Raw genomic sequence first — 72089 nt, forward strand, 5'->3', positions numbered from 1 at the left:
CGCAATTTTATTACCCAAGATTAAAGAGAAAGAGAGAATCTTAAAAGCAGCAAGAGGAAAGGAAACAGTTATTACCAAAGGAGTTCCCATAAGAACATCAGCTGATTTCTCAGAAAAGACCTTACAGGCAAGAAGGGGCTGGAAAGATGTATTCCAAGCCATGCAAGACAAGGGCCTACACCCAAGATTACTCTATCCAGCAAAGCTATCATTTAGAATGGAAGGGCAGATAAAGTGCTTCCCAGATAAGGTCAAATTAAAGGAGTTCATCATCACCAAGCCCTTATTATATGAAAATGTTAAAGGGACCTATTTAAGAAAAAGAAGATCAAAAATATGCACAGTAAAATGACAACAAACTCACAACTATCAACAACCAAACCTAAAAACAAAAACAAAAACAAACTAAGTGAATAACTAGAAGAGGAACAGAATCACAGAAATAGAGACCACATGGAGGGTTACCAGTAGGGAAGGGGATGGGAGAGAATGAGGGAAAAGGTACAGGGAATAAGAAGCATAAATGGTAGGTACAAAATAGACAGAGAATGGTTAAGAATAATATAGAAAATGGGGAAGCCGGAGAGCTTATATGTGTGACCCATGGACATGAAGTAAAGTGGGGGAGTGCTGGTGGGAGGGGGTATGCAGGGCACAGGGAATACATGGGAGGAAAAAATGGGACAATGGTAATAGCATAATCCATAAAATACATTTTAAAAAGCTAAAGAAGAGAAAATATTGGAGAATATGCAGTTCAGTGATGAAGGCATTATCACTGAACCTTTGCCACACATCTCAGTACGGGCCTAGCTGGGTATGGCACAGACAATAGGCATAGAAACTTTAAAAGGGGCAAGATTATGGCCCTGACCTGTGTGGCTCAACTGGTTGGCACCATCCTTGGGGCAAAAGGTCAATGGTTCAGTTCCTGGTCAGGGTACATGCCTGGGTTGCAGGTTCAGATAGCCAATCGATAATTTTTCTCCCTGTCCTTCTCCCTCCCATCCCCTCTCTAAAAACAAATTTTAAAAATTAAAAATAAATAAGTAAATAAATAAGGCAAGATTATGGGCAGTCACCAATTTGTTCATTAACAAATGTTTGTTGTTGTGCCTATTACCTGGTAGGCATTTTCTGGGTCTGGGAAAAGAGCAGTCCCTGCCCATGGAGCCTAGTTCTCGTGGAGAAAATAGAAAATATACAAATATGCAATTATATAATATGTCAAATGGGAATCAATGTTTGGGAGAGTAAAAAACAGAATGAGGGGTGGGGGGAGGGAGACAGGAGAAGTGAGAGTGTTCCCATTTACGAAAGGGTAGTCAGACAGGATCAGGCACGAGAAAGCCAAAGCAGGAGGATCGAGGGTAGGATGTAGGGATGGCTAGGGTGGTGGGGAATGGTGGAGGGAAAAGGGAGACAACTGTACTTGAACAACAATTTTTAAAAAGAGACACAAAGAAAAAAGAACGGGCAGTCAGGTGACGTGAGCAGAGAGCTGCTGGAGGGAGAAGGGAGCCATGCAATGGTTACTACAGGAAGGTCATTCCAGCAGATGGTACAGCACAAGCCAAAGCCCTGAGACAGGCATGTCTGGCCTATTCAAGGAACAGCAAGAAGGGCAGTGTGGTGGGAACTAGCAATGGCAGGCAAGGTAGAAGATGAAGCCAGAGATAGTGCAGACTCAGTCAAACCACCAGGGAAGACCTCTTCAAGAAAATGGAGCTCAGCTAGGAGGAAATTCAACTGGTTCCTCTCAAGATAAAGGGGACACCATGAACAAAGGCTTGGATGCAGGGAAGAGCACAGGAAAGGCACCGTGCCCCGACAGCCTAGGGTGTAGAGTCAGTCAGACTCCAGATGGGGGCAAACATGAGAGAAGTGTAAATGGTGAGGTTGGGCCTGTGGCAGGGTCTCAAAAAACAAAACAAAACAAAACAAAACAAAACAAAACAAAACACCAGCCATAAATAAACCTTGTTTCTCAGGGCTTTTCAGAAAGCACTTGGGCAGGGTAGCAAGCAACCCAAGCACTGTCCCTGCCGTGGAGACCCACTATGAGCCCCACCCCAGGCACCATTTTGAGGAAAGAGGGGAAAAGGCAGAAAAAAATAGAATGTCTTGATGAAATGATAGAATGCTTCTGTATGTGTCTGGGGGACATGCTGCCTGAAGGAGCTGTCAGGGCCACAAGAACTTGAAGTCTGTTCTGGAAACGTCCAGGAAGCATCACAAACCTTTTCCCTGCCCTCTGTAAGCCACCAAAGGAGACAGTAAGGAACCTTTCAGAGCCGATGCTGAGGGTAGCTGACTAGACACAATTGAAAGGGTGTCCATGGAACTGAAGGATGGGAGTCTTCTCTGACATCTGCTTCTGGAAAAGCAGTTCATGAGAGCGCCCTAGAAGCCTGAACAGAGAGGCATGAGGCAGATGCGTAGACACCAGAAAGACTCTTTCCTCAGCAGTGTTTCAATTCTTTGAAGAGAATCTGAATAAATGCATATCTCTTTGTTTGCAGCTTAAAATTCCAGGTATTGTCAAAAATCCATAAGAGAATATTCTGGTTCCACTGGGTAAGATGAGGTGGTTTTCAAACTTAGAATCTGAAACACTTCCAAGCCTTGTTACTAACTCTGCCCGAATAACATGTTGTACAATTGGTTTCTCCAACCACAGGTTTTCAGTTACCTGTTCCTCACCATTCGCCCTCTGCAGGCTTGGGAGTGGCGTGGAGAGCAGTGGAATCGGATCAAAAAGGGTACGGTCAGGCTCAGGAGACAAGGCTAAGCCAGAGGGGAAATATGTAAAGACCCATAAAAATGAAAAGGCAGAGAAAAGATCTGAAAGAAAAACACCAAACTGATCATGGTTGTTACCGCTGTGAAGAGAGAAAAGGCAGATGTCTTAGATTTTACCTGTACTTTTAAAATTTTTTCAAGAATCAAAAATATATGCATTATATATGTATAAATAAAAATTATTCTGAGGTCTACAATTACATCAATATGTTTGAACCATGAAAAAGAAAAGTATACCCTATAGTAACTTGAGTCTTACTTAAAATCCTTAACAAGCACAGTTTCAGGAATAGGTCAGTTAAATGTAACTATTCTCTAGCCACTGGATTTACAAGACATGAAGAACAAGAGTTTTCTCAGGTTCCTTGTGGGTTGGTTTTTTTTTTCCATCCTCTGATCAATGAAAGCTTGACTGAGCTGAGCAAGAATACATCAGGGATCTGGGAGTCCACCTTATCCCCCAGTTCATTAATAATTATGAATGCGAATGTGGAATGTCTTAAATTTCTGCAATTATTGGACTAGGTGTATTTAAAGAAGCTTCATTCCAGTGAAAAAATGCTTCATGGTTAATCACACCGAACCTCATAATAAGTATAATAACTGGGATTTGTACATTTCCCTCAGATGATGTGAAAACACACCACAATACAGAGTTTCCTCAAGCCTCATGGTACCTGTGTGACACCCAGGAGGTGATGACCACCTGACCCTGCTGCAGAGGCTCAGAGAGATTTCGTAAGTTGTCTGAGGTTGCACAGCAGGCAGAGTCAGAACAGGCACCGTGTGCTCCAGCAGGGACTCCTCTGACCACTAAGCTTCTCCCACAGGGGCCATGACAATGCAAAAGGACCTGCTGGTCTCGTGCCATCTGCACCCCGACTGTGAACACTGCAAGGAGCTTCTCAGAGGCAGTGACACAGACAGACCTCTACGCTAAGGGGCCATGGCCACATCACCAGCAGACTGTCACAAAGAAGTCATTCTTATCCCATTTGGCCACGGACTGGGGTCAGAAAATGTCCTGGTCATCGAGGCAGCGTGGGTAATACGGTGGGAAAGCACGAGCCCCCCCCCCCATGAAATTGATGCTCAGCTTCCCTGCTGAGCCCTCCGTCCCCTGAGGCAAGCAGAGTGGAACTCAGTAAATGTCACTCTCCCTTCCGAGAGCAAGAACTGGACACATCAGTTCTCATTGTGCTTCACTTTTATTTCCCTGGATAGAAAATAATAGATTTTTGATCAAGAGGATGAAAGAGAAAACCAAAATGAAGGCAAGTTCAGATATTCTGGAATAAATGGAGTGGGAATGGGGAGGTAAAAAAGTCAGAAGTAAGAAAGGGTAAGAATGAACGGGACACTTAGAAACAGAAAGTAAAATGTTGAAAGGAGGGAAAGCAAAAGAAAGGTGGAAAAGAGACAATCAAAAATTCGAAAGGAGAAAAGCAAGTGACCCCAGGAATTAGATAAGCCCAACTCAAGGGAGGTCAGCAGAGCAGATGCCTTAGCAATGGCAGCCCTGCAATCCCACAAAACCCAGAGCCTGCCAACAACTGATTTACGAGACTTTCATGCAAGTGCCATTCCTCTGAAAAGAAAGGTTTGCAAAGCAAGAATTATAATTATTTGTATTACTGTTATTAACCACCCCAACAATGGCAACCAATGGCCATGTATGTGTTCCTGCCCTTTAGACACACCAGGCGACCAGCTCCTCTGTGGTCACATGGGGTGGGTGGGGTGAGAGTGGGGGACTCAGTACTCCCTGCTCCTCCTTCAGTAGCCAGAGTACAGTTCGGGCCCACACCTGGGGCCCTCTGAATACGAACATGAAAGACCTGCCCACGCAAACTCAAAAATTATAAAACACTGAGTCAAATACCTGGAATACCTCCTTACAAAACCTTTTCCAGGTTATTTTTTTAATAAATAATATACTTTGAGCATTCCTAAAATAAATGCCCCAGGGCTATGGAGATGTTTAGGGGAGACTGACTAAAACTGACATTTCATGTTTTTGTTACAGACTTTGGGGGGAAAACTCAAGATGTCTGGATTACCTACAATCTTTTTTTTTCCCCAATTTTTTGATTTAATTCTTTTTCAAGTACAGTTTTCTGTCTATTACTTCCATCCCATCCCACCCCCGTGGATTACGTACAATCTTGGAAGTCATTAAAAGACTTAACAAACAAATCAAGTTAGAGATAAAAGATTTGGGATCCAGGCCTGTGACGTGTCACTACATCACTTTGGAAAAATAACACCTCTGTGGCCTCAGCGCTTCCTTCTGGGAAATGGAGATGAAGGTGTCTCACGGAGCAAGTCTCAAAAGCAATGCACTAGTGAAAAAAGAACTACCGTGCTCCCCAGAAAATAAATTCACCTGTGTTCACTTTAACTAACTTCATAGTTCTTTTCAGTTTGTCACATCCACAAGGCTATCTGAGGTTTCTCCAATACAGTTTACTTTATAACCATTAACAACATAACAGGACTAGCTATCTCTAAGAGAAGCTTACAAAATTTCTACAATAAAGATAAATGGAAATTACATTTATTAATAAATTACATTTATTACATTTATCATAAAAGATTCTGTGTGAATGCACCCAACTCTATGTAATTTCCTCAGGAGCTGGTCGGAGAAATTCTGTAAAAGTGGTGAAATATCAACAGACCACCAACCCTGCAGCCCACAGATTTTTCTCCTGGGCCCAGCATTTTGCTTCTATGATCATTAAAAAGAAAAGGGTTGTCTCTAATGTTTGGATAACAAATGGACACAGGGGGACAGGTCATGAGGAGCAGGGTCACCACATTTGTGTTCCTGATCATATGAGAACATCTAATGCAATTGGGCATGTCAGCCCCAACACAGCCAAATCAAATGCACATTTGCAAACTGAGCAACAGACCTTGTTCAGGACCGAAATGGCTCAGATTAAGAACCCACATGTTTTACATTCAACTTGAGGCCACTCTGGTTCACAGGGTTTTCTTTGCGAGCACTCAGCATGCTGCTAACACACTAGTGCTAGCAGTGGTAGTGCTGAGTTCTTTGGCAGTAGTGCGAAGGCCATAGGTGGGTGTGAGATGTAGCTGTCCCTCAAGGGCCAGGCCGAATACACAGAGAAAATGCAGAATAGGAATAGCCTTTGAGGAAATGCTGAGGTGAAAAGCCCACTGGAGAAGAAACAGGTGGAATGGGGTTTGGTTAGCAATGAATCATTCCATTATATACCAAGGCCATTGTCTGCAAAAAAACGTCTGGCTAAAGGATGCAATGAATGCCCCTATATAAGCACCAGGGTTCCCAAACCCAGTATTCCATGTGTTCTCAGCCTGAGTCTCCACCTCTCTTGGCAACTTAGGTAGGTCTTTCAAGGAAAAATTCTATTTCTGCTTTTATAAATGTTTCCCTTTGTTGGCACTCTGACACAGACAATTAGACTGTGCTGTTTTAATCTGGCCTTTCTGGAGAATTCTATGACATTCCCAACAATGATGTGTTCTATTAGAGTGAGAGGAGCAAAATCCTAGCGGACGTTGTTGAAAAGCTGATTTTCAGAACACTCTTCTGTCATCTTCAGGAAAGGCAGCATCGGAAGAACAGTTCCTCTGTCATTCTCCAGCCACTGATGCATGGCCACTAGCGAACACTGCTGAGATAACTCTGCATCTCCTCCTCCAGGCATTGAATTCCTTGAGGAGAGGAACTGTTTCTTATTCATCTCTTGTTCCTAGAACACACACACCACTGGCCCAAAAGAAACAGTTAACAAATGCTTATTGAGTCAGTTAATTCATTACTACTGTCATCGCAAAATCTTCTAGCTGCAAAGGACCTCAGAGGTCAGGTGGCCAGTGGTTCACAAGGTTGCATCAGAATCAGCCAAGTGCTTTTCAAAGGCAGAGTCCAGGGTTCCACCACAGATCTACTGAATCACTGCTTCCGGAGACGAGGCATCTTCACTTCTTTGAAGGTCCCTCTGGTATTTTAAAGTACAGCAAAGCTTGGGAACCATAGACCTAATCTAACAAATCACTCAAGCCAGGGATCATTCATTTGTTCATGTATCCATTTACCAAACACTTATTGAACTTCTACTACATTCTAGGCACTAGGATAGATATAAAGTATATATGATACAGTCCTGGCCCTTACAGAACAGTCTGTAAAGGAGTCAGATAAGAAGCAAGCAGTTAATATAAATGTGACATCTATCATAATAGGCATAAGTACAAAGAAAGATACTTGAATACAGATGATCCTCTGGACCTTTACTTCCTGCTCTTTACTTCCTGGGCCAGGAAGTGTTGTGAGGTCATCCCTCTGGAACCCTCCCATCAGCACTCTCCACAGGGGACACTGTACATGTGGAAGGAGAGGCCATATCTTTATTCCAGGTAACTTCTATGCAGTCCATTCATGGGTACAGAGCTGAGGGGGCTAGTTCAGTTTCTGCCCTCATCTTTTAAGAGACTATAGAAGGGCACTATCATTGGAAATTGTAAAAATAAACTAAAAATGCCAAATTTCACAAATTTCCAAAGCCAAATAAACATCTGGCATTACAAATAGGTCTTATCTAGGGCGGAGTGACCAACAACAAAAGATGAAAAACACCATGTGGAGACCTGAGCCCAGAGACCAGAAATAGTGGGAGATGCCAAGTTAGGAAGCAGAGCTCAGAACCTCTAAATGATGAGAAATAAAAAAGGAGAGACCTAGGTCCAGAAAACATGAATGATGAGAGAAACCAAGTCAGGGAAGGGTCAGAGATCAGCTCCAAGAAAACATGAAGGACCCCAAGTTAATGACCAAACTGCGGCACCAAGAGATGATGGGGGACATCGAGTGAGAGACCTGAGCCCCAAGCCCAGGAGTGACAGGCGATACGAAGTTAGGGAGCGGAGATCAGCTCCAACTGAAGGTGAGAGCAACCAAGTGAAAGACAAAATGTCAGCATCAACGGATGTTGGGAGAAGCCAAGTTAGAGAGCAGATGCAAGCTTTAAGACAATATGAGCAATTCCAAGATAGAGGCCAAGTACCCCTCCCAAGGAATAATGAGAGAAGTCAAATGAGAGGCCTTGGGCCAAAACCAAATAATAATCAGAAATATCACATTAGGAACCAAAGACCATCTCCAACAGAAGATCAGTCACATTCAGTATGAAACCAAACCCCAGGACCAAAGGATGTCTTGAGCCCTGTACCCAGGTGTTATGAAAGAAGTCAAGCTAGGGAGCAGAGACCAGCTCCAAGACAGTCTGAAAAATCCCACCCTAAAGAACAGATTCCTGCAGTAAGAAACAATGAGAGAAGCCAAGTAACAGACGTGGGCTGAGACATGATGGGGAACACAAAATTAGGGAGCAGAGACTAGAACCCAAGAATGAGGAGAGACAGCAAGTTAGGGAACAAAGATCAACTCCAACAGAAGATGAGAGACACCGAGTGAGAGATCAAACCCCACCACCCACAGATGACAGGCAACACCAAGAGAGAGACGTGAGAACAGAAATCAGGAATGATGGGAGAAACCAAATTAGAGAGCAGATCCTCACATCAAGGGAAGATAGAATAAGCCAAAAAAGAGATCTGAGCCCACAACCCAGAAATGATGGAAGATACCAAGAAACAGACCTGAGTGTGGAACCTAATAATGATGGGGGACACCAGGTGAGAGACATGAGACCAGAACCCAGAAATGATGAGAGAAGTAACATTAGGAAGCAGAGACCAGCTCTAGGACAATATAACAGGTTATAATGTAGAGACCAGATTCCTTCACCAAAGGACGATGAGAGAAGCCAAGTAAAAGACCTGAGCCCACAACCCAGGAATGATGGAAGACAACAGGGACAGTCTTGAGACCAGAACCCAGGAATGATGGGAGACAGGAGGTCAGAAAGCAAAGCTTATCTTCAATAAAGGATGAGGGTCATCTTAGCAACAACAATAAGAGAAACTCCAGAAGAGCCACATCTCTAAGGGAAGAGTACCTGGCAAAAGAACAAGATCAAAAACATTTTCCCAGGCAGGAAAAAATTTGAGTTTGGGGATTCAGATCCTCAGAGAAGAGCAACCACTAGAAAAATTGGGCCAGTTGCCTGTGAAGTATACTTTTTTTCCAAACAGAAAAGTAACTGGTTATGCCATTGCCTACCTCTCTTCTAAAACAAGAAATAAAAGAAACAGACCCACTCACACAGGTTTGGGGATGTTTAAGGATTGCAGGAGTGGAGGAAGCTATGGCAACTCCCCAATTTGGGATCCAGAAGAAGGTTTGCACCAGGACAAGGAAGAAAGATGGGGAGACTGCTGAGGACAAGCAGGACAAACCCTACCGCATCTGGAAATCTAGCAAATATGGGGTCCCAGATGAGCTCAGCTCCTCTGAGGATGAGTTTTGAAGTCCCTTGCAGATGCTCCAAGAAATTATACCTCCCCAGTAGTTGATTTAAGCATTCTTGGCTTTTTTTTCTCCATGAACCTTATACATCTAGCTCTAATCTATAATGGGTAAAATTCCCTCAACTTTTGGTTCCTGGGACTCTTAACATTTTTTAGGAATGGTTTATAGTAGAAAGAAGAATTAAATGTAGCATAATATTCTCCAATAACCCTATAATTTTAACATTAATGAATCATAACTCTCAAAACTTATCTAAAGCACCTACAAGGTTCAAATTATAAACCTTGTAAAAATTAACAATAAATAATTAGGAATTAGAAAGCATTAACTTCTTGGTTTTCTTCTACATTTTAAAAATTGATCACTTTCAGATTGAAAACTGAGATGAAGCATCACAGTCAGTCTCTAAAACAGGGTTTATTTTTCACTCAGAAAATATATTTTTCATCAGTTCATTCAACAGTGGTTAAAGGAGAGACAAAACAGATTGTGTAAATGAAAGCTAACAAAGGAAAGGCCATAATATTAAGGTCAGACCAATACAAGTCAACATAAAAAGAAACGTTTTGATCTAGCAGGTATATATGAATTCTACACACTTGTTTTTTAAGCATCCATGAAAGATTTATAAAAGCCATCAATTAAAATTGCAAAAATTTCAGGTCACATCTTTGATGATTTCTATAAAACTAGAAATTCATCACAAATAAACATCAAAAATACTTTGAATATTAGAAGCATTCCTTTAAATAACTCATATTAAGAAAAGCAAAACTGCAATTAAAATAACATTTAAATAATAATAAAGTCACCAAATATTAAAATTTGTTGTTGAAGCCACTTTATTTACTTAACAAAAATAAAAAAGACATTAAGTACTCAATTTAATAACTTAGGAAATTAAGACACAAAAGCAGACTTAAGAAAAGCAGGAAATAGGAGAATATAAAGATGTAAGTAGAAACTTATGACTACAAAACAGAATAGCCAGGTAATTGATAAATAAAGAGTCCAAGATATTCGGGAAATCATTAACTAGGAAAGAAAAAAAAACCAATATACATATGTTGAAACCAAAAACACTCAGCTACAAATACAGACGATGGTGATTGTAACAATTTTATTCTTAGACAGAAAAAGAAAGAAAGAGAAAAAGAAAGGAGAGAGGGGGGAAAGTAAAGAAAGTCGAAAACATAAATGATTTTCCTAGGAAAACTGATTTCAAAAAAGGTGTAACCATAGAAAAATCTGAGAAGGCTGCCGAATGCTGCCCTCTCAAAAGATTTAGGCCTCGCTGTCTCACAGGTGAGTATCTTCAAACATCCATGGAACAAATAATTCCCACACTATTTAAATCATAGCAGAGAATACAAATATAAAGAAAGCTTTAGAATTTTCAAAGATAGGGTCACCCAACATCAAATTCCCAACCCCCCGAAATAAAAACTACAAACCAACCCAATTTATAAACATAGATGAAAACCCCAGAATGAAACACTAGCCAAGAGCAGTTTTCCTTTTCATGCGGATGTCATGAGACAGTAACACACGCCGTCTCAGATGCCTCGCCTCAGGAAGGCCACAGTCCACTTAGGGAAATCCGTTTGTTCAGCTCATCCGAGAACGTGGCAGAAGAGAAAACCTGTGTGATCATTTCTACCAAGATGGAGATTTTGTTTAGTCCATGTTATTTTTCAAATTTAAAATAGTGAAAGAAAAATGGATCTAAAATCAACAGCTGACACCATGCTACATAGCATGCCATTCGACCTCAGAGAGCCCTTTCATTCCACAAGTATTTGCGAAACACCTGCTGTGTCACGGGCAGTGGCAACGCACAGGCTACAGAGGAATGGAGGAAGAAAGGGCTCTGCAGCCTGGAGCCTAGTGAGGATTACCATCACATTACAAAGGAGAAGATCTATGAAGGGAAAGAGCAGGTGCCATGAAATAGAAAAACAAGGACATCAAAATTCAATGGGAAAGAGGGCAAGAGAAAGCCTGTTTGAGGAAGTACCTAAGAGCAAGGGGTTTGCACCCATCAGGGAGAGCAGAAAAGAAAGAAATTAAGTACATGAATTAGACAGAAAGAGGCAAAATGATCAGTATTCGAGATAGCATAACTTATATACAAGATACTATAACATTATATATAATATATACCAGTAAATATATATACATAATGGATATGTAATATATATGATACCATAATATAAATACACAAAACATAACATGTATAGATATATAATATATAATGAATATAATATACATAGATTTATATATACAGTGTTCCCCCTTTTATTTGTTGGAGATACGTTCCGAGATCCCAGGTGGATGACAAACCATGAATAGTAAATACCAAACCCTACATATATACACTCTGTTCTTCCCTACACAACACCCCTATGATAAAGTTTCATTTATAAATTATGCGCAGTATGAGATTAGCTAAAAATAAAGCAGAATAATTATAACGATATACTGTAACAAAAGTTATGTGAATGTGGTTTCTCTCGAATGTTCTATTGTAACAGTTCCTTACTCACGGTGAGTGGCTGGGCGTCACGACTTGCGGGCTGTCCCTGCCGAAGGCTTCATGGGCTCAGTGCTTCCTGGTGCAACATGCTGCTGTCAGCTGGCACACGTTTTCTGTGCTGTCTTCCACCCACAAATCTAACGACTTTTCCTTCTAAACTCTGCACTTACCATGCACTGTAGCTGCACTTCTCTAAAAAGGTTTTATTTATTTGTTTTTAGAGACAGGGGAGGGGGGAAGAATGAGGGAAAGAAACAAAAACTTTGAGTGGTTGTGCACACCCCAACAGGGGTGCTGGCCAGCAGCCCAGGAATGTGACCTGACCAGGAATCCAACCATGTTTCAGTTTGCGGGAGGACACCAAACCCTCTGAGCCACACAAGTTAGGGCTGTTGTGACTGTAACTTCTGCAGTTTGAAGTGTGACAGCAAAACTAACTTATTTTTCCTTCTTCACAATTTCATGGATAGATTTGTTCTTACCGTAGATCTTAGCAACTTCAGCAGACGATATTTTTCTTTCCTCGTTATAAATAACAGTATCATACCTCTTCAAAAGCCCCACCTCCAAATATGGTCACATTTTGCATTACTGGGGCCTAGGACTTCAACATATGAATTAAGTCCATAACAACTCCAAATGACCCTGCTGTTTCCACTGAATACACTAGTTACACTAACTCCACTAGACTACAAACTCTTATTCTCCACCCACAACCCTACATCTAGGCAATTATTGGCACTCATTCAATGGATATGTTACCCTAATGAATGAATTCTAACTCCTCTCCATATTTATGATCACACCCTCCTCCAGATGCTCCGAGGAGTCTTTGTCTTCACCTCCCCCAGTACAGCTGGTCAGCTGCTCATTAAAGGGACCATCTAGAAAAATTCACATCCTGGAGGTGTAAGGATCTCAGAACTTCATAGCTGGGGCTTGTTCGCCACCTTGTGGTGACTGGCTGCAATGTCTCTAGTAGTTCTACCATGAGGAGAAAGGGAGGGGGAAAGGACTCCACTGCCCTGCCCTCCACTGAGGGTGACATGTTAAGTCCTGTTTCCCTTCTTAGAGTTCCAGATGGATGAAAGATTCTACCCTTCTCATGTTCATCTGTAACTAAGGTTGTGGGGCAGAAAGTGCTGCAGTGTTGAAACCCAGATCCTTGCAGGGGTGGCCCAACACAAAACTGTAAATTTACTTAAAACCTTTTTTGGCTCATCAATTTTTGTTGTTTGTGTATTTAATGTGTGGCCCAAGGCGACTCTACTTCCGGAGGCATCCAACCTTTTGACCTAGAAACACCAAAAGGTTGGACACCCCTGCTTAGGGCTAGTTGGTATTCCTACTGCATTTCCTTTGTTCTAAAGTCACCGAGTTTATAAGAGACACCATTGATTAAAAAATAGCATTTTGGGGTGAAAAGGGAGTATATTATATTAAACGTTCATTTCAATTTTAAGACAAATAAGAATCTCAGAAATGTGAATAAATAGATCTTAGAATTCGACTTTCATCTGCAAAATATCCTGGATGGGAAGGGCGGGGTCCGCCACACAGTGGGCCTGTTCATTCCCATACCTGTGACTCGAAGCCAACTCCAGAGCACAAGCACAGTGGTACCTCAGCACTCATAGTTAACCTGCTATGGAAGTCCTAACAAGTGCTGAACCGACCACTATCGAACTATTCATGAGCTACCCTGAGACGGTCAACTTGTTTCATCCGAGAGGGGAGCGCAGAGTGGTGAGCAAGCACTGGGTGCTGAAACATTTTTTTCTCATCAAAATGCCATGAGTACAGGATTTAATGAGTTCTAAAGCTGATGAGTACCCGAGATATAGCTGTATTTCAAAAATCACTGCCCATAAGAGCTGGCCTTCCAGCCACCCTGCTGAAAGCTCCTGTGTGGAAGGAAAGACCAGCGTAAAACTACAAATGGTTATTCATTTGCTAATGACCACAACCAAAGACTAAGGACTGGCTACCAGCTCCCTCCTAGAAGCCTTCTGAGCAGTAAATAACCCTGGAGCTAGAAATGAGTGCCCCTCTCCAACCACCATCTGCTATGGGCACAGGCTCAGGGATGTTCATTAAAAAAATAGAAGATTTATTATAATAACAAAATATCTCTTTGAGGTGGAAGTATAGAGAAAGATGTCATGACATGAGTTCACAGTTAAAGGCAAAACCCAAAAGGTGCACAGAAGCAATAAAAGACGACTGATGGCCCTGACAAGTGTGGCTCAGTTGACTGGGCATTGCTCCGCAAAGCAGAGGGTCCCTGGTTAGATTCCTGGTGGGGTATGTGCCTAGGCTGTGAGTTCAGTCCTGGTCAAGGTAACCAATCCATGTATCTCTTTCACATCCATGTTCCTCTCTCTCTTTCTCTTCTCTCCCTGTTGGGGAAAATTGATAACTATTTTAAGACACAACACAGTGACTAGAGAGTGATTTGGTTTTGCAGCCCAGTGGCTTGTTTTGGCCCATAGACGCCAAAAGCCTCTTTTGGCGCCTCTGGACTGTTTACCGTCGACATACCAGAGATAACACTCTGCTTTCTGCTTCCGTAACTGCCTCCTGCTTTCACGGTCCGAAGGACGGGCCCTCCCTTGCTGAGGGCCCAGAATTTGGAGACTGACTCCTCTGGGTCCACACGTAAAATAAACTTCCACTCTGTACACCCGAAAGTGGCTGAGTTGTTTTCTGTAATATTCCTTCTATAAAAATAAATAAATAAATAAGGGGTTTTTTGAAGATGCCATCTTTATGAATGGTGTTGTTGTTGTTGTTTGTGTAGGTTTCCTTGAACACAGTTGAGAATTCAGAATTTTTCATTTTCTTTATATAATGGCAAAGAGAAGAAAGTTGACACAAGAATGCATTTCACAATTATCAGATGAATCAGAAGGTAAATGCAAAAAGAGTCATTTTAGCAAGTCTACTAATGACCATGGTGAAACTGATCGTGTAAGTGAAATCTCAAACAAGAGTTTTTGTATGACAATACCCTGGATGAATTTATTCAAACTCAGAGATCCATGTGTGGCAGAGCGAGACCTTACAGCATCGATTTATCATCACCTCACTGATTACCAGGGTTGACTCTGCTGATCTCGCTGTGTACTGCCTGCCTTCTTCCTCACCCCTCCTGTGTGTGTCCCGAACGTGCGTGCTCAGTCCAGGAAGCTTGCATTCGCTGACTGAGAAGACCATTATTTCACAGGGGGGACACAAACAGCTGTGCTGCCCTCCAAATACGCTCGCAAGAATTAATGAGTGAACAATGTATTTCCAAAACAAAAGAAAAATGTGGTACTCTCAGACAGTTATTCAGCAGGAAGAACTGCATCACTGTGTTTTGCATGAACCTGAATCACCCCATTTTGATAAAAGACATGTAACATTATTCTCCCATCTCTTATAATGTTTATGCACAAAACTGTACTTGGTACAGTTTATAGGTGGAAAAATGCTGCAGACAGACATGTGTAAAAAGATAATCAGAAAGAAACAGATGATGTAGAAATAAAAACATTCATTGGATTGATCATTTGGTATTTATAAATCTAAAAGTGGAAATGTTTTGCAATGATGAAACAAAGAACACACATACATAAATGTCATATGTGTGTATGTATATACACATGTATATACTTATGTATACACAAAAAATAAACAAATATGTGTGTGTCATCAAATCCAGGAAAATATGGAATAAAAATTTGAGTTTCCTATAACTAAATTCTTATAACTTTTAATAACATTTTTCAATTTCTTTATTTTTACTTTTTTAACTTTTATTTTTCAACTACAATTTACAATCAATATTATTTTGTATTAGTTTCAGATGTATAACATATTAGTTGGGCAATCATAGACTTTACAGAATATTCCTCCCAAAATTTCTAGTACCCACCTGGCATCATACATAGTTATTACAATATTATTGACTACATTCCCTATACTGTACTTTACACCCTCATGACTATTCTGTAAGTACCAATTCGTACCTCTTAATTCCTTCACCTTTTTCATGCAACCCCTCAACCTCCCTCCCCTCTGTCATCCATTAGTCTGCTCTTTATTTTGTTTGTTTATTCTGTTCTTTAGATTCCACATACAAGTGAGATCATATGGTATTTGTCTTCTGACTGATTTACTTCACTTAGCATAACTTTCTAGGTCCAACCATACTATTGTAAATGGTAAGATTTCTATTTTTTACTTTTATAAATTACAAAATGATTCAAAGATAGATGATAGGTAGATAAATAGATAGATAAAAAGGGTGCATTGGATCCAAATGGTAAATGCTAATGATTATAGTTCCTGGTATACTGAAGGTTTAAGGCCTCATATGATTCCTGTAATTCCACGAGTTCTTCATCAGTTGAAAAACCTGAGGTGTGTCTATAAAATGAACAAGGTGTGTCTGCCCCACCCTTCCACCACCAGCTCTGTACCTGCAGCAACTCCAGCCCCTGCTGCCCTCCCAGCAGTTGCAGTTGAGGTTTTGGGGCTTCCTTCCAGGATTTCGGGATTGCGGGCGACGAAGGTGGGGGAGGGAATGCGGTACCACATTAGCACTTTCTTCTGACAGCCTCTGGGACAAGGCTTCGAGGCACTTTTATAGCCCCCAAATATCCATGACAACAGGTGGTGCACTTTCTCTAATTTAGAGTTTTGGCTACTGAGGTGTCTTAGGTTGGAAACCAAGTGGAGCCCAGAGCCTAACATAGAGGGGCCCACCGTCACCCTACCGCCATCCCCACCACCCCACTCCACCCCCTCCCTACCACCTCACCCTACCCCTGCCCCACCCCACTTCCAGCCCCCACCACCCTACCCCCCACTCTTCACCTCCCACCACCTGTACCACCCCACAACTCCATCCCACCACCCCACCACACACCCCCTACTGGGTCCCGTGAGCCCAGAACAGCTCCATTCTGGGACTCACCCACAAGCTCTTCGAGATAAAGCCAGCAGCAACTCAGACATTGCTGGTCTCTGAGTCACTTCCTGGCTAGTGGCTCTGAGCTTCTACCCTCCTCCAGGCCCCGAATCCTACAGGAGCATACGTAATTTTTTCCACTGAGACGATCAAAACCACTACGGTTTCCTGTCTGCAGCTAGATCTATTGCTGACTAGCCTGACTTAGAGGGGAAGAACAGGGCCTTTCTCCGCAGGAATTAAAATCCAGAGATATATGTGCAGAGGGGTTCCTTTCTAGGAGGCCCAGGCAGGCAGCCTCTGTATTCACCCTGCACACCCCTCACACGCCCCCACACACACACACACACCCACCGTGTGCCTTGGGGCACAGAACTGACAGAGGGTAAGAACTCCATAAATATTTACTGATTAAATAATCCTCCCAGCCCATTATGAGCCTCTAAAATTTGCTTTGTGTTTTAAATTCTCCCTCTTAAAATTCAATCCGTCTTGCCTTCAGAGAGCAGGATGGATTGAATCGTCCTTTGCTTTCCTCTCTTCTTTTAAAGGAAAGCAACGTCCTTTAGGAAAGGAAAGTAGTAACATGCTCGATAGTAACTGGGAAACCAAAGCAGTTCTAGCAGCGGGAGGTTGACTGAGAAACAGGTAATTCCTGCTGGAGGGGCTGGCTGGGTTTGTTGGCAGGGGGTGACTAAGCAACAGAAGGAAATTTTACCCGGAGAGAATCTGAGTGCAGGGAGTGGGACTCCTGGGCTGGGCTGAAGGAAGCGGCCAGAACCAAAGCAACCTTTTGGAGGCTGCAGGCTTCAGAAACAACTGAAAATCTACGCTGAAGCACAAGGAGGTGCCACAGCATTTAACTCCTTTGTGTCCATTCAGTGTTTTGGGTCTCCGCAGACCTAAGAAGGTGATAGGGGACTCAAGAGTTGGAAAATCTTAGTTTAAGGTAAAAAGTTATAAGCCTAGCAAGTAATGTATTTGTTAAAGCTTTTGTTTCAGAAGGCCCATCCAGGCTCCTGAGAAAACAGCTGACCTCCTGGGGCACTGCTAAAGATTACTGCCTGGGGACAACTGGAGGCATCTGGGCCATTGTGTTCCAGGGAGAAACAGATGACCACCCAACCAGCTAACTGCCCAGGACAGGAATGTTGTGTCTTCTTTCACCTAATCTTCCCTGAATCTCAAAGCCCTCACCACACCTTGTTTATTCCCTGGTATAAGAACCTTGGCCTGCACAGAAAAGGGAAGATGGTCTGTTAGGGTATGAACCCATCATCTTCTCAAATCACCAGCCATCTGAATAAAGCACCCATAAAGAGTAAATCACTGTCATTGCTTATTGGGTTTGGTAGTGACAGATAGCCTGAATTTATGTCTTTTCCAGTTTCAAAGGGACTTATTTTCTGTCAAAAACTATTAACTCTTAGGAAACATAGTTGATAATACTGTAATAACTATATATGGTTTCAGGTAGATGCAAGACATAGGGGGATCACTTGGCAAGTTATAATTGTCCAACCATTATGCTGTACTACTGAAATTAATATAATATTGAATGCCAATTGTAATTGAAAATTTTTTTTAATTTTTAAATTTTTTTAAATACATTTTATTGATTATGCCATTACAGTTGTCCTATTGTATTCCCTTCATTCCCCACCACCCTGCACACCCCTCCCCCACCATTCCCCCCCTTTATGACCACACGTCTCAAGCTCTTTAGATTCTATATTTCCCCCACTATTCTCGCCCTCCCCCCTATCTATTTTCTACCTACCATCTATGCTATTTTCTGTACCTTCTCCCCCCTTCTCCTCCTCCCATTCCCCTGTTGCTAACCCTCCATGTGTTCTTCATTTCTATGGTTCCACTCCTGATCTAGCTGTCCTCTTGGTTTGCTTTTGTTTTAGGTGTGGTTGTTAATAACTGTGAGTTTGCTGTCCTTTCACTGTTCATATTTTTCATCTTCTTTTTCTTATATAAGTCCCTTTAGCATTTCATATAATAAGGGCTTGGTGATGATGAACTCCTTGAATTTGACCTTATCTGAGAAGCACTTTATCTGCCCTTCCATTCTAAATGAAAGCTTTGTGGAATAGAGCAATCTTGGATGTAGGTCTTTGGATTTCATGACTTGGAATACTTCCTTCCAGCTCCTTCTTGCCTGGAAGGTCTCTTTTGAGAAATCAGCTGACAATCTGATGGGAACTCTTTTGTAGGTGACTGTCTCCTTATCTCTTGCTTCTTCTAGGATTCTCTCCTTCATTTTAATCTCGGCTAATGTACTTATGATGTGCATTGGTGTGTTCCTTCTTGGGTCCACCTTCTTTGGGACTCTCTGAGCTGCCTGGATTTCCTGGAAGTCTATTTCCTTTGCCAGACTGGGGAAGTTCTCCTTTCTTATTTGTTCAAATAAGTTTTCTACTTGTTGCTCTTCCTCTTCCCCTTCTGGTACCCCTATAATTCAGATGTTGGAATGTTTAAAGGTGTCCTGGAGGTTCCTAAGCCTCTCCTCATTTTTTTGAATTCTTGTTTCTTCATTCTTTTCTGTTTGGTCATTTTTTTCTTCCTTCTGGTCCACTCCCTTGATTTGAGTCCCAGTTTCCTTTCCATCACTATTGGTTTCCTGTGCATCTCCCTTCATTTCAATTAGTTTAGCCTTCATTTGTTCCTCTAATTTGTGTCTAAAATCAACCAGTTCTGTGAGCATCCTGATCACCAGTATTTTGAACTGTGCATCTGAAAATTTGGCTATCTCTTGGTCACTTAGAATTATTGGCTCTGGGGCTTTGAGCTATTCTTGAGCCATAATGTTTTGGTCTGTTCGCACCCATTACGTATGAGGTGTGAAGCCTTAGGTGTTCACCAGGGCAGGGCAACCCAGGTTGCTGGGTTGTGACGCTGTATGTGGGGGTGGGATCAGAGAGGAGCAATGGAGTTTGTTCTGCTGTCTCTCAGATTTTTGTCCCCTCTGCTGCTTCCCACAAGCAAATTGGGCCCTTCTCGTGCTGGTTCCTGGGTGTGTGGGCTTGTATACCCTCCAGGACCCTGTGGGTCTCTCCAATGAACTCTCCCAGCACCTCGACCCTGAAAGTCTTTCCAATTGGTTCTTTCAGGCTCTAATTCCCATCGCTGGGGCCCTAGCCTGCACAGTCTGCCTCACTGTTCACTCCTTCGCCTGGTTTATCTGCACTCGAATGTGTAACCATGGTCAGTCAGCTGCCCTGCGCCCTCAGTGGGTCTGCCAATTGCCACCCCAAGCCTGGGAACTGCCACCCACCCCTTGCGCTCCTGGGTCATCCAGCCGATCTTTCCTGCCTTACCTGCTCCACCACTGACTCAGCCCCTCTTACCATTCTGGCTGAACAGTTAGTTGTTGTTGGACTTCCCGTACAGTTCAATTGTCTGTGTTTTGGCTGCGTTTTTGTTACTAAAACTTTGTTGTCTTTAAACTTGGTTGTGCGAGGAGGCACAGTGTTTCCACCTATACCTCCATCTTGGCCTGTAATTGAAAATTTTTTAATTAAAAAAAACTACTAACTCTTGAGGGATAATTTTGCAACATCTATAAAAATTATAAATGTTCATATTCTGGAAACCATTGATTCTACTTCCCAGAGTTTCTCCTCAGATAGTGCCTGTACATGTGCAGGATTTCTGGAACATTTCTTAGGAAAAAAAAATAAAACTATCTAGTTGTCTTTCCATAAAAGCCCACTATTAGTGCTCCCACCAAGGCATATCTGTAATACAGATACAATAAGTGACATGTAGAATACTACATAGTCATTAGAAAGAAGGTAGAAATAAATATAAGTACTGATATGAAAAGATGTCCAAAAAAGAGCATTACATGAAAACAAAGCAAGTGGTGAATGAGTGTGTACAGAGTGACTTCATATATGCAAATCAAACACAATGACCACTGAAAACACCATGAGAAACAGGACAGAGGGCAGTGAATCTAAGGGAAATGAGAAGCTTTTTCTGTTCACTTTAAATCCTTCAGTGTATTTGAAAGCTTTTATAATAAGTCTGTATTGCTTTTTTTTAATAATAATAATTTAAAGAGAAAAAATTAAGCCCTGGCCAGGCAACTCAGTTGGTTAAGGCATAATACTGGTACTCCAAGGCTGTGGGTTCAATCCCTGGTCAGAGCACATACAACAATCAACCAATGAATATATAAATAAGTGGAACAACAAATCAATGTCTCCCCGCCCCCAACCCTTCCTCTAATTTTTTTAAATATGGAGAAAAATTAAAATGCATGAATATGGACATATCTATAATGTCTAAGGCAACATTATAAAGTGTTGAAAGATTTGATCTGACAGATATGATCCTAGTCAAGAAAAACTGAAAGGTTGAAGTTTACTGTCATAGGAGTTTTACAGATTGAAAGCCAAAACTGCTGTGAGTTACAGATTTTAAAAAACTCAGATATGGCCTGTCTTCAGGCAGCCACAGCCTCTGCAGGAAAAGATGTACATGAAGATAAATAACTGCCTGACACAGCCGAGGACATCGGCGCAGGGTACTGTGGACACAGTGGTCAGCTCTGCTGCATGGGGCGAGGGCAGGAGAGGCCGACAGGAGAGCTCTTAGAAAGAAAGGGCTGCTCTGCTGAGTCTTGAGATGAGCAAGTATTTGCAATAAAGCCAAGAAACCTAGTTCTCAGCCTGCCTCTGCTCCTCACCATGTCCTGCATCACCCCTGGATTTCAGCTTCTTTATCGCAGGTGGAATCAGCTCCAAGATTCCAACCACACAAAAATCATTCATTCACCCAACAAATACTTATTGAGTGTTTTGGTGTTCCAAATAACAGAAACCTTGAAATAATAAAAACTCAGAGGGACCAAAGCCCCAGAGATGTCAGTTCTTACAATTCAAAAAACAACCAAAGTCACCTCCACATTTGACCAGTGGAGGAGAGAGAGGGGAGGCAAGAGATTTTCTCCTATGGAATCTGGAAGTCATTCTCTTCCTAGCAAAGGCTCAGCAGTTCCACACAAGCCCAACTGTCACCAGGTTGCAGGGCAAAGGATATGCGGAGAAATGAAAGCCAATTCCAGAATGGGCCACTTCAGCAGGTCCTTTGCAAAATGCAGTCAACAGACAGGAAACCTCCTACCTTTCTGCAACATTCAAATCTGCAACTACAAATTAGTTGGCAAAGATAGTGTTTGAAGTCTGAACTTTAAGAAATTAGAGACAGGCTCCAAACATACCACATGCCAGGAGGTTGTCAGGCTCAGAGGACTTCTGACCTGGGAGGACCCATTAAAAATATCTCTTTCCCTCCCAAAGCTGATTACACTATACAATTCACTACTTTACTAACAGCAGGAGTTATTGCTCCAGTAATATTTTGTTCTATGGTGGTCAGTGGAAGTTCCTGCAGAGCGCATTGTTGTGAATAAGTAAACAGTGTGATGAGAGCCCATTGCACAGGCCCTTCCCCTGCGGGTCAAAAGAGAAAATGTGGCCAATATTCACCACACATCACTGTGACCTTTTTTGGCTAAGGGACAGAACAAGGTGCATATATTTGGGCCTACAACTGTGGACCTAAAAATCAACTTCAGACTAAATAAGGAAAAAGAATGAAAAGTGATTCATTCGTGGCATTTTGGTAAATGTACACCATGCATGTGTTTGCAAATACCAGGTCTTTAAGCTGATTTTGTGTACACAAATAGGCATATTTGGTGAAACAAATGTGACTTTCCCACTCATTAAAAAAAAATCCAACTAGCTCTGTCTCACATGCAAGACTGCAATTACTCCAAGGGCCTAACAGGTGCAGACTTCTCTGCAAACACTGGAAGAGCACTGAATATCAGGAACTGACCAATCTGAGTCCTGTGACAGGGCAGCAGGTACGTGAAAGACAGGAATGTGAGCAAACCCAAGATGACAAAGTGGAGGATCAAGGCAGCAATAATTCCTTTGGCCACACCTACCGAAGGACTTCAGTCAGGTCCATTAGGAGATAAACTTTCTTACCATCAAAATCATACCATATACTATTACAATATTACTTGTATATTTATAATGGAGTTAATAATTCAAAAACTACACACAAATTATTCTAAACTGTGAATTCGGTCATTTGCTTCTTCATTGAAATTAAGTAAATAAATCTTTGGAGAATATTTACTTGCACTGAGTTGACCCTTTTGACAGCCAGTGGAGATCCCAGTCCCCAGAATAGGCGAAACAGGTAAGAAGCCCTTCTGAGAGAATGATGCTGTAACAAGGTTCACTCCTTCCAGGGTGGGCCACACCTTAAATTAAAAAGTAGGTATTAGTCATGATTATTTGGATCTCAAACATCCAAATCACAACCAGCCATCTTCCACTGCAACTGTTCAAGGGAGATGTGCAAAATCACTGATTATTACGGAGCTTGAACTCCAAAATTCCACCTAGAATTCCCCACCTTAGCGAATCAGTCTGTAATAATCAAATTCCTTTTAGGCTTCAGATCCACCCTTGAGGCCCTCGCCTTGGGCCTTGGCCTCAATATCTAACCAATCCGATAACCAAAAGAGTAAGACACAACAGAAAGCTCTGGGGGAACACACTTATCTCCATAGTGGGCCCCTGTTCTAGATATCTATTGCTGCATAACGGACCACCCCAAAACGTGGTGCTTATAAAACAGCTCCCTCTGCTTCACCTGGTGTCCGCTGGGCCAGTTTGAAGCTTCAGGGTCCACTTCTAAGAGATCTCACTCACGAACTGGCCATTTTGTGCTAGCCGTTGGTTCCTCTGTATGTGGGTCTGCCCACCAGGTATCATAGGTTTCCATACAGCATGGTGGCTGGGCTCCTTGAGGGAGAGTCCCAAAGGAGAATCAGGGTGACTCTGTATCACCTTTCAACATCAAGTCTCGGAATCATATAGCATCACTTCCAAAGTACTCACAAGCCCACCCAGATTCAAGGGGAGGAAACATAGATCCCACCCCTTGATGGGAGGAGTGTAAAGGTGATATTGTAAGAAAAGCATGTGGGAGGCCAGATATTGTTATTGCCATTGGGGGGGGGTGATTTTTTTAAAGATTTTATTCATTTATTTTTAGAGGGAAAGGGAAGGAGAGAGGGAGAGAAATATCAATGAATGGTTGCCTCTCCTGTGTCCCCTGCTGGGAACTGGCCTGCAACCCAGGCATGTGCTCTGACTGCGAATCGAACCGCAATCATGTGGTTCGCAGGCCTGTGCTCAATCCACTGAGCTACACCAGCCAGGGTGCCATTTTGGAAAATACAATCTACCCCAGGTCCCCAGTAACCATTCTACCTCAAACAATTTGTCTCAGCTAATGAGGGGAATCCTACCCTCTTGGCCAGTGGTTGGTTCAGGTCTGACCTAAACCATTTTGGGCAATGAAGTTTAAGAGAAACTTAATAGGGTTTCTGGGAAAGAGAAGCAAGCCTCTCCCACTGGATATGAACAAGGAGGTGTATGCCCTGGATGCAACACCTACAGTTACATGGAAAAAAAGACAGAAGAACCTTATCCCTGAGGACATCATTAAGCTGTTGAATCAATCAGCCCAGAGCCTCTCCTGACTCTGAGGACTTCTGTTATAATTATCAATAATAATTTCATGATTACTTAAACTGGCCTGAGTCAACTTCTTATTGCCTTCACCCAAAAGCACCCTAACTCTTACAATTTCTTCCTAAAGCCAGGGAACAGAGATGAGCTAACCTGCCTACTCCCAGGCCTCCTAAGAGCTGGGGGGTTGGAATATGGGAGCCAGGAAGAAGTCTTACTGCATCAAAAAAGACCACATCACAGACCATACAAATCTTTAAATTCTTCATTTGTTACATAGAAGTCCTCATGCCTACTACCAACCCATCATGTTCTTCTCCTAGACCTACAGTATAAGTAAGGAGAAAGAACTTAGAATGCTCTCTTGGAGGTGGGTGGTATCACCAACAAAAAAGATATTATACCAAATTCGGTCCTCAAGGAGCTAACAGGGAAAAATGGCACATACTTAAATAGCTGTAAGTCAAGACAGGCTGTAACACATGCCACAAGAACAGTGCAGAGAAAGGACTGTGGAAGATCAATGATGAGACAGATCCTTTTTAGTTGGAAGAAGTAAGTGGAAGTTTCATGGAAAAGATCCTTTTTGAGCTGGGCCTCCCTATAGATAGAATTTGCACATGAAAAGATAGAAAAGCATTCCAGATGAAAGGAAGGGATCAAAAGTAAAGAATAAAACCAGCCTTGGCTGGTGTAGCTCAGTGGATTGAGCGTAGGCTGAGAACCAAAGGGTCATCGGTTCATTTCCCAGTCAGGACACATGCCTGGGTTGCGGGCCAGATGCCCAGTGTAGGGCACACAAGAGGCAGCCACACATTGATGTTTCTCTCCCTCTCTCCCTCCCTTCCCCTCTCTCTAAAAATAAATAAATAAAACATTAAAAAAAGACTAAAAGAAAACCAATAGCTGAGAAACTATGAGGCTCCTAAAGGCTGGAAGACACTCAAAATTGACCTAACACTGACCAAACAGAGCAGTGGCCAGGCTGCAGAGCTGTAGCAAGTCTCAGAGACCCTCACCATGTCATGCATTAACTCTTATATTATCTGGTTATGAGACTTTCATGGCCCAAAATAGGCACAGGGGTAGCTGGTGCTTCAGGTGGATGGCACTCAGAATTCAGGCAAGAAGAGAAGCCATTTTGCAACTGGTAGAGAAAAATTTTAAGTTTCACAACTGGTGTGGCCTTTCCATTGAAAACTGGTGACTAGATCAACCCTGCCTACAGGCTAACAATAAAAAGTTCCATTTGACCAGAGTTCACAGTGAATGAAGAGAAATAATGAAAAAAGCAAAGGACCTTGAATTCCAAGATAAAGAATTTAGACAAAGATTAAGCAATACAGATCCACTCAGAATATTTTGTTAACAAAATTCAGATTCCAAGGGATTGGACATGCATCTCATATTGTGTGGCCTTTTTGGAGTAGAAATGTAATGGTGCATGTGACAATTTCCTGTGACTCATTGGGAAAGAGGAAGTTTCTCAACTCTGCCTAACAACAGTTGAAGACCTAAAAACAAGTATGTGAAGGACTCTACTGGTTTCCAACCAACAGAATGAAAGGTATCTAGAAGAATATTTTAAAAAACTAAATGTGGGCAGAGAATTGAGAAAAGCAAACAGTTACCCTCCACCTGCTTGCACAGGGACTCTGGTTCCTCTGAAGATGCCATCTCAAAAGCAAGGGAAATAATTGAGGGCCGGCAATTAGGGCAGTGAGAGAAGGAAAGGGCCTGGAGGGATAATATGAATGGCACTCAACATCTGCAAGGTACAATTTACGAAGTGCACTTTCCTTTAACTTACACAACAATACTGCAAGTAGTAATTAGCATTCGTATAACACCTCACCATTTAAAGAGCCCTTCTATATTGATTATCTCCTTAATTACTGTCCCCATTTTACAGATGAAAAAACCAAAGCTCAGACTTCTGGCCAAGATGGAGGCATAGGTGGAAATACTGCACCTCTCGCACAACCAAATTTAAGGACAACAAAGATTTAGAAACAAAAACACAACCAAAACAGAAAATTGAACTGTACCAAAGTCTGACAACAACAAACCATCCATCCGGACGTGTAAGAGGGGTGGAGTAGGTGGCCAGTGGAGAGGGGTCCCAGCAGGAAGAGGCAGTGGCTGGCAGAACCAGGGGCCGGAACGAATCAAGCAAACCCAGTAGGGCGCACAAGGCGGTTGGCTGACCACAGACACACATTCACATGCAGATAAACCAGGTGCAAATAAAATGTGCAGATAAACCTGTGTGCCATCAAAGGCCAATCTTGTGAGTACGTCTTTCTAAGTAAGGATAGCACTGTCAGGCTGTTTTTGCATAGACCCCTAGCCTAGTCTTGGGGGATTAGGAATGCTTAGGAAGATGGTTCCCAGGTTGTGTGAAGAATGATGCTGTGGACTTAACTATGCCCCTAACCCCCCAAAATCTGTATGCTAAAGCCCTAACCCTTAATGTGACTGCATCTGGAGACAGGGTGTTCAGGAGGTACTATGGCTAAATATTTAAAGGTTATAAGAGTGCGACCCTAATTCAACAGGACTGTGGTCTTATAGGAAGAGGAAGACAGAAATCTCTCCCTCTCTCCACCATGTGAGGACACAGCAAGAAAACAGCCATCAGCAAGCCAGGAAGAGAGCTCTCTCCGGGAACTGAATCAGCCAGTACCTTGATCTTGGACTTCCAGCTTCCAGAACTGTAAGAAAGTAAATTCCTATTGTTTAAGCCACCCAGGCTGTGGTATCTAGTTATGGCAGCCCAAGCTGACTGAGACAGGTAGGTAGAAGAATGAGAAAGACTACCATGGACAGATAAGACAGAGGTGCAAAGGACCTAAAGTAAGAAAGAGAGACATTTGAAGAGCTGTAAGTAAATGTGACTGTTTTCACTCCTATTCTCTCCTAAGGTGATCTCATCACTCTTCCAAACCCCTCACATCCAAGCAGAGGCCAAATTCAATTGTTTTTGCCTTCTCAGTACCTGGCAATTTCCTCCCCGCACCTCGACAAAGCCTTCTCACCTTGGTTATTGCAACACTATCCTAATAGATTTCTTGCCTCTAGTCTCTCTCCTCTCTAGAGCATTTGCTACAAATTCCTGAAAGGTGAAGTGGATCATGTCACTCTCCTGCTTCAAAACCTGCAGTGGTTCTTGATGGATAACCCTCACGGCACAGTCTGGCTCTGATTCTTCTCTTCCCAGCTCCTGTCCCATAATTCTGCCTCACATTTGCCGTCATCACACACCCAAAGGCCAGGACTTACCAAGCCACCTGCACGTACTGAAAAGACACATGTGCTTCATCCCTGCTTACTTTCGCACAAGCCATTATATAGGGCATCCTCTGAAGACACTGCTCTAAATTCTAAGCATTTTATATGAACTATGTAAAATCCACACCACAACAACATGAAGTAAGCACTACTATTCTCTTCACTTTATAGATGAAGAAACTGAGGCACAAAGTGGATAAATGACTTGCTGGAGCACATACAAATAATACACTGAGGCACCGGAGTTGAGCCCCACACTCTAGTTCCAGACTCTGTCATCATAAACCCGGTGCTGCACTGCCTGACTTCACCTTGCTTCACCACTGTACCATCTGCTTGGTGAATTTTAATTCATCCTTCAGTACCCACCTCAAGTATCATATTCTCCATGCTGCTTTCCCTGCTCCCCACAGGTTAACCTGTTGGGAGCCGACCGGCAGCCATCCCCTGACACAGTCGGGATGGATGAGATGCATCTGCACAGCAGAGGCAACTGTGGCTGGACTTCCTGTCTGTCTCTCCTTGCATGTTTGTTTTTATGATTAATAGGTGGTGGGATTTTTAGACACTTGCATTTCAGAGTCAATGATCCACATAATTCCAATGAAGTTGTACCAAATAATTTCTTGGCCAGAGAACAAAAGTCCCCCCTGATGGGGTAGCCCCTGAATGTCTAAAAGTTGATGGAGTAACAGCCCCTCCTCTACCTTGGACAGGAATAGAACTAGACAGATAAGAAAAGCAGGACATCAAAAGCCCTATTCGTACAGCTAGCTCTAATGGTCTGATTAATGATTCTACTGGTCAAAATAACCTTTAACATAACTTCATGCCATGCACCTGCTCCTTTAATGTTGTGTATCAATCTCTATAAAAATAAAGCTAAAACCAAACTCTGAGCGTTCAGTCAGTCCCACAGAGGCTGGCTGTTCTCTGGCATCCAACTGGATGTCTGACTCTTCATTCGTTGTCACCTGCGCCATCCATCCTTCAGGGACTCTGAACCCTGCAGAGGCTGGACCCCAGGATTAACCAATCATTTCTTTCCCAGCCTTGCCATTGCACCTTGGTCACACCTATCTTGTTATGCTCATCACTCTATTGTGACCATGTAATAACCTACCCCACCTGCACAGAACTCGGGTTGCACCTGAAAATTATCCTGCCCTGTGGAAGTCCCCACATTTATTTCCTGAGTAGCTCTCTGCTTACCTGTGCCTCATTTCTGTCTCTTGCTATCAGTTAACCCGCCCTCTCATCCTCAGCTCCCTGCCTGCTTTAGCCTTTCAGTTTGATACACTGTCAACCTACTTGGCCAAATCTCCCTTTGCCTGTTGCCCTTTCCGAACTCTCCCTCCTCTGACTGAAAACCTAACTGCGTAATGACCCCATTTTAGCATGACCCTGGCGAGTTACCACAGGCAGGCCTAAGTGGAAGGGCGGACCCCCAGCCTTGTTCTGGACAATTCATACTTATTTGATTTCGTTTTTTTCTTTGGTTTCATTCAAGCTACCTCATGGGGCAGAGGAGTTACTAAAGGAATAAATGTCTTACAGAAAATTAGGAAAACTAAGTAACCGGGTTCTGGAAGAAGAAAGCTGGTAAAGTTGGACTGCATGCTCTTTACTCCCAGTGCTTCGCTTCGCCATTTATACAACTCAGTTAATATCCAAGTAGCTACTTCTTTTATTTCCCGTTAGCAGTTCATTTATTTCTCCCTCTATCCTGTGCATTCTTTCCAAACGTCATAGTTTCTCCATATTCATAGTGTTTGCTAATGTAGCTTGAATTTGCCATGACCTCATGATTCTCTCTAAACACATGTTCTGCTTTAGCTCTTCCAAATGCCTGATCATGTCATGAGACATCCACTACAGTCCGTTCTGTGGACTAGAATTCCCCAAGTCCACAGCTAATCTCAATTTAATCAGCTGTGACAGGGGCAGAAGGTTAAATCATGCAAAAAGTCACCATCTGGGCAGGCCCTTCAGCAAAGGCTGTAACAGAGGTGTCTTCCTTAAACAGGCTTATGGTATGGGAGGTCCCCTGATTCAGGTCTGGACTAAATTAGACAAATGATTCTTTAATACGTTTTATCATAGAATACAGCTACGGATGCTTCCCCAGGGAAAAAAAACTCTTTTGCAAGAAAGTTTACACATAATTTTATGGTATGTGTGGATCCCAGCAGCCATTCAGGGAATGGCCTCCAAACTAGCAGAGGTCTGTAGTCTACGCAAACCACCTCAAAGACAGGCATTACAGTTCTTCATGTTTGTATCTCTCATGCCAAGCACTGGGCTTGGCACTCAGCAGGTTTCCAAAAAAAATTGTTAATGAACAAATTAAAGAATTCATTTATTAATTAAGGTTAAAAAGTTTTTCAAAACCAGATAGAGGCTAAGAAGTTTAAATTTAGTATAAAAGGCATTAGGGCACTAGCCAGGTGACTCAGTTGGTTACAGCCTCGTTCCTTACACCAAAAGGTTGTGGGTGCGATTCCCAGTCAGAGTACATAGATTGTGGGTTCAATCCTGGATTCAATGTTTTTCTCTCACTCACATCAATGTTTCTCTCTCCAAAACCAATAATTAAAACAAAACATTTTCAGGGAGGATAAAACTCAATGGGGAATCGTTTTGTTTAGTTCTTCTGTTGTGTTTTGTTAAACACAACACAGTTTGTTAAACACAGTAGGTTGTTAAAAACAGTACTGTGTTTTGTTAAACACAGTAGGTTGTGTTGCCTACTTTAAAGTAGGCAATTGATCAGAACTACCATATTTTTTGGACCATAAGACACACCTAGGTTTTAGATGAGGAAAATAGGAAAAAAATTTTTGAAGCAAAAAATGTGGTGAAATATTTAATAACATAAATAACATTTCACAAATGTAAACATAAACAGAACTCAACAGCAGCATTAACCACCATTATTCCTCCCTAATTTGGCGAGGGGGGGGGGGCCTTATATGTCTTATAGTCCGAAAAATATGGGTAAGTGTATTTTTAACAGTTAGTATAACAAACTGGAGGGCAGCAGACTAGTTAGAAATTAGAGGAAAGAGGAAATGAAGATCTAAACTATGGTACAGAACCCTGGAGGTGAAAATAAAAAATAAGAGAGGCAGCGCCAAGACAGAATATAACACTAAAACTGATAGTACTTGGCATTATATAAGATTTGGGGTAAAAAAGGGATTTAGAATCCAAACCTGGCTCCAAGTCCTGAGGTTGAGAGACTGGAAGAAGGGCAGTACCGTTAGAGATAGGGAAGACGGGAAGAAGGGAGAGAAATGGGTTTAGAGAAAACAAGTTATTTATTAATTACTGAGTCAGGCTCAGGTGGGACTTTCAAGTGGGTTCAAGGACACCTGAAAATGTGGATGTGGAGTAATTGAGCGGAGCTGAAGACGTGCTCACAAGTGGCCGGCTGAGCCTGCAAGAGGAGAAGTAATTTCCAAGACGACGCTCTTCAGCCCACTCTCTTTCACGGAGTTGGGAGCCTTCTCGAAGCATCGTTTTATTTGATGGTCATAGCAATCTTACAAAATAGGGAAAGAAGCATCACCTTCTTCTATAAATAAGGAAATGAAGGTTCGAGGGAGTGAGGGGTTTTTCCAAAAAATATTGCAATGAAGTAACAGAGTTAGAACTCAGAGCTTCCGATTCTTAATACAACTCCAACTCCGTTGCCAGCTGCGCACAGATAATGCCTATTCCCACGGGTCAGTTTTTAACTGCAGTAGCTTGGGGTTTGGAGTTTTGTTGTTGTTAAAGGTTGTTAACAGTTGTCGGTTTAGAAAGAAGTTTCTTTAACTAGCTTCAGTGTGACGGAACACGTATCTCTGCCTTCTAGGGGACTTCTACTCTGCAGTTGTGGCCCACACCCCTCGTTGCACGTTTTTAAATGGCATCTTTCTGCGTGTCCAACCTGAAAGAGCTCGTACAAGGAAAAGACCCCCTCGCGATGCGGCCCCACTTCCCGAAGACGGCTAGGTGAAACTTTTAATTCAAAAAAAGCACAAAGTCTTCAAGGTTCACAGGTCGAAGAAAGAGACACTGTGTAAGGCTCAGGTGGTTTTCCTGTGAGTTTACGTGAAGCTGTGTGCTGGGCTGACAAGTCCTGATCTGCGCGGAGGGGAAGCGGAGGAGGGGGCGGGAGGAGTGAGTCAGGCGGGCGCCGCGCGGGCGGGGAGCGGGCGGAGACCAGCAGAAGCCCGGCCCGGCCCGCCCGCCCGCCGCCGCCGCCGCCCAGAGCTCCCTGCCCCGCTAGCCGCTCACAGCCTCCGCGCCTCGCTCTGCTCCAACATGGTAAGCCTGACTTTTTACGTCTTCCTCTGAAACAGAAAGAAAAGGCCACAGCACCCTTTCCACCAGGTCCTACCTTTGATTTCTATGTGGACGTGGCAGGAAAAATCAGTCGTGGGAGGGAATTTAGAAGAGAGGACGGAAGTAAGAAGCCCTAAGGTTCTACCTGGAATAACAGCCCAGGCGTGGCCACAGGAGGTTCTTTGTGTCGGGCGAAGACGGGCTCGGGCTGGGGACGCGGAAGTGCCCGGCCGGCCGCGCGGCGGGGCGGGGGTCCTGCTCCTGCTGGAGCCGCGCGCCGCTGGGCCTGCGCAGCCGGGAGGCGAGTCGCGGACCGGGGTGGGCTTCTGTGAGCAGCGCCAGTGGCCGCGGTTCCCGCGGGCCAGAAAGGGCACGTTTCAGAACTGTGGTCGGAGCCTGGGAGAATCCCGGTTTCCGTAAGCGTCCGGCGAAAGACCCAGACGCAAGGCGCTGGGGTCGGAGGAGCGGGACCTCGCGCAGCGGCCAAGAATGTGGGAGGAGCCCGGCCCCGCCCGGCCGGTCCTCCTTTCCTTTTTCTTACCTTCTCCTTTCCACCTACAGCCTTTTCAGGGACTCTCTGCACTACCTTTCCTTCTCTTAGCTCCTGCCCTCCCCACCTTGAAGTCTCTAACTTTTCGATTAAGCCAACTCCAAACTCGACCTCCTGTTTGGTGAAGGGAGTCAGCAAACTTCCGCCCGGGGACCAAATGGGCTTTCTGATCCCTACTGTAAGCTACCAATGGATTTTGCATTTTTAAATGATTGAAAGAAAATCAAAGGAAGTCTAATACCTTGTGACACGCAAAAATTATATGAAAATCAAATTTCAGCGTCCACACCAAGTTTTATTGGCTCACGGCCATACCCATTCATTTAGTTAGGAGGTGTCTGGTTGCTGGCCCATTACGAAAGCAGAGTGACAAGTCATTTTGTATCACACTGGCCTCAAATATCTACCATCTGGCCCTTTACAAAACACATTTGTCAACCCCTGCGCTGGTGTGTCAATCATTATCCCCACCACCTCTTTTCCTCTTCTTTCCATGCAAAACGGGAGAGTCATTATCACAGGGAAACTTGGAAAGGCAGAGCCAGCACCAGCAGGTGGTGAACCTGGCATGATTGCCCCGGAGAGGAGCGAGGTGGATGTTGCCGTGTGTCCTTTGAAGGGAGAGGGCATATTGGTTAATGAGAACTGCAATACCTGAGTCTTTTTCAAACAGTACTTCTTTTCTACATTTCTTTTTCTTTTCTCAAATGTTGAGTGTTTAGTGTACATTTTCAATTTTTTCACAGTATCCACTTATACTGTTTTCTCCTTCCTGTCATGGTTCCCACCAAAAACAATTGTGAGGATGAAGTGAGGGGAGCGCTGGCCTCCATGGGAGAGACAGGTTCTCCTCACCTTTGGCCACTGCCCCACCTTGGGCAAAGCTTTCCTGTCTCTGGGTCTCTCTCCCTGTGGGCCTCCCTCCTTGGGAACTGTCTCCAGAGACACCTCAGCTCTACAAAGTTTGCAATTCCATTTCAGTAATTTGATCATTGTGTTTCTTTCTTTTCCTCTGGAAAATTACCTCTGGGGAGAAATGCAGAGATGTTAAGGAGAAAAAAGTAAAGCAGAAGGCACTTTGAAATTAGAAAAGCAAAGTAATTTGAATTCCTCAAGGAAAAGAGGCAGAGGAAGCTTCTATGGGTCAAAAAAAAAAGTCACGAAGATTTGATCCCTAGTCTGGAACCTTCTAATCTACCTGCTACACCCTCATAGCCAATCTTGTTCCTGTCATCTGACACTTTAGTAAGACTGAGATTTTAGTCCTGATAAGAAAAGCTGTTGTGTAAACACATGGTTTCTAAGCTATGCTATTCTGTTTCTCCCTCAAACCCTGAACCTACCAGCTCTTTCCTCTTTAAGAAAATGTTCCAACCATGTGACTGTTGGGAAAGAATCCACCTCTGAAAGAATCCTTTAGAACCCACCTTCGGAAGGGCTTTATAGATTTCTCAAGATGCATTGGGTAGCAGGTACCTGACTAGGGTGGTAAAGCACCTAGAGTGACTGAGAGGTGAAAAACCTACAGAAAGAAGGGAAGGAAGGGGACCCTCCGGCACACAGCCTCAGGGCTTACATCAATCCTTAGCGCCTTAATTATGGGTCCTGAAAGGCTCCATCTCTGGGCTCCAGGAAGTACCGGTTACATCTCAAAAACAAAAGAGGAGCTAAACCCTAAATTGCAAACCTACCATCCGAACCTAGACCGTTGTTAATGGCCTGCCCGGAAAGCCTCAGAGGAAGGGTGTGGCAGGGCAAGTTTTCCAGGAAGTCTGCAGTTGCTGCTCGTATCCACCAGGGGGAGAACAGCAGTTCCTCACTTCTGGGGCCCGAGGTGCCCAGTAGAATGAGTGGCACACTCAGCAGGACAGAATTTACTTGAAGATTTCTGTTGAAGAGAAAGTGGAGCCCAGCACAGGATTTGAACCTCCTGTTCCTGCTGGTGCAGCCACAGCTGTGGTCCAGCTCTGTAGAAGCCACGGAGTTGTGTGAGCAGCAACCTGCAAGCCCACATTTCAACCTTCCTGGTTTGAAATGACCAGAGAGGTTCCATGGGCCATTCCTGGCATCTGGAAGTAGGAGGAAGACTGCAGAAAGGGACCTGGAGGCTGGGGTTTTAGGGGTGGCTCTGTCCATTCCCTTCTCGTGTTTCCATTTTCTCATGTGTAAAATACATGGTTACTAACTTTCAAATATGAAAGCTGGTTTTGAACATCAAAAAAATTCTCAGGTCTCCCACCCCATACATAATAATAGTGATGCTTTTAGTTTTCTTCTAGAAAATGCATGAATCCCAGGAATTCAGTGTTTCTTTAAAAAGAACTGCCATTTCATTCATCACAGTAGGCTCTATATATACTCTTGGAAAACAGGAAAATTTTAAATCTGTAGACATTGGTTGGTATGCACATGGGTTTGCAGACATATAGTTGGATGTATTTCCCACGCATTCTAAAAATACCAGCAGACCCTGTCACCCTTACTCTCATCAAACATAGCCACATGCCATGCTTACACTGTTTCCCTTGGAATAAATGTGACGGGATATGAGAGGGAAGCTCACAAAATGTGACTTTCTGTGCATATCTTAGGACCCTGAAGCTCACAAAATGTGACTTTCTGTGCATATCTTAGGACCCTAGGCTCTCTAAAAAATGATCCAGTTATTTAGGAAACTGCTTTGACCCAAAATGAAGAGAGGAAATTCTCTGGAGTGTTCTCTAACATTCAGGCCTTCGCATGTTGCCCTTGTCTGATCCCTGATTTTTTTTTCTCCAAAGGCAAAAATGTCCAGCCCTACAGAGACAGAGCGGTGCATCGAGTCTCTGATTGCTGTTTTCCAGAGGTATGCTGGAAGGGACAGTAACAGCTTTACACTTTCCAAGACTGAGTTCCTAACCTTCATGAATACAGAACTGGCTGCCTTCACAAAGGTACGGGTCCCAGCCCTCACCGCCCCCGACCCAGCCCCAAACCACCCAGAGCATGAAATGAGACTGGCAGAATGGCTAGGAATGAAGGACCAGCATCTGACCTCCGCCCCCACACTCCTGCCTCCTTTTCATCCACTCCAAGCCAGGGATCCAAGTCCCAGCCTAGGCTGAGCTCCCAGGCCTCAAGAGTGAGCTCTGAACAACTAGTAAAGGATCTTTTCTTCTCCTGTTCTTTGAGTAAGAAAAAGATCAAAGTTATCAAATTACCTGACTTAAGGATAACTTCTCTACCATTTAGGGAAAAGAATTTGCAAAATGGTAAGTGGCCTAATAGAAGTTTTCTAATTTTGTCCCTCCACCCCAAAGCCTCTAGGACAGTCCTGTCCAGTAAAACCTTGTGCAATGATAGAAAAAAACGTTCTATATCTGCACTACCCAGTATGGCAGCCGCTGGCCACATGTGCCTGTCAACTTTCTAAATTAATTTAAGTAGCCATATATAACCAGTGGCTGTAAATGTGTGTATGTACTGGGGGCTTGGATGAGTGGAGGATGAGGCTGATAGGGCCCACATCCTGTTTTCCCTTCAAGTCGCTCTACCCTTGTGTATTGGGTTGGCCAAAAAGTCCATTTAGTTTTTCCCGTAAAATAAAAGACATAATTTTCATTTTCACCAATAATTTTATTGATTTGGATATTTTGAGTATGTCAGCTATCTCCCTCCCACTTTTGGTTTCTACTGGGTAGAGGCCAGAGTTGCTACTAAACATCTACCAATGGATAAGACAGCACCAGAGCAAAGAATTACTTGGCCCAAATGTCAGTAGTTCCAAGGAACTTCACAAACAACTTCTGACACATTCGATTAGTCACAGCACCTTCTCCATACGCTGCACAAATCAATTTTCTTGTTTCAGTTGCATTTTTTACCTTCCTTGAAATAATAAGGCATGGTACACTGAAAATGTTACCTCTTTTCTTCCATCTTCAATATTAAAATGGCTGCACAAAAATTCACCGATTTTGATAAGTGGTTTTTTTTTAATTTAATTATTGTTCAAGTACATTTTTCTGTCTTATATTCCCAGCCCTGCCCACCCACCCCCCCATAATTGTTTGGGGGTTTTTTTAGCTCACACCGATATGACAGCTGTCACAATACAGTTTAACAAAATTGTTTCCAGTGCAGTTAAAAGACAACTAAGCATTTTGTACAGAAAAAAACGTAACAGACTTTTTGGCCAACCTAATCGTTTGTATATTGGAATTGCATGCAAACGTTGAAAAAAGTGTTCCACTATTTTTATAAAATTGAACAACCTCTGATTGTCACAAAAAAAACCCTGGACTAGGAGCCAGAAAACCTCAGGTCTTCCCCTTAGGCAAGTCATTTCACCTCTTTGAATCTGTTTCTGTGTCTAAGTAGTGGGAATACTAGAATCCTTACCCTATACCTCACACTCTGTAAGAATAAAATGTGGCAGCATATTTGAAAGCATTTTAGAAAGTATGATATAAAGGTACTATTAATATTATCATTTCATTATTGTTATTATTACCTTTGCAGAGCCAGAAGGACCCCGGCGTCCTTGACCGCATGATGAAGAGATTGGACGTGAACAGTGACGGACAGCTTGATTTCCAAGAATTTCTTAATCTTATTGGCGGCCTGGCGGTAGCTTGCCATGAGTCCTTTAGCCGTTCTCGGAAGTAAACCTGAGGAGCCCATGGAGCTGGCCTCCAGACCACCCCCTTCCCTTCCAGCTTCCCAGTCATCATCTCCTCACATACCCTGAGCACAGTGCATCCCCACCCCATACATGCCCCTCCTGCTGGTAGTAATAAAACATATTTTTTAAAACACGCTGGAGAGTCAGTAAATTTATACAAGAGATGGAGTAGAGTTGGCAGGGGGATGTATCCGTTCGTCCCTACTACAGTCATTGACAGGCCCTGGGGACACAGGCAACAAGATAGACAAGGTCCCGCCTTCACTGAGCTTACTTTCCAAGGGCGGAAAAACAGGGAATGACTAGGTAAACAGGACTAGGAGAGTATGATAACTCCTCAGAAGGAAAAACTACGAGGTGGTTTGTTCCACATTAAATGGGGGCTGGGAGCAGGGCAGTCTTCTGAGATGACATTTGTGCTGAGATCTGAAGGAGCAAACATTCAGAAAGATGGAGGGCATTGCAAAAGAATGAACAGCAAGAAGGGCAAAGGTCCTGAGCCGAGGAGTGGGGTTTGGGGAGAATAGGAAGGAGGCTGGGTTGTCAAGGTCTGTGTTTGGCTGTGGGCTAATAACATCAATTTTCTAAGCCCTCTGGCAAAGCTGCAGGGAATGAGCCTAAAGAGGTCAATAGGCTGACCCAGGGTTGAGGACAACAGACTAGAGAAAGGGAGAAGCATGTTTAAAGGAGTAACATCCCTCAGCAATACCGGAGAAACACTCCAGAGAACCCGTGATTCCTTACCCATCTGGGTGTTTTTTAATGCCTTAGAAAAATCTCTCTGGATCACAGTTCCTTCACAAAGTTGTAGAATGAATCATACCACTTTTTCTGAGGCTGATTTTGTTTGTTTGTTTTTAGAGGGAAGTGGGGATCCACTTTGAAACTCTAGAATGAAGACTGATGCCTTAGACTAGCAAGTCCCCAAATTTTTGAAGTAGAACTATGGCCAACTCTTTGATGAGTTCCTTAATTCATTAGCAACACAGGGTGGAGGCAGAGGGCAGTTAGGAATCTAGTCAGTGGAAGTTTCCATACCCTGGAAACTTTCCATACACCTTGCTGGTGTATCCTATATGAAAATAAAAATATCATTATAAAGTGGTATTATCCCAAAGAACACTGAGCCAGGGAAGAGGTTGAAAAACAGCAGGCACCCTAAGGTTACTGGCCCATTTGCTATTCTACCATGAAATTGCTGGCCCTGGCTTTAGGACACCATGCTCCAGGATCTAACTGGGAAATCTTTCATGGCACCCTCAGGTTTTGATAAGAAGTAGGATCTAATTATTACCAAGCTTCTAATACAAGATTCAATTCAAAAACTGCAATGCCTCTTATATGCTAGGTGAGTGATGGAAACGAGTCATCAAGAGGAAACACTAATTTGGGGAGGAGATGAGCTCAACGAGGGAGTGTTATGTTTAAGGTGCCATTAGGAGGTCCAGTTGGCAATGCCCAGTGGGCATCTACAATTGAAGCCTGGGGAGAATACCTGATTGGAGAAGCAGAGATAGATAAGGCCTGGGAAGGTGCCCTCAGCTGGTGGGAAGGGGCAGAAGACCAATCATTAAAGGAGAACTCACCGAGCGACAAAAGAGTATGGTTAGGAAGGCAGGGCTGGTGAACCCCATCAGTTACTGTCCTTTAAAGCTGATGCTCTCCACTCAGGATGCAAAGCCTTCTCATGCCTCATACTCTCCTTGTGAACCTCATCTCCTGTGTCTTCATGTATCACTAGAGGCCAGTGACCACTCACTCCACTTCAAAGCTGCCTCCTGGATTTTCCACATACAATGATAAGCTGTCTTTCAGGTATTGACAAATACTTGTTTATGATGTATAGGACACTGTTCTGTGTACCAGGCCTAGGTGAATCAATAAGGCAGAAAGCATTCTTGTCATCAAGAAGCTTGCATTCTCAGGTTCATCATAACCCAAACTAAACCCACTATCCTCCCTACCCCCTGCCTGGTCTTCCTCCACTGTTCCACATCTCAGGAAATGGCCTCTGCATCTACCTGGTTGCCCCCACAGAGACCTGAAAATCAGCACTGACTCCTATTCCCTCTCTCCTCACATCCAATCAAATCCCCGAGTTCATCTGATTCACCGCTCAAATACCCAAGTCCATCCCCAGGCTTCCCTTGACCCAGGTCATCACTGCCTCTCACCTAGACACTAAAGTCGTTTCCTAATGGGCCCCACTTCTCTGGCTTTGCCCTTCCTAGTCCTTTCTCCTTCCTGAAGCCTCTGATCTGGTTATTCTCCAGCTTAAAGCCCTTCAATGGGTTCCCCAATATTCTGGTCATGTAAAGTCAGGCACAATGCACCCCCACTTTGTTCATCATCTCATCTGACTTCCACTTCTCCACCCTTCCCTCACACATCCAACCCTCTAAATGCCAGCCAGACTGAGCTTGCTTAGTTCCCTCCACACACTGGGCTTCTCTCACCTCCTGGCCTGAGCTCTCTACCCAGAGCACTCACCTACCCTCGCCATAATGTGTGTTCCCACTTACTCTTCCATTTCAGTCTAGATGGTTTATACCCCAGGAAAACTTGCCAAACTCCTTAGTGGGGATGAGGCATCTCTCCCTTGCGCTATCATGAATTGGCTGTCTATACACTATGCATTTTCTCTAAGTAAACTTCTCCAAACTCATGGCTTTGATCTGCATGCTAATAACTTCCATTTCTATATCCCCAGTCCAAATCTCTCTCTAGAATTCTCAACTCATCTATTTAATCTAACATCTCTACCCAGCTGTCCCACATCTAGGATTCATCTTGCTGTTAGTGATAAAAAATTCAATTCATATTGTTGTAAATAGAGCAGGAGTTTATTGACACATGTAACTAAAAAGTAAAGACAGGTGTAGATTTACACAGCTTTAGGAGCTGGTGTCTTTCTTTAAATTTTTTTCTCAGTTCTTTAATGTTGGTTCCATTCTCAGGTCCTTTCCTGTGACCTTGAGATGGCTATCAGCATTTTCAGGGCTATGACCTCTCAGATGAGAATCCACTGAGAAGGGGAAAAGCAATTGCTTTTCCCAGAATTCCCAACAAAGTACTGAGATTTCCTCTGTGTGGACAAGCTTAAATCATGTGACCATCCCAGGCCAATCGATGGGTCTGAAGGTATGCAGTGCACTGCTTAACATAGGCCTGGGTGTGTACTTGACTCTCAGAACTGGGGTGGACCCTTACCCAAACTATGAGAACCAAGAGTTGGGGAGAGTGGATCAGGCATGAGAAACAGATGCTTCAAAAACAAGGAACAAACACACACAAGGAAAACACACTTCACACACAACATGTTTTAAACTGAACTCTCCATCTTTCTCTCAGAACAGATCCTCTGTTTCATTCCTGATTTCAGCGAACTGCATCACCATCCACCCAACTGTGTAAACCAGGAACGTGGGGATGATCCTATACTTTTCTCTCCCTTGACTACATCCAAAAACCATTTCTTGGGTTTCATTGCATATTTATCGCCTCCTCTCCACCCTCATTGCTGTATTTCAGACTCTCTTTTTAACAGACCCAATTAACCATCTCTCCATTTCCTCTATCAAAAAGTGCCATAGAACCACCAATGCCCAAGGCAAAGGGAGAACGCTTGTAACCCCATCAGTGGAATTGTAACAGGGTGGAAAAGAGATTTGGAATGGGGTCCAGAACCCAAGCTGTCCTGGAAATATTAAGATGTCCTCACCCCTCCCCCACCACACGTGTGAGTTGGGGAAGGGACAAGGAGCAGGGCTATTGAGAGCTGTTATGTACATCAAAGGCTTTGCAGCTAACCTCTGGCATGGTCATTTAATATATCTATAACCTTTAACCGGATGCATAGATATGTTAAATAGCTGTGGCCATGCTCTGAGCCAGGGGGATGGAAGTGACTTCCACCCAAGGTGTAACTGGGGGCAAGTCCCCTGAGTTACAGCACCTGCGTGAGAGCTTGGAGATGATTGGCTCCATGCCATGGGGCCACACTTGCCCAGACTCACGATGGCAGCCCAGTAAACCTGGAATACAGGAACTGGTAAATGTGGCCAATTATAGGAGGAGTTGGAAATGGGGCCACAAAGATTTAAAACCCAGACAGGGCAGCCACATAAGAAGAAAGAGGAGAGGGAACCACGTGGCTGTGGCAGTGGAAAGAGAAAGCCACGTGCTTTTGGGCAGAGTGGGAACCCCCGCAGCTGTAGGAGGGGGAACCACCGTGCCTTTAGCAGAGAATCGCCACTCGGCTCTGCCAGAGTGGCGACCCTACCCTCTCCAAAGCTCTGGCGAGCACAGTGGGTGGTCCAGATGGTATTATCATACCGTCCTTGTGGGTGAACCCCTGTAGCTCTGTAACAGAATCCCATGTTCACTACGCATGTATTTGTGTTTGCATTAGTTGCACTTCTTCTTGTAACCTGTGATTTAATTAAGTCGTCTATATAACAATAAAACATGGGTACAGAAAGATAGCTCTTGTCTTGATGAAAGCCAAATTTAATTTTTTACAGACTCGATTAGAGAAATTCCCTGAAGGTCACCATAGGTGTAGCTCAGGTAACTGTAAACAAATGGAGGAAAACTCATAAGTATCTAGAAGTATCTTTCACTCAGATTGCCTCACACGTACCTTTAAATTCTCCAATGTAAAAAAGGATTAAAGTCTTTATGAATGTGATTTATTCAAGAAAAGTAGTAATATTGGTAAATGTACATGTTTTAAGTTAAAGTAAATATTTTAAATATTATCGTTTTTATGAATACCCACATCAATGGATTTTTCCTTCTGACCAACCAACCACCATACCCCACACTTCAGAAAAGACAGCCTCTACTGTTCTGCAGTCAGCTCTCTGACTCCTCCCCGTCCCCAATCTGACCTCCTCCACTCCTTTCTCCACCCTGTGACAACGTTTTTAAAGGCAATCTTATGGTATCGCTCCCACAGTTAAAACCAGACACTGGCTGTGCTGAATCTGCAGGGTGGACTCTGTACTAGTCCCGGGGCACTCAAGGGCTGTCGTGGTCTTGTCCCTGCCCCACTCTCCAGCCTCACTTCCCCTTCTCACCACAGCTGCTTCTCTCTGGCCAGACACTCCTGAACTGATAGCTGAGTGTTGTGCCTCTGTGCCTTCATAATCTCTTCTTGCTGCCCTGAAAGCCCTTTGCCCCCTTTCGACCTCTTCCTGCTTGTCCTATAGAGCAGCGCAAGTGTCAGCTTGCCCAGGAAGTCATCCCTACAGCCTTCCCTCTCCCCATCGTCCCTACCACCCAAGTCTAGTTTTAAAGCTCATAATCGATGCTTCCACAGCACTCTGTTCTTCTATCACAGCACTCATCCCTGTGATCACTGCATTACCACGGTGTTTTTACTTGTCTTCCCCAATTTGACTTTGAACCCAAGAACAGGGTACTAGTTAAATGTATCATTGTGTCACTAGTATTTAATGTGGTGCCCAGCATATAATAGGTCTGAAAAAATAGGTAATGCTATAAGATCAGACTTGGGGCATGGTGTATATCAGTCAGGGCCCCCAGGAAACACAAGCACACTCAGCACGGTCAATGAAGAAAGTTTAATGATGAAGTTAGTACAGCTCTTTGAATCTTTGTATTCTTAAAGTTCAACTTTTATTGAGGGAAAAGAGGATATTACAAAGGCTTGGACAGGGACAACAGAAACAACAAAGAGATGGCAGAACACTAGGGACTAGCAAAACTAGGAAGCTATTAGCTGGGCCAGGCCTTACTGGACAAAGCAAGGGAGCAGTTACTGGAAGCCAGCAAGAGCCACAGGCAAGGGAGAGGGGTTCCTCAGAGAAGCCGTGATCTTAGGAATAAAAATGTAGCCACTCTCGGACCACAAGAGGTAGAAGGGAGCGGGGGGAATAAATACTGATTTTTCTCTCTTCCTCTCTTTTCATCTTCTGCAAGTATTTCCCATGAACCAGCCCATCTGGAAGGCTGAGCATAAGTGGATCTCTGGTGATCCGAGGGTTTGGGGTTGGGGGAATGAGTGTGGGGCTGTAAGCACAAAGGCCCATCCCTCCTTCCTGTGAACTTCAGTGATGGATAAAGCTAAAGCCAGCAGGCGTGTTGCTCACTGGAGTGGCTGCGTGGGGCCTGGTGTCCAGCACCCACGTCACTGAGGGAGTCACTGCTGCAGCCAGACTGGTGCTGTCAACCACCACCGAGCATTGCTCTTCTTTTACGTAATCCTCTCGGGTTTGATCTTTGTCTTCCAGTTCGGGATCTCCGGTTCACGCCCGGCTATTAACCGAAGCAAACAGACAGATATCATCCAGCTGCTTGGTGGGTCATGAGCAACCAGACTTGGTATGAAGTAGAAAAAAGTTTCGATTGTTGTCTCACAACGCTGTACCTTTGTACCGCAATCTGTAAGAACTGGAATGCCTCGTGTCAGGTGTGTGGAGAAAAATGTATTAAGCATTCAGATGAAGCCCTGAACATCCCAGGGAGGGGGGTGTTGGGCTCTTCTTCAGCGTTACAGAGATCCTTGGTGTCTGGCTAGCAATGAAACTTCAGAATCAGAAGGATCCTTGAGCCAACCCCAGTGCCCTTCTATGAGACTTTGGTTCCTTCTGACTTCTTTCCTGCTCTCCTTAAGCTTTTTTCTTCCTCCCTTAGCAAAACCCAGAATCAAGGGTCTTTTTTGTTTGAGAAAAAGGAAAGATCCCTTGCCATCCCTTAAAGGTGAAGGAGTAGCCAAGCTCTCTGCCTTGATGTGTTTTAGTGGCACCAAGAATATAAAGAGTAAGAAAAAATTTCCTCCCTCTCTCCCTGACTGGATATGGGATGCTCCTGGGAGTGCAGGAGATAGGAAGGGGTTGGAATCATTCCCTGCTCTGTTTACACTCTTTTCCCTTCCACGTGCTGGCCTGGCTCCAGATGAAATTAGGGACAGAGAAAATCACTAAGAACTCGTTCTTGTAATAAGCAGGACCCAGTTCGTGGAAGTTCAGTTAATATAAAAATAAAAGCTATTTAAACTCCATATTCAACAAAGCTAATTAAACACCCATCTTCTCTTTCCAGTTGAGGGGCTCACTGACCATGTAAGCCCTGCGTCATAGGAAAAATATTTAAGATTCGGCAGGGCAGTCCATCTCCCAAGTGGTTCCAAATTCCCAAATAGCAAAGCCAACCTGTTAGGGTGGGCGGGGATAAGAGGAAGCTCCAGCTGGACTTTGCCAAGACGACATCCTCACAGTAACCTGAGTCCGAGGAAGAGACCACCAATGCTGTATCACTGCTTTGTTCAGAGGGCACCAATCCCCAGCTCCAACGGGAAGCCAACGAAAATAAAACCCCACTACATTCCCTGCTCGGGCGTGACTTCCATGGCCTCATTCTGCAGACCGTGGAATCTCACCCGGGTACGCAAACCCCAATAAAGCTCTTTATTGCCTATTTTATGGCTGATTTGCATTTCTTTCTCGGCAGAGCCTAAGAAAACCTCTCACAGCCAAAGTAAGAAACATTATAAGGAGGAGAAAGAAGAAGAAAAGGAATAAGGAAGAGGAGGAGGAGGAGAAGACACTAGATGTGGAGGAGCAAAGAGAGTATCCATCTCCTTGTAGAAAGATGAGATCAGAATTTTCCCACCATGTAGTTACTCCTCCTGCTGCAAAGTGCCAACACTTATGCAGGAGACTTACTTTTAGTATACAAAGTCTGTCCAGAAGGTGTCCGGTAATATGGAAAATAGATACATTTATTGAAGAAGATGCAAGCTATAAGAAATATTATATATAGGACAAGGATGCCTCGGTCCCCTTCAAGGTAGGTACCTTGGGACCTCATACAGTTCTCCCAATTTCCATCAGCTGCCCCATTGTATTTTCCTGAATCTCATCAATGGTCTGAAATCTCTTTCCTTTCAAAGGTGATTCTAGTTTTAGGAGAAGCTAGAAGTTGCAGGGCACCAAATCTGGGCTATAGGAGGGCTGAGTCACTTCGGTGATTTGATGTTTCGCCAAAAACTCTGCATGAGATGTGAGGCATGAGTGGGCGCATTGTTGTGATGAAGCTGCCAGTCACCAGTTGCACATAGCAGAGGCCTTCTGAATCATCTGAATGGTTTCCACGGAGGAATGTTCAAGCTTAATGCAGTATCTGATGCAGATTCATTGCTCTACTCACTCAGTCATTTTGAATGAGATGGCCGCACAGTACACATGCTCACTCAACAGCCTCTACCGCTCCAACTAACTAGAATAGTGAAGTCATAATCATTGTTCACATATGTACATTCCAGTCCAATCTCCCTGGCTGGATTTTTTCCAGACAGATCTCATATATTCTTAATTTATTTAAAATTTTTAAATTTTTCTACTGTGGTTAAATAAAATTTAACATTTTTAACCATTTGCAAGTATGTAGTTCAGAAGCATTAAATAGATTCACACTGTTGTGTAACCATCACCACCATCTATCTCCAGAACTTTTTCATCTTCCCTGGCTGGAACTCAGTATCCAGCCACTGTGGAAAACAGTATGAAATTTCCTCAAAAAATTAAAAATGGAACTGCCTTTTGACCCAGCAATTCCACTGCTGGGAATATACCCTAAGAATCCCAAAACACCAATTCAAAAGAATTTATAGCAGTGCTACTTACAATAGCCAATGTTTAGAAATAGCCTAAGTGCCCGTCAGTAGGTCAGTGGATTAAAAAACTGTGATACATTTACACAATGGAAAAATATGAAGCAGAAAAAGAAGAAGGAGCACCTACTTTTTGCAACAGCATGGATGGAACTGGAGACTATTATGCTAAGTGAAATAAGCCAGTTGATGAAAGACAAATACCATATAATCTCACTTATAAGAGGAAACTAATGAACAAAATAAACTAATGAGCAAAACAGAACCAGAGGCATAGAATTATAGAATAATAAAATGACAGCAGTAAGAGAGGAGGAGGGAGTTGGGGACTTTCAAAGAAGGTGAAGAGATTAGTCAAAGAACATATATGAAGGACCCATGCACATGGACAACAATGTGGGGAATGACTAAGGAAGTGGGGGATGGGCTGGGTGGAGAGAGCCAAAGGGGGGGAAATTGGGACAACTTAATAGCATAAACAATAAAAAAAGTTTCATAAAAAAAGAATTTCAGTATGGGTCTCAAAGAGGTTAGAAATATCGTGGGTAGAAAACAGCACCCTATTCTCCTTGTAGAATACCTGCAATGGACAAAATATCTTTGCAAATGTGGATTTTAAGTTTTACATAAATGAACTTTATAAATGTTATCCCCCCTTAACTTCCAAATTTTCTATATATTTTAGTAGAGGCAAAGCCAAAACAAGGAAATTCTTTTATTTCCACTTTGGAACAGAGGGATCCTTTCAGTTTTTCTTGAACTTTACCTTGAGGATAAAAATTCTGCATGAATTTTTGGTGTGAAATCTAGGCAAAACCTCATATATCTCAAAGGAAACCTGGCAGATTTTTTAAATATTAATAATTCCAAGGACCTCCAGCCAAGACGGAGGCATAGGTGGAAACACTGTACCTCCTTGCACAACCAAGTTTATGAAAAACAAATATTTAAAAACCAGAATGTAGCCAAAACAGAGAAAATTAAACTGTACCAAAGTCCAACAACAATGAACCATTCAGCCAGACCAGTAAGAGGGGTGGAGTCAGTGGGTTGTGCAGGAAAAAGTGGGCAGACCTGACCCAGGTATGCAGGCAGCAGTTGGCAGATCCCAGGTATGGGGTGGCAACAGGTGGACCCAGTGAGGTGCAAGGTGGCTGGCTGACCATGGTCACACATTCACACGCAAGTAAACAAGGTGAAAAAATGGACAGTGAGACAGACCACACAATGCAGGGCCCCAGCGACAGGGATTAAAGCCTAAAAGCACCAATTGGAAAAACTTTCCAGGTTGAGGTGTCGGGAGAGACTCCCAGGCTCACAGAGAGTTCGTTGGAGAGATCCACAGGGTCCTGGAGGGTGCACAAGCCCACACACCTGGGAACTAGCACCAGAACGGCCTGATTTGCTGGTGGGAAGAAGCAGAGAGGACTGAAATCTGAGAAGAAAAAATGCCAATGCCCCTCTCTGACCCCACCCCCACATACAGCATCACAACCCAGTAACTTGGGTCACCCCACCCTGGTGAACCCCTAAGGATCCACCCATCATACATAACAAGCACAAATAGACCAAAAACTGTATGGCTCGAGAAGAACAGCTCAAAGCCCAAGAGCCAATATTTCTAAGTGACCAAGAGATAGCCAACCTATCAGATGCATAGTTCAAAATACTGGTAATCAATGGAACTGGAAAGCATTATGCTGAGCGAAATAAGCCAGGCGGTGAAAGACAAATACCATATGATATCACCGTTAACAGGGATCTAAACAAAACAAACAAGCAAGAAAGATATGACCAATGACACTCAATTACAGAACAGGCTGACAGGGTCCAGAGGGGAGAGGGGAGAGAATTATAGGGGAAAAGGGGATGGATTCACATGAACAAGTATAAAGGACATATGGACAATAACTAAGGGTGGCGGATGGAAATGGGAGGGAGGTGGGGAGCATGGGGCAAGGGGCGGGCAAGGTTGGGAATATAAGACAGAAAGTTGTACTTGAACAAGAATTAAATAAAAAAATTATTTTAAAAATACTGGTAATCAGGATGCTCACAGAACTGGTTGATTTTAGTCACAAATTAGAGGAACAAATGAAGGCTAAACTAATTGAAATGAAGGGAAATGCACAGGAAACCAATAGTGATGGGAAGGAAACTGGGACTCAAATCAAGGGAGTGGATCAGAAAGAAGAAAAAAATGACCAAACAAAAGAGAATGAAGAAACAAGAATTCAAAAAAATGAGGAGAGGCTTAGGAACCTCCAAGACATCTTTAAACGTTCCAACATCCGAATTATCGGGGTACCAGAAGGGGAAGAGGAACAGCCACGAGTGGAAAACTTATTTGAACAAATAATATAGGAGAACTTCCCCAGTCTGGCAAAGGAAATAGACTTCCAGGAAATCCAGGAAGCTCAGAGAGTCCCAAAGAAGGTGGACCCAAGGAGGAACACACCAAGGCACATCATAATTACATTACCCAAGATTAAAATGAAGGAGAGAATCCTAGAAGCAGCAAGAGATAAGGGGACAGTCACCTACAAAGGAGTTCCCATCAGACTGTCAGCTGATTTCTCAAGAGACCTTACAGGCAAGAAGGGGCTGGAAAGAAGTATTCCAAGTCATGAAATCCAAAGACCTACAGCCAAGATTGCTTTATCCAGCAAAGCTTTCATTTAAAATGGAAGGGCAGATAAAGTGCTTCTCAGATAAAGTCAAGTTCAAGGAGTTCATCATCACCAAGCCCTTATTGTATGAAATGTTGAAGGGACTTGTCTAAGAAAAAGAAGGTAAAAAATATGAACAGTGAAAGGACAGCAAACTCACAGTTATTAACAACCACACCTGAAACAAAAGCAAACTAAGAGGACAGCTAGATCAGGAGTGGAACCATAGAAATAAAGATCACATGGAGGGTTAGCAACAGGGGAGTGGGAGGAGGAGAAGGGGGGAGAAGGTATAGAAAATAGCATAGACAGTAGGTAGAAAATAGACGGGATGGGGGGACAAAAATAGTATGGGAAGTATAGAATCTAAAGAATTTGTGACCCATGCACATAGACTAAAGAGGGGAATGGGGGGAGTGGGTGTACAGGGTGGAGGGAAATGAAGGGAGGAAATAGGACAACTGTAATAGCATAATCAATAAAATATATTTAAAAATATTAATAATTTCATATTAATGTATGTAAAGTTCCCTGAGCAAATAAAAGCACTTCACAATTACAAATATTAATTGTTGAACACTGTCAGCTAAACTTTAAAAAGTTTCAAATCCTATGTTCTCAGGCCAGCTACAGAGGAAGGCCATAAAAAATAAAAAACAAAAACAAAAACAAATCACTTCTCATTTCGCCCTTCTCCCATTCCTGTGAACCACATCCATTTTCCGTCCCTGGGAATTTGACTACTGTTGTAGCGTGTGTCAGAAATTCCTTGCTTTTTCAGGCTCAATGACATTCCATTGCAGTTGTATGCCACAGTTTGCTTTTCCACTCACCCATCAGTGGACACTTGAATTGCTTCCACATTCTGGTTACTATGAATAATGCTGCTATGAACATGGGAGTACAAAATATCTGCTTTCAATTCTTTTGATGAACACCCAGAAGAGGAACTGCTAAATCCTATGAAAATTCTCCGTTGAATTGTTTGGGAACCACCAAATCCCTTTCCACAACAGCGGCACCATTTTACGCTCCCACCAGCAATGTACAAGGGTTTCTCCACATCCTCACCAACATTCGTTATTTTCTGGGGGTTTTTGTTGTGTTTTTGTTTGTTTGTTTTTATAATAGTCATCCTAGCAGTCAGGAAGCAGCATCTCATTGTTCTTCTGATTTGTATTTCCCTAACAATTAGTGATGTTGAGCAACTTTTCATGTATTTATTGGCCATTTGTATATCTTTATTGGAAAAATGTCTATTTGATAGCTTTGCCCATTGTTTTCCAGCTTTATCAAGGTATAATTGGTATATAAAACAACCATACATAATTTATGTATATAATCTGGTGGCTGCCCATTTCTAAATTGGGTTTTTTTTGTTATTGAGTTGTTGGAATTCTTTATATTCTAGACATTAATCACTTACCAGATACATGATGTGCAAAATTTTCTCCTACTCTGGGTTACATTTTCACTCTATTGATAGTGTGCTTTGAGGCACAAAAGGTTTTAATTTTGGGGCTTGCTGGGAAGATGGCGGCAGAGTATGACAAAGGATTTCGCTTCCCTCCACGCACCAGAGAAAAACTGGGCTGATCTGCAGAGGAGTGCAGCAGATAGCCAACAGGGACCCAGCATATAGGAAGGCAGGACTCCAGAAAGTGTAGCGGACACTGAATGACCAGAGGTTGAGGAGAGGAGAGGACCGCAGGTCAACAAGGTACAAGGGAACATTGCAGAGGCTGCCGGCCCTCTGCTGGGCCGCATCAGGGCCCCGGCAGGTCTGCCTTGGTCTCTGGGAGCTGAGGGTGGGCAACAACGACCCTGGGAGAGAGCCAGTCATCAGAATCCTCCCTATCCAGCAGGGCACAGATTGAAAAACACCAGGAGAGATCGGTTTGCCTGTAATGGCAGAGAGAGGAGTGGGCATTGGGAAGCAAACCAGAGAGCTCTGATAACCCGTGGAGTCAGGCTGTGGTTGCCAGCTTGGGAGAACGGAGAGTCGCCCATGCATTCCCTGTAGCACGGGGTCTGAGCAGGGTCTGCTACAGACTCTGGGAGCCTTGGGCTGCCAGCAAGGCTCCTGGAAGAGAGCCAGTCATCAGCTCCCGCCCTACCTAGCGAGGTGCAGACTGAAAAACGCCGGGAGTCAGGGAGAATTGAGAGTTGCCCTGTTCGTTCTGCCATAGCACTGGAAAAGGTCCACGCCCAAGGCTGTGAGACCAGGAAAGCCTGGCTGGGAGCACGCACCCTCACGCCAGGCCAGAACTGGGAATCCTGGGGAAAAATCTGCTCTCAGTGGGGCGCTGGAGAGCAGCGCCAGTCTGGATCTTGGGAGGGCACTGGCGAAACTGATTGAGTTCACTGAGAAGCGAGGAAGGCCACACTAACAGCCCCTCAGGCTGCTGCAGCTAGTGATACCAGAAGAAAAGGTTTGACCCGCTGGAAACCAACAAGAGGAGTAGGTGGAAGTGGAGAACACCAAGATACCTGCAGGAGACTGCACCACTGAATTTCACGGGTATCATACCACAGAAGTTCACACCATAAACCCAGGGAACCAGAAAAGATCAATTTAAGAAGCTGAGGCTAACAAGAAGAGCATCACAAACAATGGGAAGACAAAGAAACAATCCCCAAATGAAAGAAAAGGAGGAAGTCTCAGAAAGAATGGTAGATGAAATAGAGGCAAGTCAACTATCAGATATTGAATTCAAAGCACTGGTTATCAGGAAATTCAAAGAGCTTACAAGAAGCTACCAGAAACTACAGGGGAGCTACAATGAACTCTCCACAAACTATATCAACATGAAAAAGGAAATAGAAACTATCAGCAAAGGCAAGAGGAAATGAAGAATACAATTTCTGAACTGAAGAACACAGTAGAAGGTATGAAGAATAGAATCGATATGGTGGAAGACAGCATAAGTGAGCTAGAGGACAGAGTAGAAAGAATCTCCCAGACAGAGCAAGTAAAGGAGAAGAGAATCAGAAAGAATGAGGAGGGTTTAAGAGAAATGCGAGACAATATGAAACGTAACAATATCCGAATAATAGGAATACCAGAAGGGGAAGAAGAAGAACAAGGGATATAAAACCTATTTGAAAGAGCAATAACAGAAAATTTTCCTAATTTGATGAGAGAAAAAGTCACACGAATCCAGGAATCGCAGAGAGTCCCAATCAGGTGGAACCCAAAGAGGCCTACTGCAAGACACATCATCATTAATATGGCAAAATTCCAAAACAAAGAGAGAATCCTAAAGGCAGCAAGGGAGAAAAAGGAAGTAACATACAAGGGGGTCCCAATAAGGTTGGCTACTGACTTCTCAATGGAAACATTCCAAGCAAGAAGAGAATGGCAAGAATTACTCCAAATAATGAGAAACAGAGGCCTACAACGAAGGTTACTTTACCCAGCAAGGCTCTCAATCAAGATAGAAGGCCAAATAAAGAGCTTCCAAGACAAAAGAAGTCTAAAAGAATATGCCTCCACCAAACCAGCTCTACAAGAATTATTAAAAGGGCTGCTTTAAGGAAAGGAAAGAAGAGAGAAAGACAGAGAGGAACACAGGTACATAAATGGCAATGAATAAGTACCTTTCAATAATAACCTTAAATGTAAATGGATTAAATACACCAATTAAAAGACATAGAATAGCTGAATGGATAAGAAAGCATGACCCACACATATGCTGCCTACAAGACACCCACCTCAGGTCAAAAGACCATCACAGACTAAAAGTAAAAGGATGGAAACAAATTTTCCAAGCAAACGGACAAGAAAAAAAAAGCCGGGGTAGCGATACTCACATCAGACAAAATAGACTTCAAAAAAGGGCCATAAAAAAAAGGGGGCCATAAAGAGAGACCCAGAAGGCCACTTCATAATACTCAAGGGAAGAATCCACCAAGAAGACATTAACATCGTAAATATATATGCACCCAACATAGGCACCCCAAATATATAAAGAAAATCCTAGAGGACCTCAAGAAAGATATTGATAGCAACACAATTATAGTAGGGGATTTTTAACACCCCACTGTCAAAAATGGACAGATCTTCCAAACAAAATATCAACAAAGATGCTGCAGCATTAAACGATACCCTAGATGAAATGGACCTAATTGATATATATAGAGCCCTTCATCCCAAAGAAGCTAAATACACATTCTTTTCAAATGCACATGGAACATTTTCAAAGATAGACCACATGATAGGACACAAAACAAGTCTCAACAAATTCAAGAAAATAGAAATCATACCAAGCATTTTCTCTGATCACAAGGGACTGAAATTGGAAACTGACCCCACAGGAAAAAAAAACAAAACACCCAAAATCATGGAGACTGAATGGTATGCTATTAAACAACAAATGGGTCAATATTGAAATTAGAGGAGAAACCAAAAAGTTTCTGGAAACAAACGAAAATGAACTCACAGCAACCCAAAACTTATGGGACACAGTGAAGGCAGTCCGGAGAGGGAAATTCATAGCAATACAGGCTTACCTAAAGAAGTTAGAAACATTTCAAACAAACAACCTAACCCAACACCTGCAAGAACTGGAGGAACAACAACAAAGATAGCCCAGAGCAAGTAGAAGGAAGGAAATAACAAAGATCAGAGCAAAATTAAGTGACATAGAGACTAAAAGCACAATTCTAAGTATCAATAAATCCAGGAGCTAGTTCTTTGAAAAGATAAACAAAATAGACAAGCCTTTAAGTAGGCTCATCAGGAAAAGAAGAGAGAGGACCCAAATAAATGCAATCAGAAATGAAAGAGGAGAGATTACAACTGATACCACAGAAATAGAAGGGATTGTAAGAAATTACTATGAAGAACTGTATGCCAAGAAATTTGAAAACCTAGGTGAAATGGACAAATTTCTAGAAAAATATAATCTTCCAAAACTCAATGAAAAGGAAGCAGAAAACCTGAACAGGCCAATAACAGCTAATGAAATTGAAGCAGTAATCAAAAAACTCCCATCACACAAAAGCCCTGGACCAGATGGTTTCATGGGAGAATTCTACAAAGCATTTAAGGAAGAGCTAACCCCTATTCCTCACAGACTATTCCAAAAAATCCAAAAGGAGGGAAAACTCCCCAACTCTTTTTATGAAGCCAGCATCATCCTAATTCCAAAACCAGATAGAAACACAACAAAGAAAGAAAACTTCAGGCCAATATTTCTGATGATCATAGACGCTGAAATCCTCAATAAAATATTGGCAAATCGCATCCAACAATACATCAAAAAGATCATACACCACGACCAAGTGGGATTCACCCCAGGGATGCAAGGATGGTTCGATATTCGTAAATCAGTAAATGTAATACACCACATAAACAAAAGCAAAGACAAAAACCACATGATCATATCAATAGATGTGGGAAAAGCTTTTGATAAGGTACAACACCCATTTATGATAAAGGTACTCAGAAAAATGGGAATAGAGGGAGCATTCCTCAATATAATAAAGGCCATATATGAAAGACCTACAGCCAACATCATACTCAATGGACAAAAACTAAAAGCTTTTCCACTAAGATCAGGAACAAGACAAGGTTGCTTACTTTCACCACTTCTATTCAATATAGTATTAGAAGTTCTAGCCACAGCAATCAGACAAGAAAAGGAAATAAAAGGCATCCAAATTGGAAAGGAGGAAACAAAACTGGCATTGTTTGCAGATGACATGACAGTGTACATGGAAAAGCCTATAGCCTCTACCAAAAAACTGCTCGAACTAATAAATGAATTTGGCAAAACAGCATGATACAAAGTCGATATCCAGGAATCAAAGGCATTTTTGTATACCAACAATGAAAAAGCAGAAGCAGAAATCAAGAAAAAAATCCCATTCAATATAGCAAAAACAAAAATAAAATATCTGAGAATAAACCTAACCAAGGAGGTGAAAGACCTGTATGCAGAAAACTACACAACACTGAAGAAAGAAATCAAGGAAGACACAAACAAATGGAAACATATACCATGTTCATGGATTGGAAGAATTAACATCATCAAAATGTCCATACTACCCAAAGCAATTTAAAGATTCAATGCAATGCTTATTAAAGTACCAATGGCATATTTCACAGACATAGAATAAACACTTCAAAAATTTATATGAAACCATAAATGACCCCGAATAGTAGCTGCAATGTTGAGAAAGAAGAACAAAGTAGGAGGGATCACAATACCTGATATCAAACTGTATTACAAGGCCACTGTAATCAAAACAGCCTGATGCTCGCATAAAAACAAGCACATAGACCAATGGAATAGAACAGAGAGCCCAGAAATAAACTCAAATCTCTACAGTCAATTAATATTCGACAAAGGGGGCAGTAACATAAAATGGAGTAAAGATAGCCTCTTCAACAAATGGTGTTAGGAGAACTGGACAGCTACCTGCAAAAAAATGAAACTCAAGCACCAACTTACACCATACACCAAAATAAATTCAAGGTGGATAAAAGACTTAAATATAACCTATGAAACCATTAAAGCCGTAGAGGAGAGCATTGACAGGAAAATCTCAGATATTACACACAGCAATATTTTTACTGATATGTCCCCTAGAGCAAGGGACATAAAGGAAAGAATAAACAAATGGGATCTCATCAAAATTAAAAGCTTCTGCATGGCTAAGGAAAACAGTATCAAGATAAAAAGAGAAGCAACTGTTTGGGAAAACATATTTGTCAATGATACCTCAGACAAAGGTTTAATCTCCAAAATATACAAAGAACTCACTTGACTCCACTCAAAGAAGACAAGCAACCCAATTAAAAAATGGGCAAAGGATTTGAACAGACACTTCTCCAAGGAGGACATACAGAGGATCCAGAGACACATGAACAGATGCTCGATATCGCTAGCTATCAGAGAGATGCAAATTAAAGCCACAATGAAATACCACTTTACACCAGTCAGAATGGCTATCATAAACAAAGAAACAAGCAACAAGTGCAGGAGAGGTTGTAGGGAAAAGGGGACCCTAGTTCACTGTTGGTGGGATTGCAGACTGGTACAACCACTATGGAAAACAGTATGGAATTTTCTAAGAAAACTAAAAATGAACATGCCTTTTGACCCAGCAATTCCACTACTAGGAGTATATCCTGAAACACCAATCCAAAAGAACCTATGCACCCCGATGTTCACAGAAGCACAATTCACGATAGCCAAGAGTTGGAAGCAACCTAGATGCCCATCGGTAAATGACTGGATCAAAAAGCTATGGTACATTTACACAATGGAATTCTATGCTGCAGAAAGGAAGAAGGAGCTCCTACCCTTTGCAACATCATGGATTGAACTGGAAAGCATTATGCTGAGAGAAACAAGCCAGGGGGTGAAAGACAAATACCATATGATATCAAAGTTAACAGGAATCTAAATAAAAAAAACAAACAAGCAAGCAAAATATCACCAAAGACACTCAAATATGGAACAGGCTGACAGGGACCAGAGGGGAGAGGGGAGAGAATCACAGGGGAAAAGGGGAAAGGATTCATATGAACAAGTATAAAGGACACATGGACAATAACTAAGGTGGGGGGCGGAAACGGGAGGGAGGTGGGGAGCACTGAGGGGGGCAGGGCTGGGAATATAAGACAGAAAACCGTACTTGAACAAGAATTAAATTTTTAAAAAAGTTTTTAATTTTGATGAAGTCTAATTTATCTATGTTTTTATTGCCTCTGGTTTTGGTATTATATCCAAGAAATCATTGCTCAATTAAATGCCAATTTTTTCCCTTTTTAAACTTTATTTTTTTTACACTATTACAATTGTCCCTGTTTTCCCCACAATGTAGTTTTATTTTTGTTTTTTACTAAAAAAAATCAAGGAAAAAAATCATCTCTTTCGATAAAGATTTGGGCCATGATGCTAGGCATTCTGTCAAGATCTCCCATCCAAGTACTAACCAGGCCCGATCCTGCTTAGCTTCCAAGATCCGACAAGATCGGGCGGGTTCTGGGTGGTATGGCCGTAGACTGGAATTCTGTCAAGATCAAGGATGGAGTAGATACAGCAAACCCCCTTTCCCACTGCTGGATGAAATAGAACACCTACCCCCCAAAAAAGAGTTTAAAAACTTGGTCAATTCAAGGCAGAAAGAGAAATATCCAGATGCTGAAAGCAAAAAGGGAACTCACAGCTGGAACAGCATGCCAGAGTTGAGGCCATGTGTCCCTGAACTATAGTGGAGAACAGGATCTGAACTCCAAGCGGCCTTGTCCTCGATGAAGACTGGAGAAAGCTCAGTCCACCCTCCCAGACAAGACTCTGAATGATTGTGGGAGCGGTGTGGGACAAAGTCATCTGATAGAATCAGAGCACTGACCTTCTGCTTCCTGAGGGCGTGGGCTCACACACACACTGCTCCCTGGTACCAAAACCCCAGGTTAAGAAATTATCTAAAAAGTGCTCCAGAGCAGTAAGCACTGTAAAACCCTAGGGAAATGCAAATCACCTTACGGAGACACATCTGGCCACATGGAAGCTTTCCACAGAAGCTAAATCCCCCTAAAATGGGCTCGCAGACAAACATCACACTGCGCACGGGGACTATAGGAGAGAGAAATGGAAACACACTTTAATATATCTTTAAAATGTTCAAATAAATAAAGCAAGCCATAGGATACATAAAACAAGAACTAGAGCACATGAAGAGAGAAAAGTAAGCAAATAGAGAATCTATCAATGAAATATATAGCCACTCAAATAAAGGGAGAGGCGAAAGTAGGTTTACAGTTCTTCATATGGAAAAAGACACACAGTTATGATCGTTACAATAGCTTTATTAACTCAGAAGAATGGCACTTAGGTGCAATCTCATAATAAGTGCTCAAACTGCCAGCCTTCATTATTCACCTTCTTGTAGTCCACTCTGTGTTTCTCAGACTCAAAACTGTAAACCTACTTTTGCCCACCCCTGTGTATAAAGGATCCTGAAGCTAGCCATTCCACCAACAGCTCTGAGCCCAGCTTGAGTGATGGCAGCAAGGATCTCTCCCCGCCCACTGCACCTCAAGAAGACCTTTTGACTCACCGCCACCCCCCCTCCCCCGCCCACCTCACAATGACCCTATTGTACTGTCTATGAACCTGGTGAGAGGTGTGTTTGGAATTCAGACAGAGAGATGGAGAGGACCACACCTATGCAGCAACTGCGATAATTCATGCTTTGTTTCTCTGCTCTCCCTAATCTCCTCAATCTCCCCAGTCATCACCTAATTCATTCTTGGATGACCACAGTCAAGAAAGAAAACTTTGGGAGGGAACGGCAAGTCTGCACTGGCTGGGAACTGGGTTCTGATTAACTCGAGCACCCTGTGAGAACACGCAGTGAGGAACAACAGTAATCCCAGCCCCGACCCTCCCTCTCTCTGCTGAGAACGCAACCGAAACAGAGAGAAATGTTCCCATCACCAGATTTACATTTTATCCTCACAGCAACTTAGTTGCAACATTATGGTTAAACATGAGCTGTGGAGTCACTGGGTCAGAGTGCAAAACAAAGACAAAAACTCAGGAACTTTGTAAATCCAGCCCATGAATACATGAACTGGCAGAGGAAGAGACCCAAATGTGAAAGATGAGTAAGGTGTAAATTAACACCAGCTGGACAGCAGAGGCTGCTTCATAAACGCTATCTCACCCTCCACTCATTTTCTCACCATTAAACCTCCTCGACTCCCTGCAGCCAGGCTGTGGTCTAAATTGCTTTCCCACGGTCCAACAAGTCCTTTACATTACCAAAGCCAGTAACTTGGTCAACACCTTTAGAGTCCTTGATTCACACACAGAACTGCCAACAGTGGACTGTACCCACATCCGTGAAGTCATCTCCTTCCTGGATTCTCACCACACCATACAGTCGTCTTCCCCTGGTCTTAGAAAGCCTGGACTCTGATTCCTGATGAACTACCCACCTGCTGTGTGGTCTCAGGCAAGTTCTGAGTCTCTTCTTCCTTAGCTGAAAAATGGACATAATGGTACGTATCCTATCTTCTTACAGGGATTTTATAATGTTTCAGGGAAACAATGACTGAAAATGCCCTTACAAGAGTAAGCTAGACACAAATGATTGTGTTTATCCCCTATCACTTTTTTGTTTTTGTCGTGGAAAATTTCTACAAAAATAGAGAATAGTATAATCTGACTCATGGGTACTGTCTTATTTATTTTATACCCCAACACTGGATTGTTCTGAAGTAAATCCTATTCAATATATTTTATCTATAAGTATTTCAATATAGGTCTCTAAATAATATAAACTCTTCTTTTTTAAAATATTTTATTTACCTATTCTTAGAGAGAGGGGAAGGGAAGGAGAAAGAGTGGGAGAGAAACATCAATGTGTGGTTGCCTCTCATGTGTCCCCTACTAGGGGACCTGGCCTGCAACCCAGGCATGTGCCCTGACTGGGAACTGAACCTGCAACCCTTTGCTTCACAGGCCCGTGCTCAATCCACTGAGCTACACCAGCCAGGGCTGGACTCTTCTTTTAAAATATAATCATAAGCCTCTGCTGGTGTGGCTCAGTGGATTGAGTGCCGGCCTGGGAACCAGGAGGTCACGGGTTCAATTCCCAGTAAGGGCACATGCCTGGGTTGTGGCCCCGGTCCCCAGTGAGGGGTGCATGAGAGGCAACTACACGTTGATGTTTCTCTCCCTCTTTTTCTCCCTCTCTTCCCCTCTGTCTAAAAATAAATAAATAAATATTAAAAATTAAATAAAATATAATCATAATATTTTCACACCTAAAAAAGTTAACAGGAGCTGATGGTGGTCCATGAAACACACTACCAGAATCTAGCAAACATATACATATACTTTCACCAAGCATATTCACCAAAATATGAACAACAGTTATCTCTGGATGCTCCTTTTTTTTTTTTAAACTGTTCTGTATTTTTTTTTCTGTCCATGGATACAGAATACTTGTATCATCGGAAAAGCATATGTAAGTGCTAAGCTTGCAACAGTCCTCACAGTATTCAAAGTAAAGCTCAGATTTCTTCACTCAGTACTGGAGGTTCCTTGTAATCTGGCACTGCATGGATTCTTCATCCTGATCTCCTGCAACTCCCTAACACACCCCCCACATTCCCACCAAACCTCCCAAGTCATCTGTAGTTCTATGGATCTCTCTCCCTCTTTCCCTCATTCCCCGATCCTCCTTACCAGGCTATTACCCTTCAGATCAACCTCAAGGGGCTCCTCCTGCAAGAAGCTTCCCCTAACTCCTCACATCTGCTCTCAGCTCCGCAGTCAGAGGCACCTCAGCCACAGCAGTTTCCAGCTTTACGTGTTGTTCCGTGTGTCTGCTCACCCTACTAGACTGGGTTCTCAAAAGAAGAAACTATGTCTTTACTTTTTTTAAAATTATCTTTTAGTTTTTAATTACAGTTGATATACAATAGTATATTAGGTGCACAGCATAGTGATTAGACATTTACATAATGTACAAGGTGAACATCCCAATAAATCTAGTACCCATCTGACATCATAAATCATTATTGCAATATTATTGACTATATTCCCTATGCTATATTTGACATCCCTATGACTATTTTGTAATTTCCAATTTGTACCTCTTTTTTTAAATTTTATTTTTTATCTTTAGAGGGGAAGGGAAGGAGAGAGGGAGTGAAATATCAATGTATGGTTGTCTCTCCTGTGTCCCTTGCTGGGAACTGGCCTGCAACCCAGGCATGTGCCCTGACTGGGAATCGAACTGCAATTCTTTGGTTTGCAAGCCCACACTCAATCCACTGTGCTATGCCAGCCAGGGCCCAATTTGTACTTCTTAATCCCCTTCCTTTTCATATCAACCCTTCAACTCCCCCTCCAATATGGGAACCATCAGAATGTTCTCTGTATCCATGAGTTTGTTTCTATTTTGTTTGTTCATTTATTTTGTTTTTTAGATTCCACATATAAGTAAAATCATATGACATTTGTCTTTGCTAGCTTATTTCACTAAGCATAATACCTTCTATGTCCATCCATGTTGTTGCAAATGGCAAACTTTCATTCTTTTTATGGCTTAGTCATATTCCATTGTATATATGCACCTCTTCTTTATCCACTCATCTATCGGTAGACACTTAGGTTGCTTCCATATCTTGGCTATTGTAAATAATGCTGCAATGAACATATGGGTTGCATATGTCCTCTCTAATTAGTGCTTTGGATTTCTTCAGACAAATACTTAGACGTAGAATTGCTGGATCCCTCTTTGTCTCTCATTATGGCCTTTTTTTTAAAAGTCTGTGTTGTCTGGTATAAGTATTGCTGCCCCAGCTTTTTTAAAATTCCATTTTCATATAATATCTTTTGCCATTCCTTTACTTTGTCTGTGTGTGTCTTGCTATCTGACATGAGTCTTGTAGGCAGCACAGGTGAGGGTCTTGTTTTGTTACCCATTCATCCACCCTGTGTCTTTTGATTGGAGCATTTAATCCAATTATTCTTAAAGTTATTGTTGATAGATATGTCATTATTGCCATTTTATTATTCATATTTTATCTATTCTTTTCCTCCTTAAAGAAGTTCCTTTAACATTGCTTATAATACTAGTTTGATGGTGATGAACTCTTTTAGCTTTTCCTTGTCTGGGAGACTAGGTCTTTATTTCTGTATCCACAGCATTTAGACAGTGTCAGGCATAAAGCTGGCACTCAGTAAGTATCTGAATGAATGTACAAAAATGACTTTTCAAATATAACCGGTTTTCCAAATATTGCTTGTCATTTTCCTCACTGTCAAGATGAAGAAGGCGGGTTCAGAGAGGCTAAGCGACTTGCCCCAGACCGCAGCTAATGAAAGGGAGGCTGTCAACTCAAACGCCCACTTTCCAATCTTTCCACCTCACTACGCCATTAACTGCTACTAAGAAGAAAAAAATGTTGTGTGTTCAGTCAGGGTGATGGGCAGCTGTTTCATAAAAGGAAGATTTCTGTCACTAATAAACCTTTATAGCACATAGCTATGCATCTACTGTAACTTTTATCTACTGTTGCCTTTTAAGAACAGGTTATGCTGAAAAGTTTGAATGTCTTTTCAAATATGGAGAGTTTTAACTCATTTATTTGCTAGAATCAATGATAGATTTTATGTTACGTTTTCCAAAAGAGAACTTGAGCAGGCTCAGGCTGAGAAGGTTAACTCCACCAAGTCGCCCTTCCCCTCTCAGCTCCCCAGTGGGATTCTTAAACTCAGCACATGCCATTCTGAGCCAGGATTATTCTGCTCAGCAACCTGTATCGACCAGGGAGTTATACTTCCTGTCAACACTCACTGAGGGTCAACATTCAGTGTATCCTGCTCACACACTGTGGGGGAGAAAAAAATTTTCCTTTTACCTTTCTAAGTTGTTCTGGCTGGTCTGATAATAAAATTGGCATGAGACCGATTAATGGGAGAAAATAACTGAATTTATTATGTATGTACAACAGGGGTTCTATAAGAATATGAGACCCAAGGACTGATGGAACAGTTAAGGCTTAAATGCCATCTTAAGCAAAGGAGAAGGGAGGGAGGTTGTAGTTCAAAGGGCAGAGGGAGGTGTAAGATTTCGAAGGGCAGAAAGGCAATTCACATAAAGACAGAAAAGTAAGTGTTTGATAAACAGATGTTTGCTGGGCCATCTTTAACAAGAGACACAGAGAGAACTTGGATTAAACAGGCCTTGCTAGGTTCCTCCCTGTCCATGACACTCTACTTCATATTAAACTAGAGTTATCTATGATGACAGCTCCCTTAAAGGTTTTCCCTGAGGCTTTCTTTTCTTAAAAGTAACCAACTTAAAATAATCAGTACCCCAAAAGGCATATTTTGGAGTGAAACTGCCTCCCCTCAATGCCAAGAAAAATCTCTGCCCCCCCCCCCCGAGGAACCGCCGGCATTGAGGGAGGCAAACAAGTGCACAGACGGTGTCTACACCCTGTGATAGGGACCATGAGGTGCTAAGGGAGCCGCCCAATTTAGGGGAGGAGAGATTGTGGTCTCCCTTCTGTTACAGCCTGGCTCCTCCGCTGGAGTGGGAACTCCTCAAGCACAAGGAGTGTATCTTCATCTTTGCATCCCTGAAGCAGCCAGCCCAGGAGGTGCACCCAGCTTCCAAAATCCCAGTCTGATGCTCTCATCACCAGATGGCTGAGCCTGACTGGGAAAAACTGGAGCCAGGTGTCCTGCCAGAATCCCAGCTGGACCACAAAGCATGTGCTGGGAGCGACAGAGCATCACTCAGGGAAGCAGTGACAGCTGGCAGAGCCACTGTTTACGCACTCTCCCTTGCAGGTCACCGTGCCGGGGGTGGGACAATATAAGACTAAGAGCAGGTCACTGCCACCTAGAAACCCCTCTGGCAGCTCATTCAGCACCCTTTTTCCCAGACCAGTGTCTTTTCCCCTGCATTTGGCGAGCACCTCAATGCTCCAGGTGCCTCAGCTGGTGATTCCCAGTGGTCATGCTCCTTCCTCTCCCTCCTGCCCTGCAGCTCAGTATTGGAGGCCCGAGGATTCTCCCTGCAGATTTCCCTCAGATCTGCACCATCCTGTCCACTCTGACTCCCATCATTCTAGTTCAGGACTGCACCATCACCAGCCTCGCCTTCTCCATCTGCTGGCCTGCATTTTCTCCCACCTCCGGTCCTCGGTGGTTCAAACTTCTGTGGCTTAGTCACATCTACGGTTTAAATCGTTAGCCTGGAATTCAGAAGCATCCATCACCTAGCCCGTATCCTTCATGGAAAACCTTTTTCTACCTGCATCTGCTGTTCCTCCAAATTTTTCCTACACACTCACCCCTCCGTTTTCCTTCGTGTTGCTTCTCACCCAGGTTACCCTCCTCTCAGCACCAGTTCCACACACCCCACCACTTCATAAATCAGATCCAGCCTTGAAGACTCACTTCATATCTCCCATGAAGTTCTACTTAAGAATTCTGGCCCAGTGGAGCCTGCTGTTCTGCATTCCTACTGGTCTTACTGTCTACACCTGGGCAGCACTGGCCACACACACAGGCTCCATCAGAACCGTTTGTGAACATGCCTCATGTTCCTGCCTAGATTTCGTCATTCTCCTAAGCAGCTGTCCTGCTCTGCCCAAAGAAAGGCAGAGAGAGATGGAGGCAAGAGAGAGGCTTGGAGACTAGACTTATCTGGGTTCTAACAAGGCTGTGCTTATGCCCTCATTTAAGTTGAAAACAGACTTAGAATCTAACAAGTCTTTTGTGAGACTATAAACTATTACTATAGTCATAACACTAATCAATCTAACATACTTCTGGGGGTAATTATACAGAACAAAGAAGATAACATATGAGACAGACTTTACAATCACGGTGTTAATTATTAACAAGTGAGAGTTGGAGTACATTTTCATGCTTCTGTATGACCAATATGACCTCAAAGAAAGCCCCACTGATTGCCAGCAAGTACATCCTCCAATACCCAGGCACTTTGGCTTTCAGAATATCTGTGCTCAAAACTGTAGGAATGAATTCACTTCAAATCCAACCAGTAAAACTGGTTAAATTCTATGCCCTAATTGAGGTTTTGATCTATATGGCATCAAACACTACTTCAGCCTAACATCTCCATTTCTTTTCTTACTTTTTTTTTTTTTTGGATCATTTGTACACAGAGCATTGCTATTTCCACAGCTCAAGTCCTGAGAAATGCCACCAAAGGCATGAGCAAAGGGGGCAAAGTGCCAACCTAAATCATAGTCTCCTTCTCATGCCAGCTGGGTAAACGTCCCAGTCCCCATATTAATTCCGTGGGTTTCTAGACAAGACTTCCGGCTCCTTACTCTGCCAGGGCCACTCAGGAGAAAGGAAACCCCACCGCAGAGCTACTCACTCTGCAGCCGCCAGAGGGACCCACAGCATTAGCTAGGAAGTAAGGACACACCCTCTCCCTGGGTACAACGCACCTCGCAGCCGCTTCCAGCCCGGAAACAGCACTGCCAGGAAGCCTCAGAGCTCGCTGCTGGCTAACATTGTTGAGGAACCAATTCCCACCAAGCAGCCGGCATTTCACAAGGGGTTAGAGTCACGGGCTCCATGGAGTCTCATTTCTCTGGGTCTGAGCCCACTCCAGCCACATTCCAATATCAATAAGCTTAGAGTGTCCGGGCTTAAATAACTTTCCCTTTGATGCAGCCCACAGAATTTCTGCCTGGAACACCACTTGAGTTTTTAAGTTTTAGTGAAGAAAAGGGAACCGCACCTGAGATTGGCAGCCCACAGCCCACAGGGGGCCGGTGCTGTCTTGCAGGGTACTTCCCCAATACCAAGCATTCCTGGGGTTCAGACAATCTGGTGTTCTCTTCTGGCCTAATTACTTAACTCAAGGGACGGGGTCTTGTTTTCTTCATTTTGGGAAGAAACCTGGGAAATCAGGATTCCTCATGACAAGAGGATGGAAGAGGAAAGCTAAAATTCCCAGGCTTTGCTTTATCAACCACTCCAACCCATAACATAGGCCGACCCACCAATTTATGACGGGTTTCATTAAGGTTTTGCTAGCCTCTTTTTTATTTATTAAGACACTGAGCACATTCAGGAAAACACTTCAAAATAATTAAAACACCTTATGGGTTGGCTCCGATCTTCAGGATGGCTCCACATAAATCATCACTTCATATAATTCCCACAATAAACGGATCCACAGGATAGTAATTTGAAACCTGCTTTATGGATGAGGACACAGAAGGAGCAGAGATTTACTTGCCTGTGGTGCAAACCAATTATGCAGCAGAGCCAGGATTCAACACAGGCCTGTCTGGCTCCAATCCACCCCCACTTATTAATAATTATTATACTTAACACGAGCGGGGCATTCACTATGTGCCAGGCACTCTGCTAAGTATTTGCATGCATTTTCTCATTTATATTTACAACCTCCTTAAGGGGCAAGTACTACCACTATCAAGTCCATTTTCCAGATGAGAAAACTGAGGTTTGGAAAGGTGACATGGCAGAGAAAACGGGATTCTTCCCCAAGCCGGTGCTTTTAACCATGTCAAGTAGTGGTTAAGAGCCTGTCCATCCTCATCTCCTGCCACCCTCCCCATGCCGCCGGCACACTGGTGGCTTTGCAATTCCCCTCTCAGGCCAGGCCCCTCCCAGCCTCTACACGTGCTCTCCCCTCCACTAGAAAAGCTTCCTCCTAGCTCCTCCTTTACTTGCAACCCTAGTTCCTCTTCTTCTAAGTCAGGGTTCAAATATCCCCTCCTCTGTCTAGTCTTCCCTGACTTTCTCCTCTCTTTCCCTTCAATTCTTCTCTCATTCAGACCCTGTTGTTCCCATCATGGGTTTTTTCCCCCTTTACATGTACAGTACTCAGAGCATGGTGGATGATAGTAGGCACTCAATAAGTATTTGATAGATTATAATCGTTAGAATTTGCAGTTTGCAGCTCACCTACAGAAGAAAGGGGGTAGTCTGTAACCCCAAGCTAAGAGTTCTCATGCCTAAAAAAAAAAAAGAAAAAAAAGGCTGTAGCCCTTCAGCTTCTGCTGTTCCCAGAGATAAGTTAGCCAGGCGAGCCTAGCCTCCGTGGACCCGTCTGGTGCCCTAAAGTGAAGTCTCCACACAGGTGTTTACCCACAAATCGCACACCAGAGACCTTGCTCTGCCTCCTAAAGGCTTTTAGCAGTAAGGGATCACACAGCAGCTGAATCCTCTGTCTGTAACCTGCTGCCTGCGGGGAGCATGGGCGCGGGAGGCCTTGATGGTCATTAGCTGGTTCCTTCTTTCCCACGCCCCAGAAGATGGGTGTCTTTCCCTATTTCATCCACAAAGACACTCAGATTCACAGTGGGGAGATGACCCGCCTGGAGCCACACAGCTGGTTAAGTGGAAGAGTTACTCCCTGCCTTTTTAACATTCTTCAGTGGCTCCTTCTTACCTTAAGAAATGAGCTCCAAGCTCCTTGGCAGAGAATCCAGGTGTCCCAGGAAAGGCACCTCCTTCCAGGCTCATCCCCTTCCAACTGGGGCAATTCCTGAGCAGACTTGCTCCCCCACAATTCCATGCTCGGGCACATGCTGTTCCCGCCTGTGCCCCCCAGAATATGGCTAATGCCCACTGTCCTTTAAGATCCACATAAATGAACAAACAAAGCAAATGATAGCCCCCAACAGGAATAGATCCTAAGAAAATAAACATGTGGGCAAAGATGTTTATTCAAAAGTAATCTTTTTATATCTAATTATTATCTGAGAGTAAAACATGGTAATAACCTAAATGTTAAAAAATGGGAGATGTTTACCAAAATATATTTCCCTATTTGGGGTGTACAGGTACAGCCACACTTAGGGAATGTGTTTTTTTGTTTTGATTTGCCAGCCAAATCTTTAGCCAGCTGCTGTAACTTGAGGGTTCTCAGCTGAAGTGCCATGGAAGACCACTGTGACTCCTTAGTAGGGCTCCTGAATATTGGAGAAAGCTACCTTTTGCTACAGCTGTGATTCCGACGTGAACGCAACGTCTGGGCAGACTGTTGAGACAGACTGTACATAGTTTCTGCGTGGTGCAGGGCACGGCGTGATACACAGGAAGAAACTAAGAATCCATTCGCATTTGCCAAGCCACCCTCCCACCCCAAGGCTCCCAGCCTCCCAGCCTCCCCCCAGAGCTCTGGCTCCTGTAATGGTCCCTGTCCAATAAGTTGTGGCCAGGGAAGCAGAGCCAGCTCCACTGTGTGCATGTGGTTTATGAGGCCTAACTGCCTGGGACCCCTTCTCCTAGAGAGAGATCATAGGCACCTCAGGCACTTGGAGTTTTATAGACCTACCGGTACTGTTGTGTATGGCTTAATAGGATTTTAAATCCACTTGTTTATGACCTAGGTGAAGTTCATTTCATCTACTTGTTCATGGCAAAGACCAAAACAAAGTTGATCTGATAGAAGAATGAAGTAAGTCATGCCAGGATGTTATTATTCTTCATCTGTTGTTGATAAGCAGTCTGCCGTCCAGCTGCTAAGGGGCCACGCAAGGGGCTTTTGATAAGAACATGTGGAGAAGCAACATTGGCAAGGGGACACTTACACTGTAAATACTAAGAGTTTGTGAGGACTATTTGAGATTTTCCCCACAAGAGCCTATGAAAGAGATCAGCCTCTCCCACCCTACACCACCACTAGAGTCTTCATCCCCTAGCAACATACTCTAGCAACTGGGACTTCTATTTTTGCCCTGGCAGAAAACTGTCCCAAGTGCCTCTTCTCATAAGAAGATACACCTCATACTGCCTGGAAAAATAGTGTGATTAATGTGTCATTTGTTTGGAAATTTTTAGCTTTTTGTTTTAAGGTTTTATTTATTTATTTTTAGAGAGAGGGGAAGGGAGGAAGGAAGAAAGGGAGAAGAACATCAACGTGTGGTTGCCTCTTGTGCACCCCCTACTGGGGACCTGGCCCACAACCTAGGCATGTGCCCTGACTGGGAAACAAACTGGTGACCCTTTGCTTCACAGTGTGACGTTCAATCCACTGAGCCACACCAGCCAGGGCTGGGCTTTTGGCTTATTAAGAGATATTATCCTATATGCTATTGGCTTGTGAAATTATTATAATTCCCACAGCAAACCTATGCTAAATAAATTGCTGACAGAGATAGAACTTTTGCTGACCATCTTCATCACTATCCTCAGCTCTTAGCACAGTATGTTAGGAACCGAAGTCCCTTCCATCCTGTAGCATTGAAGCTACTAGGGCCTGGAGGTCTCTGGCTGGCAGTCTGGAGAAAACAGCAGAGAGGCCACAGTGTAGTTGAATCATTATTTGTTGAATGGGAAAGAATAAAATGAATGAGTGAATAAATGAATATTCATTCTTTTGATAAATATTTAATGATGCAAAAATAGTAAATATAAAGTATTACGGGACAAAATAGAATACGTAATTTTATAATCAGTCTGATCACAATTTAGGGATCACATCAAAAGCAGAAAAAATTAAATGTACTTATTTTTAACAATTTTCAGCACTTGAGCCCTTTACTAAGTAACTACCACCCAACCCACCAATGGGTTTAGTAGCTGTTGTCACGATGGCTATTGTCTACTACTTCAGGTTCATGCCTAAAAACTCTTCGAGGACAAGCGAATGTACACCATTGGGGTACAGAAGGCTTTTGAGTCCTTTATTAATGTTAGGTAGGGAAGATAGCAAACCAAGGCAGGGAGGAGGGGGGGATACACGTCCCACCCAGTGACTCAGCAGTCCTTTAAATTCTTCGTATCTTTTTCATAATCTGGGAAAGAAAGCCTTTGAGACCGTGCTTTCATCCCAAGGCCTGAAAGGCCAGAAAGGGCCCATAGTGCCTAAAGAAAGAAGCCCCTTGACACCTTCGGGTATTCACACCCTCTCCCCTCCTGGAAGGCTAGCACCACCTTTACTTACTAGTCAGTGTGTGACTTCTTCACCCTCCTCCATCCTGCCAACTACTTAAGTCCTCAGAGCAAAGGATCTCTCCCTTGCTCTTGCCATTCCTGCCCTTGCCTTTCTCCTCAACCTCAGCAATGCCCCTTGTCTTCCCTGAGACCGTATCACCAGTAAGCTCTGCTTGCCTGATAACAGACTCGCTGATCTGTAATTCTTTACTGCATTGGTGAGAAGAACCAACTTTCTGGGAGTTTCTCCAGTGACATTCCTATTGGGTTGCACTTGGAACTTTTCATTTGTTGCCCACTTTTCCCGTGAGCAAGTATTATGTTTGGCGAAAGGTGGGGGAGACAGCCTGGATCCATTGCTTCAACACACTTTTCTGAATTCCCTGTAGGGATCCAATTCAAGAATGATTCCTATAGTCATTTTGTTTTAAAAATCCCCCTAAATCCCCAAATTATGTAAATTTATATATTATATATGCATAAAAAGGCTAGAAGGAAATACATGAAAGTATTAATTTTGGGCTCATGCATTTACAAATAATTTTACTTTCTTTCTTACACATTGCTATACTATCCAAACCTATGATAAGAATGCAACCTTTTTTACAATCGGATTTAAAAGTCATGATAAGTGGTATTGTTATTTTTAAACCATCTATCAAATTTGCCTCCTCCAGAAATCATTCTATGACCACTCCAAAGGGATTTAGAGGCCCCTCCTCAACCTTTTCATAGTGTCCTGTAGTGTTCTTTGCCATTCACTGAACGCGTGAACTTTAATCGTTAATCTGACTTCCAGTGATGGGGGAACTCAAGAGTTAAAAAATTTTAGCTCCAGTTATAGTTAATAGGCTTATTGATTAATGCGTATAGGAAGCTGTTGTTCCAGGAACTGAAATGTACGACTGGATCTACCCTGACTCCAGGAGGCCCGCAAGCAGGTCAACCTTCCTGCCCCAGGAGGACTGCAAGCAGGTCAACCTTCCTGCCCCAGGAGGACTGCAAGCAAGCGATGGAGATGGTGCCTGAGCCACTGTGCTCCAGGGAGAGAACATCCAGCTGATTAGGCCACAAAATGAACAGCTGGTCAGCAGATGACGGGCTGCTGGGAAAATCGCAGGACTGCAACTTTTAAAAGGTTGACATTTTCCCCTGAATTCCAACCCCCTTACCTACTTTTCCTGAGATGAGATGTTAAAATGGTTTTTAGGGTACATAACCCACCATCTTCTCAGATCGCCAGCATCTGAATAAAGTGCCCATAAGGATTCAATCTCTGTCTCCACCTAATGGTTTTGGTAGTGACAGGCAGCACAAACACCGACTTTTCTGGTTTCACCAGCAAGACTCGAAGCTCTGCGAGCGGAGAGACTGACTCTTTCATCTCTGAATCCCCAAGGCCCAGCATACACACTAAGCACTCTGAAGGTTTGCGAATCAAATGAAGTAATCCAATAAGGAGCATGGGTGTTCTTATTCTAAACCCAGGCGTATCACTGAGTTCCCTGGAACTCAAGAAATCCAGCTCTTTGTCCACTCATGACTGTAGGCAGGGCCTGGAAGGAACTTGGAAGCTTATGGAAGATTTTGAAGCACTGCTTCCCAGAACAGTCAGCTCCGTGGTTGCAGGAGCCCAGGCAGGAGTGAGAGCTGTAATCCAAGTGGGGCTTTCCTGGCGAGAGCCGAGGTTAGTCACACAGCAGCAACTTCAGGATTCCCTGAGTCTGTTCATTCCTTTAGGATCACTCAGGCCTCCCAGGACCTCCCTGGGGAACAAAGGAAAACCCAGGCCTCGAGACTGGGCCCTTTTCCACAAACAGCTGCTAGTAGTTTGCTTTTAACCCTAAGCCACAATTAAAATAGATGGAGTGATACTTACCCGCTAGGAAACACTTTTTTCCTTTAAATTTCTGGAAGACATTTCTTCCAAAGGGCATTGAGGACCCAAGAGGCCAATTGCAGGACGAAAAGGAAGCTTTGAAAGGTAGGTTTTAACAGTGTCGACTACAACTGAAGCTGAACTATCGACCCAGTGAAGCAACACACACTAAGAAGAGTAAATCCCTTTTAACAAAGTCCCGCGGAACTGACGAACCCCACAGCACCCTCCCTACCCACCCCCACATAGCAACAGGGTGGGGGGGTGGCGGCTAAACTCGGCTTCTCTGCGAAATGCCCGCGGACCTGGGGCGCAGGAGCTAAGACGCTAGGGAAGGACGTCTAGGGCCTAGTCCTTAGGACCCCACGTGCCCCTCCCTGCGGTGTCATCTAGAAAATAATTCCTAGACCTGTAGGTTACCCTAGAGCCGCTCACTTCTGGTTCTGAGCCAACGTGCCCCACCCATAGAACCGCTGGATTCTTTGATTTCCTCACTAACTCACTCTCTAAAACCAAACCCGAGAGGAAAGGCATGGCCAAGGGTGGGTATGTCCTTAAATGTTCACAAGCGTTCGTGTAGGATGAGAAGTTACGATAATCATGTCACTGGGAGCGGGTAGAGACCAGGGGTGAAGTCCCTCCGCGCCCTCGGGGCGAGTAGGGTGTGAGCCCCGCCTGGGGTGGGGTGGGGTGGGGAGAGCAGGAAGAGGCGGGAGGAGAAGGGGTGGGGTGAGCTGGGGCCCGACACCCTCCCAGGCTCCTCCTGCCTCCCCCCACCCCCACCTACTAAGGCGCCCAGCAAGCAGCGCTCCGCTCACTGGCCGCACGTCCCAGCCAGCCTAGCGATCCTGACGCGCCTCGGGCCAAGGTGAGTTCCCCGAGCCGCTCTCGGCTTCCCCCTGCTCCGGACTCCGAGCCGGGGAAACCCCTTTATCACCTCCGGCCCACCCTCCAGGCTTCACGGGGCGTCCCAGCACTGGGGTTTGGGGTATCCGTTTTCTGGCCACACCCAGCGGGCAGGCAGCGTCCTGGCGCGACCCCTCCCCCTTCCTCGCAGACCCGAGGAGGGGGCTCTTGTCCTTTATTACAGGACTTAGGGGTTGGTGCCCCGGGGTCTGGTATCTCCTCCCTTTCTGTTTCTTTCTTTACTCACACTTGCCTACTTTTCGACTAGTCTCCCCTGCTATGCGAACCCCCGCTCTGGCCCCCTGTCCTGACGGCACGTTTCTTTGTGAGTTCCAGCTGCATGCAGACCTCTGTCCAGCTGTTCGTAGCCTCCTTCCAGCTGGATGGCCAGAGCAGGCTCGGTCAGGGGTCAGGGTTGGAGTCGGCCGCG

At 43.5% G+C, this 72089-nt stretch overlaps 2 protein-coding genes, 1 long non-coding RNA gene and 1 pseudogene across 4 annotated transcripts in view; 3 read left to right on the top strand and 1 right to left on the bottom strand.

Moving 5' to 3' along the window:
• Nucleotides 1-20187: 20187 nt before the first annotated feature.
• Nucleotides 20188-32416, bottom strand: LOC118996798 (uncharacterized). Of its 2 annotated transcripts, none has more exons than XR_005068554.1 (3): nucleotides 32062-32416; nucleotides 22888-23014; nucleotides 20188-20224 (listed from the first exon to the last, which is right to left on the bottom strand). It is a non-coding gene; the product is annotated as an uncharacterized LOC118996798 (long non-coding RNA). The 2 variants fall into 2 exon arrangements; XR_005068555.1 differs by lacking the exon at nucleotides 32062-32416 and adding an exon at nucleotides 23410-23560.
• On the top strand, nucleotides 31786-37263 carry S100A11 (S100 calcium binding protein A11). Its single transcript, XM_037060344.1, has 3 exons — nucleotides 31786-31898; nucleotides 35247-35399; nucleotides 36967-37263. Exons 1-3 carry the CDS (start codon nucleotides 31896-31898, stop codon nucleotides 37111-37113), a joined length of 303 nt encoding a protein of 100 aa, XP_036916239.1. The 5' UTR covers nucleotides 31786-31895; the 3' UTR covers nucleotides 37114-37263.
• A 2995-nt stretch (nucleotides 37264-40258) lies between these two features.
• On the top strand, nucleotides 40259-43729 carry LOC118996820 (tetraspanin-31-like; annotated as a pseudogene).
• A 27783-nt stretch (nucleotides 43730-71512) lies between these two features.
• Nucleotides 71513-72089, top strand: part of S100A10 (S100 calcium binding protein A10) — a 10507-nt gene continuing 9930 nt past the window's right edge. Inside the window, exon 1 of the mRNA XM_037060345.1 lies at nucleotides 71513-71621. The gene's annotated coding sequence lies outside the window, so the exon portion shown is untranslated. The remainder of the gene's footprint in view (nucleotides 71622-72089) is intronic.

This window comes from Sturnira hondurensis, unplaced genomic scaffold, assembly GCF_014824575.4.
Source record: "Sturnira hondurensis isolate 20B ecotype Veracruz unplaced genomic scaffold, ASM1482457v3 Scaffold0011744, whole genome shotgun sequence".
In the NCBI taxonomy this organism is placed as follows: Eukaryota; Metazoa; Chordata; class Mammalia; order Chiroptera; family Phyllostomidae; genus Sturnira; species Sturnira hondurensis.

What these genes read in the sequence shown, in the direction of transcription:
- S100A11 (XM_037060344.1), top strand. An exon ending in AACTGGCTGCCTTCACAAAG is followed by an intron (nt 35,400 to 36,966) that starts GTACGGGTCCCA and finishes TTACCTTTGCAG; the next exon opens with AGCCAGAAGGACCCCGGCGT.